This window comes from Giraffa tippelskirchi, chromosome 1 (genome assembly GCF_054371585.1).
Source record: "Giraffa tippelskirchi isolate mGirTip1 chromosome 1, T2T-mGirTip1v1.2.pri, whole genome shotgun sequence".
Taxonomy (NCBI): domain Eukaryota; kingdom Metazoa; phylum Chordata; class Mammalia; order Artiodactyla; family Giraffidae; genus Giraffa; species Giraffa tippelskirchi.
The window spans coordinates 161,861,471-161,933,559 of NC_137275.1; the positions used below are offsets into that span (position 1 = coordinate 161,861,471).

At 39.4% G+C, this 72,089-nt stretch overlaps 2 long non-coding RNA genes across 2 annotated transcripts; one reads left to right on the forward strand and one right to left on the reverse strand.

Annotated features, from left to right (window-relative positions):
* The first annotated feature begins 6,763 nt into the window (after positions 1–6,763).
* On the forward strand, positions 6,764–31,167 carry LOC145511267 (uncharacterized). The gene is made up of 5 exons (XR_014057713.1): positions 6,764–7,071; positions 24,535–24,800; positions 25,296–25,410; positions 26,178–26,265; positions 29,242–31,167. It is a non-coding gene; the product is annotated as an uncharacterized LOC145511267 (long non-coding RNA).
* Positions 31,168–34,311: 3,144 nt separating this feature from the next.
* On the reverse strand, positions 34,312–39,030 carry LOC145508701 (uncharacterized). Its single transcript, XR_014055618.1, has 2 exons — positions 36,857–39,030; positions 34,312–35,406 (listed from the first exon to the last, which is right to left on the reverse strand). It is a non-coding gene; the product is annotated as an uncharacterized LOC145508701 (long non-coding RNA).
* Positions 39,031–72,089: the final 33,059 nt, after the last annotated feature.

Genomic DNA, 72,089 nt, shown 5'->3' on the forward strand with positions numbered 1-72,089 from the left:
GTTCAAGGATGAGAATGTATTCTAGCCAAAGTCTATGAGACTCAAGGAAATTATGACCAGACTACTGGGAAAGAGGAATTTATTTTCTTCTAATGGATTTGGTAGTATTAAGATATCACACTAGGGCTTCCCTCGCAGGCCAGTGGTTAAGAATCTACATTGCAATGCAGGGGATACTGGTTTGATCCCTGGTCTGGGAAGATTCTACATGTGGCGGGGCAACTAAGCCCATGCACCACAACTACTGAGCCCACGCTCTAGAGCCAGTGAACCACTACTACTGAGGTCCACATGCCTAGAGCCCATGCTCTGCAATGAGAAGCCACTGCAATGAGATGCCCTCGCAACACAAAGAAGAATAGCCCCCACTTGCCGCAACTAGAGAAAGCCCCTGTGAAGCAATGAAGATCCAACACAGCCAAAATAATTAAAAATAAATAAATTTTATAAAAAGATATCAGTCTAGAGATTCCTGCAGCTAGTTTTATACCATGAGGAAAGCCAATTCATGATGAATCCATCACACAGAGAAAGGCAGAGCAGAGATTCAGAGAAACTGCTTCTGCACATATGATTAAGCCTCTAGACTACCCCCAGGACTTCTAGGTACTACAGCCAACAGATTTCTTTAGATTTAAGCCAGTTTGAGTTGGACTTCTTTCATGTGCAACATCAAAATTTCTAACTGATATACATCTTTTTTTTTTTTTAAGAGTTTAAGAGTCACACAGCTAGCATTTGTGTAACATTCTGGCATTTTTCACTACACTAAGTTCATTGTATTTTTCTTTAGAGAACCACAGGGCTGCAGGTCAATCATATCTTCAGCTTAAACACCATTACACCTCTAACGTCAGAATACAGTAAGTTACCTATCCTTCCAGAACCCATACATTGCCTACAATGTCCCGTAAATTACTGTGTGAATAGGTACTAAGGTGATAAACCAGCCAGTGACTCTCTGTTCTCTCCTTCAATTCGACTGAATTCTACATAGGTTTCCCACACTGTTGAGGGTCTAAAAGTTCACATGCCATGGCCCCTGCCTTGCAGACCCTCACGTTTACCACCATATGGGGAATCTGCAAACAGCTAACCAAATATAAAAGGAAATAATTGAACAGAAGATCTTTCACAGTTATTAAATAAATATTCTTGCTCAGAGAGGCTAGGAAGAGCACCTTGCCTCTAATACATGGCTGCTTTAATCTTTGGTTCCAAAGGCTAGATCCCTAAACAGTATTTGTTTGATGCTGAAATTTATAAAATTACAGTGTTTTGTATTTGCCTACCACTGACTTTTAAATGCTGTAGCCACGATTTACAGTGAAAAAGATCTAGAAACCATGGTACCACAGGGAAAACTAACACTTCTTCATATGCTATCCCCTTCACCAAAGGAAAGAAATAAAGCTGTAACCATGATAATAAGGCAATACAATGAAAACAATACAGAAAATCAGGGAACCAAGAGCATCTAAAGAGACATTTATTTTAGGACAGTAATTTCCTCAACAATAACATGGGTATTCTTTCTTGAGTTAATCTGATTATGTGGTTTATAAATGCAAAACACTGTTTGCTGTTCCCACTTTGAGTTTTGAAATGACGTCATTATATTATATGAAAACTGAAGACTCATAGCCAAGACACATGCTTATGAGGACTCTGGAGTCAGACTATTTGTAACCTAGAGTGCCTGAAATTTTTAGAATGATGGGATCCAAAAGCATTGTTTAATTATTTCTCTCCTTTACTGTTTTTTATTTTAATCACCAAATACTTAACTGTATAGTCTATTGGACCATTTTTATTATACGCTATGAGAATTATAAAAATTACTTTTAACAACCTCTTCTCTTGTGAAGCTTACAGTTTAGAGAAAATTTTACCACTTAATATTGACCTACTGAATCATTTTAGAAAAAATTTTACTTTTCTGCTTCCTTTAAAATCTGTATAATAAATAGTCGACCTAAACAGAAATAAGCTTTATCAAGCAGCATTCACTAAAGGGATGTATTTTGCTTGGGTTAGCCCAACATGAGCAGCAGCATCTTGTCTACAATATTCAGACCAGGTACACCAGGTCTGTCTGTTCCTTTTCTACAGCAGTACCTGGAGGGATGTTTTAACTCAGGAAACACTCAACTTTCTAGATGAAAGGAGAATGACGTGCATCGACCTCCATGTAATTATGCCCTACATGCATCATGGAGTTCTGATTGAGTATTTCCGGTCTCTCGTTCCAGCTGAGCTCACTGAGCACTGCAGCTGGACAATGACCCAGTTCTGCTTCTCCTCTATTGTGTCATCCTTATGCTGCCCTGCTCCCAGAGTAGTCTGTGTAATAATGCTCACTTATTCATAGCAAGGCCCCAGGTCACCAATATGCATTTCCTTTTTTAAAAAATTTATTTTTTTTTAATTGAAGTACAGTTGACTTACAACACCATGTTAGTTTCAAGTGTACAGCAAGGTAATTCAGTATTTTTGTAGACTAGACTCCATTACAAGTTACTATGATATAATGGCTATGATTCCCTAAACTATACAATATATCCTTGTGGCTTATCTGTTCTATATATAATAGTTTGTATCTATTAGACCCGTACCCTTAATTTTTCCCTCCCTTCTTCTCTCCCGTGGTAACCAACCACAAGTTTGTTTTCTATATCTCTGAGTCTGTTTCTGTCACTACTAAGTTAGTTGTCATGGGCACTTGGGAGATAATGCTGCAGGGAAGTGACTACCTTAAATATAGTCAATAGGGTATCCTATTTAAAGAGAACTTGGAGCCTTTGAAAATGCAGAGAAAGACAAATACTGTATGATGTCACCTATATGTGGAATCTAGAAAATAATACAAATGAATGCATACACAAGACAAAAAAACACTTAGTTAACTTAGTATGCTTCTGTTTTGTGTATACAAATGGCTTCTCATTCTCATTACATGGCTTAAAACTCTCTCTGAGCATTTTTTTACAGGAGCTGCTTCTAAGTAGGGCTCATACAATAGTAATGAGGGAAGGACTGTAACCTACTTACTTCTGGTGGGACAAATGACTTAAATATTGATATTTAGACAGAAAAAGTTGGCTTAAAGCTCAACATTCAGAAAACTAAGATCATGGCATCTGGTCCCATCACTTCATGGGAAATAGATGGGGAAACAGTGGAAACAGTGTCAGACTTTATTTTTCTGGGCTCCAAAATCACTGCTGATGGTGATTGCAGCCATGAAATTAAAAGATGCTTACTCCTTGGAAGGAAGGTTATGGCCAACCTAGATGGCATATTGAAAAGCAGAGACATTACTTTGCCAACAAAAGTCCATCTAGTCAAGGCTATGGTTTTTCCAGTGGTCATGTATGGATGTGAGAGTTGGACGGTGAAGAAAGCTGAGCGCCGAAGAATTGATGCTTTTGAACTGTGGTGTTGGAGAAGACTCTTGAGAGTCCCTTGGACTGCAAGGAGATCCAATCAATCCATCCTAAAAGAAATCAATCCTGGGTGTTCATTGGAAGGACTGATGTTGAAGCTGAAACTCCAATACTTTGGCCACCTCATGCGAAGAGTTGACTCATTGGAAAAGACCCTAATGCTGGGTAGGATTGGGGGCAGGAGAAGAAGGGGACGACAGAGGATGAGATGGTTGGATGGCATCACTGACTCGATGGACATGGGTTTGGGTAGACTCCGGGAGTTGGTGATGGACAGAGAGTCCTGGCGTGCTGCAATTCATGGGGTCGCAAAGAGTCGGACACGACTGAGCGACTGAACTGAACTGAACTGAGACAGAAACTGGAGCAGGAACCCATACCCACCCCATCTCTACAGTTCATCTTGCAGTTTAACCAATTATTTCTCATTAATCATGCATGCTATATTTGTACCCGAAAAATTTGGATACTAACAAGCAATATGTATGTGGACAAGGATCTGAGGTAGGAGCTATGGAGAAATGAGACAGTCCCTATTCTCAGGGAGTCACATCTCTCTAGGACCCAAGACAAGAGGCACACATCACTTACCATATAAGACTCTGGATATTCCTAAAAATCATGTCCGAAGACTTCTTTGCATTCCCAAATTCATAATCACATAATTTCCTTCATAAACTATGATCAAAATATATATAAGTGGCACCTTCAGACACAAATGATTTTCCCTATAAATGACTAAAATTATGTATAATATAACTTTTTTTTCTGACTAGGAATAATCATTTCTGAGTTAGCGCTTGAGTTGCTCCTTGCTTCCGTTACCAGCACCAGAAACATGTTTCTTTATGAAAAAAATAACTCTCAAAACAAAGTTTCAAGGGAAACTGAATTTCCAGACCATTTTGAAAATTTGGCAGACAGCACTTGTTGTCACAATGACTGTGGGGTTGCAGAGTGAGGACCACTACTAACACCAGAGGATGTGGTCAAAGACGCAAATTCCTGTACAAGGTATGGAAAAGCCCCTTCCAATAAAGAATTTTTCGCATCTCTCACAGTTTCTAAATGTCTTGCCAGATATCCACAAAGACAAAACAACTGTTTAGAACTAGCCAAGTTGACACCCTAAATCCTATTTAAATATAGATAAAATGTATTTTTGCTTGGTTTTAATATATGCTGAATTTTCTATGAATGCAGCCACTTGCAAATCAAAAGAAGAGCACCTTCATGTTTTATGCTGGTGAGTATTTACCAAGAGGTACTGGCCCTTTCGCAAAGAGTTGGACATGATTGAGCACACACATGTATGCACTGGCCCTTTGAGAAAAATCATGTCACCAATAACAATACCACTTGTGATAGTTGAGTAACCAAAATAAATACCTGCATCTGTCTGCATTTGTAGTTTCGTGTTGATTATTTATAAAGAAGAATTGTATCCTACAGTTCACTTGCACCCAAAAATGTACATGTTCAAATTCACATTTTTATTATCATTTCTTATACTTCACTTTTATATTTAATTAGGATATTATATTAACTTTTATGAATATATGTGCAGATATATTATTTAACATACTTCAATTTCAGAATACTCACAGTGCATTATAAATACACATTATGAAAAAGAGAAAGAGAGAGAGGGGTGTTTAGCCTGGTAATAGTTTAAAAAGCCTCTGAGTCTCAGTAAGTGAAGAGCAAGGTGATTTTTGGAAGAAGGGTCATTAAGATATCTTGGCAGGGGTAAATACTTTTTCCATGTACACAGTTCTTAAAGTTGTCAACCATCCCCCTCTCATGGCCTAACCTTGATCAGTGTATCCTTTCCTGCACTTCTCTATTATTCCATTTTACAGAACCTGAGTCTTGGAAACCAGTGGCAAATGGGCCATGAGATGCTGGGGACATTGAGTTAAGCACAGAGTTCTTTGGCTCAATGGCCCAAAGCTGTCAAACTTATTTCAGGATTTCATGTAGCCCTGTGCATGCTTGGTGTGTGGAGGCTGCAGTAGGAGTCCAATAGCCAAGAGAAGCATAGTAAGAACAGAAGTTCATGAACCAATCAAGTTTCCACAGTCTAATAACAGGTCTCACTTTCTTTGAGCCAGATGGCCACCATTCCCAGATGTTACCCTGATCTCATTTACACCTTATCCTTTAGGCTGCCAGTTTCTGGAGTCAACCCCATGCTAGCAAAGCTGCTACACCTTGAGCTAAGGGCTATTACTAGATCAGAATAATTTCTTACAAGATAAGCAGAATGCTTTATGTGCAATTTAATCCCTCAAGTTCCAACAAACATTTATAAAGTGCCCAAAGGATGCTGTACAGGTCTAGGCATTTTATAATACATGAATAGAATGTAGGAAAGATTTGTTTTCTACACTTTGGGTATTCAGGTTAGGAAAGCCAAACCAAATGAGCATCAAGAACAATAAACCTTTACCCAGATAGGTCTTATATCACTGGAGTACAATTAATGTCTCCCTATCCTCCTGGGATTTACTAATTATGTTATTTCCTCATAGATACACCTTCCACTGCAGATACTTCAGAATGATATTCAGAGGAGCAAGTTCTCAACTTGATGAAGAAGAGGGCAGCTTCAGCTCCTGTTCAGTCCTGGGAACTCTTTATCAATGACCCAGAAGCTCACTTATGCCTCTGTTGGGACATTTTCAACAAGAATTAAGTTTCTGGATTTTGAGTCACTCCCCCTAAAATAATGTATAAATTAGTTGGTTATTTTATGCTTGTGATTGTCCACCTTTTTTATTAGAAATACAGTTTGATTTTTTTTTTAATGTTATGGTTCCTGGCTTCACAAGCAATTTACATCAACATATCAATAAACAAACATTATTACTGTATAGAAGTTGTTTGGGTAAAGAATCTGTCTTTTAAGTAACTTTTTGCTGTTTTATTAAGTCATAGCACTTTTGATCATTTCTAGGTAAAGACTCATTTGACCTCTAGACCTCACCAGTTCTCTCTACCAGGTCACATCTTCCTCTCTCTGTCCTCTTGGCCACTAGAGGTGTCCTGATCTGGTTGGAAGTTTACACAGCACTGTATTATTTCTAATGAGTTATGAACCCTTTATAAAAAGGGACTGTATCTCCGATCTCTTGTAGATTCCCATATTTTCCTGATACTACAGGTGTTTTACAAAAAGGACAACCAAAACCAAGTAGAGAGACTTCTAAGTTCTTGTCCCAAAAGTAAAAACTCTTAGTTAAGTGCTAAGAGTTACCCTTCGTAACTGCTAACTGTCACCCGTAGTTAACTGCTCATCAACCCCTCCCCCATCCCTCTTGCTATCAAGAGCAAAGTAGAGATTTGGAGCTTTTATTTTCATCAAATACTTTTTCTTAGCTAGAAGCCTTTACTCTTACCCACTCTTTCTTAGAGAATGTAGAAGAGAGGGTCCCTTTCCAATAATAAGATCATGTGAATTATCTCTTTGTCTTATGAAGCTTGTGAGGCAAATAAGAGGGAAGGAGAAAGCTAATATTCACTGAGCATTTACTGTGTGGCAGATATTGTTGTTAATGTGAACATCTTATGGACAAGAAGAGTGAATCTGCTGATGGGAGTAAGCTGACAATGTCATGAACTAGTAAGTGGTAAATCAGATCTCTTGACTCCATTGCCCCTGCTTTTCCCACTACTGTTTCAATAGAAATGGAAAGGGAAACTCGGATTTTGAAAAAGATTTTAGTTATGGTAACAATTGGGATTCTGAGCACTTACTATGTTCCTGCTATTAAGTGATAGACTCGAGTCCTGTCATAATGTTAGTATTTGGGGATAAGGAGTTATCCCATGTTACAGATTTTGTTTGCTCTGGAAGATTATTTACTCTTTGGCATGAACACAGCTGCATAATTTAGTTGCAGACAACCCTGATTTTGTAGATGGCCCCTTCATATGGGGACCCACTGTACTGCTTACTCCAGCAGGCAGTATCTTACAGTTCAGTCAAAAGACTGTGTCCTGTGGTTCAGGATGTCAGGCGGAAGGGCCTTTGATCTTGGAGTACCCTCAAATTCTCATTCTGAACCGCAAAGGGCTTCTTTTCAGAAAAAGTTGAACAATTCCACTCTCATTCCTCGACTACTTCATCCCTTGTCTTTCTGTTACTGCCCATCTGATTCTGACTACAGTTGTAAATAAGAAAATCCATTCACCGGTGTAGAGACAGGATTTCCATCGGAAGTGTGGCACAGATCCAATAAAATATAAAAAACTTTTTAACTATTACTGTTACTATTATATTCAGTGGTAAAGGTATTCTTGTCTCAGTATAAAATATTCTGCGAGTCTTCCTAGCCTTTAGCGATGGAATACAATAGGCAGATTAATGGGCTTCCCTGGTGACTCAGACAGTATAGAATCTGCCTGCAATGTGGGAGACCTGGGTTCAATCCCTGGGTGGAAAAGATCCCCTGGAGGAGGGCACGGCAACCCACAAGCCTCATGGGTTACAGTCCATGGTGTCGCATAGTCAGACACGACTGAGCAACTAAGCACAGTACACAGGCCGATTATAAGCCACATGCCCTTATGTATGCCTACATAAATTGTCATCTGTATGTTTTTTTCTGAATGATCTCTGCCAGGACTATAGTCTCTCTACCATTTAGATCTTGCTAATTCCCAGACAGTATCTTTAGGACTCTGAATTCACAGTCCCTGAGAATTCAATAACTTGTACATATCACCTCCTCCAGTACCTAGGACCTATGGCTCCATTGGCCTGAGTAGGAACCCCATTTCCTGACCAATTCAAGTTGGGGCTTGAAATCTTCCATTCAGTATTGAGCCCTGATGCAGAGTCAGTCCCTAAGGAGCTAAGGAATAAACTGAATGAGTGGTGATTTGCCTCTTTCCAATATGTTCCATAAAGTGTATGAGAGTGGCTACCTGTTAACAGAAATGCTTTTTTTCTCTAAAATAGTGAAGCACTGTCTGACACAAGGGCATCCCAAGAAAGACTGTGAAATACACATTTTCAGACTTGATCTCAGAACTCACTTGGAGAGTAATGCAGCAATGTTTTGGAAAGAAGGAGCACTGTTCTTCCTTGGGACTTCAAGATGGTGTTTCCCAGAAATACACATTTCCATCACATCGCCCACCTTTTAAGAAAATTTGCCAGTACAAATGTTCTTTATATGAGGGGGCAGCTGCAAATATTGTCATTATTAGGTTGGATTTACACACTGGCCAAGGAAGTGACTGTCTATGACATGATGCTGAAGCTCTGCAATGAGTGCATTGCTCAAAGCCTTGTATTAGAATAAGTCTTTCCATGTACATATGCCTGGGAAGGGTGTGGCTTGTGTAGATACCTCCAAAGTAAGCTTTCTTGAGAGACAAGCTTTCACAGAACAGAGGATGGAGAGTAAATAGGTGCACACAGTACGTAAAAGAAGCAGGAAGGATGAGGTATTGTGCTTTCCTGAAAATGAAGGCAGTGATTTTCAAGGATAAAGTTCATCTGTGTAGTGGAATAACCAAAGATGGAGTAAGGAATGAGACGACTTGGGTACATATCCTGAGTTTCTCATTAAATACTCTTGTGAATCTAAGTACACTGCATGACTTCTCTGGGCCTCAGTTTCCTCATCTATGAAACAATTAGGCTGATAAGATGGTAATTCCACTCTTCTCTGATCTGACCTTGCACTTTTGACCATGGATAAAAATCTGAATCACATTTAATATCTTGGCTTCATCCTTGGTTTTCTTGTCCTGATATAAGCAAGTTGGAGCATGGGCTTGGAGAGTGATTACTGGCATTGAATTACAGAATCCAAGAAAGACACCAGAGAGAAAAATTAGTTTACATCCCCTAGCTTACAAGCAGTAAGTTGGCTTCCCTGCCCTGACACGTGGGATGTTGTTGTTCAGTTGCTAAGTCATGTCCAACTTTTTGTGATCCCATGGACTGCAGCACACCAGGCCTCCCTGTCTCTCACTATCTCCTGGAGTTTGCTCAAATTCGTGTCCACTGAGTCAGTGATGCTGTCTAACCATCTTGTCATCTGTCACCCTCTTTTCCTTTTGCCTTCAATCTTCCCCAGCATCAAGGTCTTTTCCAATGAGTCAGCTCTTTGCATCAGGTGGCCAAAGTAGTGGAGCTTCAGTGTCAGTCCTTCCAATGAATATTCAAGGTTTCTTTCCTCTAGGATTGACTGATTTGATCTCCTTGCTGTCCAAGGGACTCTCAAAAGTCTTCTCTAGCACCACAGTTTGAAAGCATCAATTCTTCCAGGCTCAGCCTTCTTTATGGTTCAACTCTCAATCACTACATGACTACGGGAAAAAAACATAGCTTTGGCCATATGGACCTTTGTTGACAAACTGGTCTCTTTGCTTTTTAATATGCTGTCTAGGTTTCTCATAGCTTTTCTTCCAAGGAGCAAGTATCTTTTAATTTCATGGCTGCAGTCACTATCCACAGTGATTTCAGAGCCCGGGAAAATAAAATATGTCACTACTTCTACAAGTGGAATAGAAAATCTTTCAGCGGCTTTATAATAGCCTTGTAAGACGTCCAAGAAATGTTTGATTCATTGAGCTAATGTAAACTTCGGTTGGATTGCACCTTATTCTTGACCCCATCTCTTTTATTGTAGAAAAATACATGGAGTAAATACACAGGGTTGATGCTGTAAGATTATGGAGGAGAGAATGGAGGGAAATACAATAAGGCTAAATTCCTCCCAATCTGTTGGGTTCTCTTTGCCCAGACTAGCTGGTATTAGATGATTCCAGATACAGGAAATAGAGAGCAACTATTCCCATTTGGAGGGAGCTTCATTAGCAACAAAACTGAATGCACGTTTTCGTGTACTAAGCACATAGCATCATGAAGAACTCTTCTCTATGTGTGGGATTTAGGTCATGATCCTTTGCCATGCTTCCATGGGTATTCACTCAAGCAGCCCATGGCTTTGTCAAACATAGGAAGAAGAAGTTCCTCCTTAATGTGTGAAATATACCAGTGGCCACATTTGGGGCAACCACCTACCTGGTGTCTGCTTGACACAACAGCTTCATGGAAACACATGTACAATCAGTTAAGTTTAGTTCAGTTGCCCAGTCGTGTCCAATTCTTTGTGACCCCATGGACTGCAGCATGCCAGGCCTTCCTATCCCTCACCATCTCCCAAAGTTTGTCCAAGTTCATGTCCATTGTATTGGTGATGCCATCCAGCCATCTCATCCTCTGATACCCTCTTCTCCTTCAATACATGTACAATACTGCATGCCTATTTCTCCTATATGCTGCACACTTATTTATAGGATTTAACTTATTGCTCCTGAAGTCTTAGCCCCAAATGCAATTTAAAAGTTTCTCATGCCACGATAAGAATTATGGAGCTGGGGTGACAAGGTAACTGTAGCCAAGACACTTGGGTTACAGGCATGCATAGGTCTTAAATCCCAGAGCTGACTGGCTATGGGTTATGTTGCATTTCATTCAAGAGTGTGGTAGCAGTGGCTGGGGAGTCATAGCTCATAAGAACGTGAGCATGTAAGAAAAGGTCCTTCTTGTCATGTTGGGCCTCATGCCCCTGACCTACACTAAGCAGCTCTTAATGCACATACACTTACAGAAACACGTGTGGAGGGTGCTGGGGAAATTCCAACCACTTGCTGTCATTTCTGCTGCACTGTGTCCTGTCTTTTCCTCAGAGGAGACCCACCATGGCAAAGGATGCTTTAAATGGTAACTGCTACACATATTGGCCTTCTTCTCTACCTCCCTTCTAGTATTCCTCCTTGACATCTAGGAAACTGTTTTCAATGATTTTTAAAAGTGCATTTGTACACTATTTCAATTTTTATTTTATTCTCATCCATCCATATTATTTTTCCCTCCAAATATATAGACTGTTGCTTCCTTCTCTCTCCTTTGCCAAGTACTCTTATCCTCAAAATTAGAGATATAGGATCTGCAAAAACTCCTGATCCTGTTGAGTGTTTTTATGACTGGGAGCATGTTTTGGAGGGAAAGGCTCCATCTACAAAAGCCTTACAGCACTCAGTCATGACAACTGTCCCCCAACTCCTAGCAACTGGATGACAAAACACAAGATCTTAATCATGGCATACGTGGGTCTCCCTGACTGGCCCTTGGCCATCTTTTCAGATTCCTTATTCATCACAGTGCTACCCACAACCTGCCATTGTCCACTTAGCTCTAGCATCAAACTATTACCTGTCTTCAAACAATCACATTTGTGTCACACAGTTGTGCCTTGTGCCTTGACACAAACTATCTTCATGGCCTGGCCAAGACTACCAGCCCTTTAGCATCTGAGAAAAGCCTCTTTGTGCTTCAAGACTCAACTCAAGGGCTCCTCCTCTCTGAAGTCTTTACTACACTCCCCATAATGGGGAAGATCCAGGTGTTGCAGAACCCACAGGATAAACCACTGCAGGGAGGGAGACTCTTTAAAAATAAAATAAGATAAACATTCACTCAATTTCAGTTGAAATACTCTACCTGTGCATGAAAAGCTCTACAGAAACATGATGAGTAGTCTTAGGACAGGTTTTAAACAAGTGAGAGACCCTGACTCTTAAGCATCATTAATCTCACAGTATATTCATCCCTGATAGACCTGGCCACTTGCTTATTTTGTTTGCAGTGTTCTTTACACTTACTTCAGTCATTATCAAAGGAACATTGACTGATTTCTTTTTAAATTTCCCAGTACCAAAATGTGATTAGGAACCATATCAAACCCCAATACTCAACAAATGGGTTTTAACTGTTTTAACACCAATGATATATTAGTTGAAAGTACGGAAGTGCAGGCAATCTAGGTAAATTAAACTGCTGGGGTTTGCTGTAAAGATACCATCTCCTGGACATCAATATAGAAAATGAAGCATCACTGTAGTTGTCAGGAGTGGAACTGGGAGAAAAGTCTGAAGTCTGGGCAGCCCTGGTACCTAGATTTTGGAAGCTAGTATTCTGCTGTGAACCTGGCTCATTGCCTCTTCGTGTCTCCTTCTAGAATCCCTTAAACCCACCAGTGACTTCCCACCAGGTCTATGGTCCAGTCTCCTAAGAGAGAATCTGACTGACTTAATTCAGATAACTGTTGTCTTCCTCTCCTTTTCCCAATCTGGCTATGATGGGGTGTGTAGGAGGTCCATTTTTCACCAGTATCTGTTAAATAAGAGCACATTCACACATAAGCTAGGACCTACCAATCCCACTTGTAAATGTGCACCCAACAGAAATGCGTACGTCTTTTCACCACAAGACCTGGACTGGAATGATCATTGTACTCTAGAGGTACTAACCTTTACATGAAAACCAACCAAATACTCATTAATAGTTGAAAGACTATGCCAAAGAATGTTTGAACTACCACACAATTGCACTCATTTCACACACTAGCAAGTATTGCTCAAAATCCTCCAAGTTAGGCCTCAACAGTATGTGAACCGAGAACTTCCAGATATACAAGCTGAACTTAGAAAAGGTAGAGGAACCAGAGATGAAGTTGCCAACATCCATTGGATCACAGAAAAAACAAGAAAATTTTGGAAAAACATCTACTTCTGCTTCATCGACTATCCTAAAGCCTTTGACTGTGTAGACCACAACAAACTGTGGGAAATGCTTAAAGAGATGGGAATACCAGACTATCGTACCTACCTTCTGAGAAATCTGTATGCAGGTCAAGAAGCAACAGTTAGAACCAGACATGGAACAACAGACTGTTTCCAAATTGGGAGAGGAGTACGTCAAGGCTGTATATTGTCAACCTCCTTATTTAACTTAAAGCAGAGTATATTATACATGGTCAACACCGAAATCAGATTGATTATATTCTTTGCAGCCAAAGATGGAGAAGCTCTATACAGTCAGAAAAAACAAGACTGGGAGCAGACTGTGGCTCAGATCATGAACTCCTTATTGCCAAATTCAGACTTAAATTGAAGAAAGTAGGGAAAACCACTAGTCCATTAAGGTATGACCTAGATCAAATCCCTTATGAGTACACAGTAGAAGTGACAAATAGATTTAAGGGACTAGATCTGATAGACAGAGTGCCTGATGAACTATGGACAGAGGTTTGTGACATTGTACAGGAGACATGGATCAAGACCATCCCTATGGAAAAGAAATGCAAAAAAGCAAAATGGCTGTCTGAGGAGGCCTTACAGATAGCTGGGAAGAGAAGAGAAGCAAAAAGCAAAGGAGAAAGGGAAAGATATTCCCATCTGAATGCAGAGTTCCAAAGAATAGCAAGGAGAGATAAGAAAGCCTTCCTCAGCAATCAGTGCAAAGAAATAGAGGAAAACAACAGATTGGGAAAGACTAGAGATCTCTTCAAAAAAATTAGAGATACCAAGGGAACATTTCATGCAAAGGTAGTCTTGATAAAGGACAGAAATGGTATGGACCTAACAGAAGCAGAAGATATTAAGAAGAGGTAGCAAGAATACACAGAAGAACTGTACAAAAAACATCTTCATGACCCAGATAATCATGATGGTGTGATCACTCACCTACAGCCAGACATCCTGGAGTGTGAAGTCAAGTGGGCCTTAGAAAGCATCACTACGAACAAAGCTAGTGGAGGTGATGGAATTCCAGTTGAGCAATTTAAAATCCTCAAAGGTGATGCTGTGAGAGTGCTGCACTTGATATGCCAGCAAATCTGAAAAACTCAGCAGTGGCCACAGGAATGGAAAAGGTCAGTTTTCGTTCCAATCCCAAAGAAAGGCAATGCCAAAGAATGCTCAAACTACCACACAATTGCACTCATCTCATATGCTAGTAAAGTAATGCTCAAAATTCTACAAGCCAGGCTTCAGCAATACATGAACCGTGAACTTCCATATGTTCAAGCTGGTTTTAGAAAAGGCAGAGGAACCAGAGATCAAATTGCCAATATCCGCTGGATCATCGAAAAAGCAAGAGAATTCCAGAAAAACATCTATTTCTGCTTTATTGACTATGCCAAAGCCTTTGACTGTGTGGATCACAATAAACTGTGAAAAATTCTGAAACATATGGGAATACCAGACCATCTGACCTATCGCTTGAGAAACCTGTATGCAGGTCAGGAAGCAACAGTTAGAACTGAACAGAACAGTTCTGTTGTTCCGGAACAACAGAACAGTTCCAAATCCGGAAAGGAGTAGGTCAAGGCTGCATATTGTCACTCTGCTTATTTTACTTATATGCAGAGTACATCATGAGAAACGCTGGGCTGGAAGAAACACAAGCTGGAATCAAGATTGCCGGGAGAAATATCAATAACCTCAGATATGCAGATGACACCACCCTTATGGCAGAAAGTGAAGAAGAACTAAACAGCCTCTTGATGAAAGTGAAAGAAGAGAGTGAAAAAGTTGTCTTAAAGCTCAACGTTCAGAAAACTAAGATCATGGCATCTGGTCCCATCGCTTCATGGGAAATAGGTGTGGGAACAGTGGAAACAGTGTCAGACTTTATTTTTTGGGGCTCCAAGATCACTGCTGATGGTGATTGCAGCCATGAAATTAAAAGATGCTTACTCCTTGGAAGGAAAGTTATGGCCAACCTAGATAGCATATTTAAAAGCAGAGGCATTACTTTGCCAACAAAAGTCCGTCTAATCAAGGCTCTGGTTATTCCAGTAGTCATGTATGGACATGAGAGTTGGACGGTGAAGAAAGCTGAGGGCCGCAGAATTGATGCCTTTGAACTGTGGTGTTGGAGAAGACTCTTGAGAGTCCCTTGGACTGCAAGGAGATCCAATCAATCCATCCTAAAGGAGATCAGTCCTGGGTGTTCATTGGAAGGGCTGATGTTGAAGCTGAAACTCCAATACTTTGGCCTCCTCATGCGAAGAGTTGACTCAATGGAAAAGACCCTAATGCTGGGAAGGATTGGGGGCAGGAGGAGAAGGAGACGACAGAGGATGAGATGGTTGGATGGCATCACTGACTCGATGGACATGGGTTTGGGTAAACTCCTGGAGTTGGTGATGGACAGGGAGTCCTGGTGTGCTGCAATTCATGGGGTCGCAAAGAGTTGGACACGACTGAACGACTGAACTGAACTAAACTGAACTGAACTGAGAGAACATTTTGCAAAATGCCAGGCTGGATGAAGCACAGCTGGAATCAAGATTGCCAGGAGAAATATCAATAACCTCATATATGCAGATGACACCACCCTTATGGCAGATAGCAAAGAGAAACTAAAGAGCCTCTTGATGAAGGTGAAAGAGGAGAGTGAAAAAGCTGACTTAACATTCAGAAAATGCAATCATGGCGTCTGGCCTCACCACTTCATAGCACGTGGATGGGGAAACAATGGAAACAGTGACAGGCTTGATTTTCTGGGGCTCCAAAATCACTGTGGACGGTGACTGTAGCCATGAAATTAAAAGACGCTTGCTCCTTGGAAGAAAAGCTATGACCAACCTAGACAGCATATTAAAAAGCAGAGATATGGATGAAACTGGAGCCCATTATACAGAGTGAAGTAAGCCAGAAAGAAAAACAACAATACAGTATACTAATGCATATATATGGAATCTGAAAGATGGTAACGATAACCCTATATGCGGGACAGAATGAGAGACACAGATGCATGGAACAATTTTATGGACTCTGAGGGAGAAGGTGAGGGTGGGACGTTCTGCGAGAATGGCATTGAGACATGTGTATTGTCATATGTGAAACAGAGCACCATTCCATGTTCGATGCATGTGACAAGGGCTCGGGGCCGGGGCAGTGGGATGATCCAGAGGGATGGGAGGGGGAGGGAGGTGGGTGGGGGGTTCGGGAAGGGGAACACATGTAAACCCATGGCTGATTCTTGTCAATGTATGGCAAAAACTATTACAATATTGTAAAGTAATTAGCCCCCAAGTAAAATAAATAAATTTATAAAAAAAAAAAAAAAAAAAAAAAAAAAGCAGAGATATCACTTTGCCTGTAAAGGTCAGTATAGTCAAAGCTATGAGTTTTCCAGGAGTCATGCACGGATGTGAAAGCTGGACAATAAAAAAGGCTGAGTGCCGAAGAATTGGTGCCTTCAAACTGTGATGCTGGGGAAGACTCTGAGAGTCCCTTGGACAACAAGGAGATCAAGCCGGTCAATCCTAAAGGAAAGCACCCCTTGATATTCACTGAAAGGACTAATGCTGAAGCTGAAGCTCCAGTACTTTGGCCACCTGATGTGAAGAGCCAACTCGTTGGAAAAGACCCTGATGCTGGGAAAGATTGAAGGCAGGAGAAGAAGGGGACGACAGAGGATGAGATAGTTGGATGGCATCACCGACTCAATGGACATGAGTTTGAGCAAACTCCAGGAGATGGTGAAGGACAGGGAAACCTGGCATGCTGCAGTCCATGGGGTTGCAAAGAGTTGTACATGACTGAGCGACTGAACAACAAGTCAACAGACAAATTATGATAAAGTCACACTGGACAGCAAAGAGAATAAATATTCTACAAGTACAAATAGCAACGTGGGTGACTCTCACATACATAACACTGAGCAAGGGAAGACAGACACAAAAAAAATGCAGCCTGTATCACTATATTCACACAAAGTACAAAAACAGACAATATTGATCCATAGGGTTAGAAGTCGTGACAGTGATTAACCATTGCGTGTGGATACTGATTGGAAATGAACATGAGGGAAATTTCTGGGGTGTTGGTAAACACTGTATTTCTTGATCTGTGTGCTTGTTGCAAGGTTGTGTACAGCTTTTAAAAATCAGTTGAGTGGCATGCCAATGTACACTTATCAGTATGTAAATTATAACTGAATGGAAATGTTTTTTTCACTTAAGCAATTATTATTTATTTATAAAGTAGAACTAACTAATGACAACTGGGCCCTCTTGTTTCCAAAGCTGGAGAAACTCACCAAGGGCCACTAATCCAAAAACTAAAATTGTGAGCCTCAAAAGTAGAGGGCAAATTAATTTGTATAATACATGTCTTTTTTTTTTTTTAAATAACCATCCACGTAATGGATAATGCATTGAACTTATGTTCATAAGATCTGGGCTTGATTCCCAATCCCACCCATCATTAGCCATATGACAAACAATAGCTAAATTAATCCCACTTGCTTCACAGATGAGCAGTCTTGGGTCAAGAGAGATTAGTGATGATTTCTCTACTGCCTTAGAGAAATACTCTATGTACCAAATTCAAATCAAACCATGCAGATAAAGCTGCTTGTAAAGCACACAGTGCTATGGACCTATAAAGTATCAACTTTTAGAACTAAAAAGGAACATTAAAAAAATACAGTGGGAGAAATTTAATTTTAATGAAAAACCAAATAGAGCTATCAAAAACCCAAGGACTGGTTATAAGCCAAAGAATCTTAGTTCAGTTCTAGAGTGTAAGTATGTTTTATTAAACCAGTAAATTATTTTCAAGAGATTCCTAATGGCAAGTGCTTAAAATAAAACCTAATCCTATGAATTATGAACAAATGTAAACATTTAAAGTTTCTGTTCCAGGAATTAATAAGAAGCTAGACTGGGGCATTCATCCTAAAGAAATTTTCCAGACAATTGAAGGATTAAAATGTTGCTGTGCAAACTTCAACACGTACTCATTTTTATAGCAATGCCTTTAAAGTAATTTTTGAGAAAGATAACACAGTTAGGAAGGTGCAGACAACACAAACATGGATCTAGATGGATCATCATAAAGCAAACATCTGTGGGCCCACCACAGGAGTCAATAAATACAACACAGGAGACATCACAGAGGACTGCTGCTAGCCTCCCAATCCCGAGGCCCTCTTCCCTCCCAGAAAAGGCAGTCACTAACAAAGTTGTCTTAGTTTCTCTTCCCATTTCTCTAAAGTTTTAAAATCTTAGCAGGCCCTTCGCATTTAAAGTTGTGGACCTCTTTCTATGCTAATTAATTCATCACTCCTTTTAATGACTCTATTTTAAAAAGAGAGCCACCTGAGTACATTTTTTAACTGCTCAGATTTTAAATGTCTATTTGTCATATTAACATGAATTGTTTTACTGTGCAATGTGTTCTGATGCTTCCAGGTGCCAGTCATTTGGATAAGCATTGCCACTTGCCCCCAGTTAAATGGCTTTAGACCTCTGAACACTTCTAATTCATTCCTTTGTGCCGTTTCATTGTAGAAATCTGTCACCTGATATTTTTGCAAACCCACTTATTTCAAGCACCTCTCTCTACAGCAACAAATTCCTCTTAGGTCTGATTTTCCCTAGTTAATATCCTGGACAAAAGAGCAAACATCCAGTCTTCTCTCCAGCTTGTAGAGAAGAATTCCAGAATTGCTTGTTAAGAATAAAAATTCCTAAACCCATGAAAGTTTGACTTCTGGAGGTATAAGATGGGGGCCCCAGAATCTACAGTTGCATCAGATAATTGTTTTGTTGCTGGCCCCACAAACCAGTGTTTGGTAACCCTTGCTCTGTAGAGATGAGTAGTCTGGATCCCAGGCACAGGTCTCACTCCATATCCCATAAAGTCACACTTAATTCACATATTACTCACCACACACACGCTAAAACATGCACAAGCATATACCCACTCACCAAGGAAAACAGCTCCACAGCAACCTAGGAATTAAAGGGTAACGTACCTCTATCCTAGTTCGAGTCTTTACACATATTGGAATTTACCTCAGGTGAAAAATTCTGTGAAGTCCAGAGGACAGTATTTTCCTGAAATTGTATGGGTGGCATTTAAACTCACATGCTCTCGTGAGTTCATTAGTTTGTATTTTTAAAGTCTCTATATATCTCCAAAGATCATAAGGAATTCAAGAGAGAGACAGGGAAAAACAATGGGGAGAGGGAGAGGAGAAAGGAAGGAAGGGAGGGAAAGTGGGTAGGAAGCAGGGAGATAAGCAAGAAAGACAGGAAAAAGAAAAGAAAACAGAATGCTGAAAAATCTCAACAGACCCAGGTGATTCAAAGTTTGGTTCCCAGCCCTGATCAGTAGCTAGCCAATGAACAGACAGTGACATAAGTAGTTATCTATTTAGTGACTGAATAATTGTGTATTGGAAATCTATGATTCCAGGCACTATGCAAGGGGCTGAGGACAATAAGATGAACAAGACAGGCAGTTCTGGCCATTTTGCAGCTTACAATCTGATAGGAGTGAAAAACACTGCGTAAGCACACAGAAAGCAAGAGTCTCACTGAACTTTGTTTCTCTCATCTGTCCTTCTCATTTCTCTTTTCAAATGTATCAAAAGTCAAAAGGAGAGTCCCTTTAGAGGACTGTGTGTTATAAGGTAAAGAACTGCAAGCCATGTCAAAATGAGGAATGACTGAATGAGATGCAACAGTTTAGTCTGGAAAGATAAACCTCAGAAGAAGTTGGAGAGTTGTTCTCAAATATTTGAAGGAAAAATCTGTAAAAGCAGGACTTGACTCAGTTTGTCCCATTACAACAGGCAGAACCAAGGAGGACAGAAGAAAGAGACAAGGAAATAGAACACAGCTCAGCTCCCTAGCCTCCATTAGCTTGAGTCTTTGAATGACTGCATGGAATACAACCTCTCATTGAGGATTTTATGTCTATGAGAAAATAACTTTCTCCTGGGTCAAAGAACATTTTTCAAAGTTAGTAACTATAAAATGACGCTGTGAAGAAATCTTCAAGCTCTTTAAAAAATATAACATGGCCATATTAAAACTATTTTCTTAACTATGTTTGGAAAATATTTGCAAAACATGGCAGTTTCTATACACAATCATTCCTACATAAGAGGAGCTCACAGGAACAGATTAAGAAGAAATCCTCTAACAAAAGAATAAAAGCACAAATACAGGCCATGAATATGGACTGCCATTTTGAAAGAGTCAGTTATAAACAGTTCTTATCAATTATAAAAAAAAAAAAGATAAATAAACAAAACTATTTTCTTTAGGGGAAATATGAGTGACAGTGACAAAATTAGAAACACATTTGGCTAAGAAATTGCTTATAAAGTATGTGAATAAATACCAAGAATAATTATTTTGCATGTTATTTCTAGTATTCCTACAATCAATATACATTTTAAAAGATTTGGTTTATCTTAACTGGTATGTGTTATTTTCACTTTAAGAACTTTGTATTTGAAAACTGTTTTAATAGCACTGTTCCACCTAGTCAATATTTCAAAATCATATCATTTAAATTATTTTTGTTGCTCATTTTAATTTCAGATATGTGCCAAACTGGACAAGAAATTTTATGGTCATTCTAATGAAAATGTTCTTTTTGGGGGAGAAATTATCAGCAGTTTCTGAACTTAGAGCTCTCACATACTAAATTTCATAGAAAATTCTTTGAGGCTTGGATAGCCAGTTAATACTTTCTGATAGAAGCAGGGAAGGGGGACAAGGTCAGTTCAGCAGAGTATGGCACAGCCTTTGCTCAGGAAGGAACTCTAAAGGTCAATATTGGCCACATTGAAGAAAAAAAGAAAACCTGAAGATTTAAACAATTTTCATTCTTTCCTAAAAATAGTAGTTGTTCACTCATGATCTTGGGCATGTCATCGAGTTTCTCTGAGCTTTGGTTTCTTCATACCTGAAGTGGTAATAGAAAACAAAAACTGTCTCAGGATTGCCATGAAATAGCATGTGTGAAAGTTCTTAGTAAATCAGAAAATTATAGGTAACCTTGACTCAAAACAATCAACACCACCAAAAGCAGACCTTCAAGAGTCAAGTAAGGATGAGCTTTTGCAATGACCTTGGGTAGCCTGGGAGGATGTAAGAAAGAATGCAGGGAATAGGCAGGGAGACCACCCAGGCTTCAGTCAGTTCTTCTAACTAGACCTTTTGTTTGGCGTCTAACATCCACAGCAGTGTGGGTCATTTTGTGCTTGGCCAGGAGTTAGAAGACACAGTAGTCTTCTGCATTCATTCATACATGAATTATTGGGTCTTCCTTGCCCACCTCTCCACCCTGTAAGGCTCAGCTGCCCCTCAGTCCTAAGATGGGAATTATAGGACTCTATGCCATTGATATGTTACTAAACTATATCCCCATGACACCATGTTACTCCTCCCCACTCCATGACATCTGTCCTCCCTAAAGTGGCTGACATAGACAGAACCCATCAAGGCAGACCGACAGCCGTGACTCAGGCCAGGTGCTGACTGGTTTGGCTGTATTCTGGTGACAGACGCCTCCCACCTGGGTGTCTCGTGTCCCAGGCCTCCCTAGTCATTTCTGTGAGATTTGTAACTTGAGCTATGTTTCTTCCCAGAATTAAAATGTAGAGGCATGATATTAAATATCCACTGGTTAAATATAATCAAGCTCCAGTGTTGAATTCTTTTTTTGTTTCAAACTCTTTGCATTTAAAGCTGATTACATTGCTGAAAGCCCTCTACCCTCACTCTTCAATTCCACCCACTGCTCTCACTACCCCCAGAACCCTCTTTCCTGGGGTCTCAGATAATCTCGCCTTCCCTGTGTGGTGCTAGTCTTTCATCATTCTCTTAGCATATGGACCAGCCCTGGCAGTGGAATGCAGCCTTCCTTAAAAGCTCACTTTAGAATCAATTTTCAGAATAACCTATTAATGACTCACAATTGTGAGCCTAACAGAGACTCTGCTTTCTCAACTTTCTTGGTAGACAGACAAACAAACAAAATTATCACTACAGTGGTTTGAGCTTTTGCCAACATCAGAAAAAAAAAAAAAGAATGCAGAAACACTGTCATCAGGGTGCTTTACTCACTAGTTTAGAGAACTGAAAATGATGCAGCAAGATACTTGAGGCATGGGCTATGGAGTCCAACAAACTCAGTTCTGATCTGTTCCAAATTACACTATCCTGTGCAACTTTGCACAAATCATTTTTCATCCCTGGATCTCAGCTTCCTATCTGTCAAGTGAGAATTATAGTGACAGCTACCTCATGAAGCTGACGTAGGGATCCATTGAGATAATGCATATACAGCACCTAACAAAGAGGGTGCACAGCGTAAGTACTCAATCAGGTTAAGTACTCAATATTACTAATATTACAAATTATATAATCCACTCAAATGCAGTATTATAAATGAGATAACTTACTGAGGCCCCTGAGAAAAGTAGATGAGTCACCTAAGACCATGCATCAAATTCTGAGTTAATGGCAGAGCATGAACTTTCACTAAGTACTCATTTCATTTAGCGTTTATTGAGTTTATTTTGTGCTGGATACTGAGTGAAGTGCTAGAGGGGCAAGGATGAATGAGACAAGGTCAGCAGCCTCAGATGAGCTCAGACATTATTTATCAGAAGACATGAACCATGTGTGTGAAGAGTTAAAATTTGTTAAGGAAATAATAGAGGTACATTCAAAGAACAGAATTAGATGGTGTAATTCTTTCTCAGATAAAGTGAGTCTTACAAAAAAAGTTGATAAGAAACAGTTTTCATGGATGCCAAAAGGCAAAGTACAGAAGATAGTATTCCAGGAAGAACAAAGAATATACAAAACATACAAAAATGCATGATGATCTGAAATCCCCATGGTCCATATGACAAAGTTTTTAAAATTCAATTGAACTTGCTGAGGTACAAAGAACTAGGTGGGACTGGAGATAGCAACCTGCTGAAATGCTCATCTTCTCAGCCTTGTGTCACCATGATGGGCTGTTCAGGAGCTAAAACAAAATCCGGAGTTATAGAAACGTTTGATACGAATTATCCTTGGTGGTAGATATTTTAAGAAAGTAGCATGGTGATTATCTAGGATCTCTCTACTCAACTAACAGTCATTTGTCCTTAAAATCAGCAAGAGAGGCTGCAGCTAAAAGTCAAAACCAACTCAAGGCAGTACTGAAGATTCACTGGCAATAAAGAGCTGAAACTTGGCACCCACTGGAGCTTCTGGTGCCATGTTATATGACTCCAGCTTCATGCTCCTGGAGTGCAATGACATCCTGTAAGGACTTCCATGATATTGCTCAGCCTCACTCTCAAATGCCAGCACACATTTATCACTCCCTTTCTCTATGCTAATCCCGCTGGTCTTGTATCAGTTCCGTGAACAGATTTCCCCCTTTCCAGCTTCAAGGCATTTGCCTTTGCTTGTCCTTGGCCTGGAATGCTCACAGCTCAGGGTTTTGCACTTCTTCCCAACCTTGAAGTCTCAGGTCTCCATGTCACCAACTCAGAAGTTCATCTTTAACTAAATTAGAGAAAACCTCACTATCCTATATGAGTATTTTCTACCATCATACATTTTTCCTTTCATAAAACTTACAAATTCTTCCAAATCACCAACACCCGACCTAGTACCTGGCATGTAAAGTATTTAAGATATATTTGCTGAACAAAGGAAAGACAGAATTGGGGGGCAGTGTTTTATGGGAAGGATGGGAAATTTGCAAGTTCACAACCTGGTACCTGAGGCAACCCTTGGAATCACAAAGAACTGGGTTTGTGTCCTACTTCTTCCATTTATTAACTGCTTGTTGTCGTTGTTCAGTCACTAAGTCATATCTGACTCTTTGCGACCCCATGGACTGCAGCTCGCCAGGCCTCCCTGTCCCTTACTATCTCCCAAAATTCGCCCAAGTTCATGTTCGTTGAATCAGTGATTACCCATTTGCCCATGGTAAAACTCCTTATCTTTTCAATATCTACCTCAGAGTCCTCATTTCTAAAATAGGAGTAATAACACTTATAGGAGGTTTGTAGATTGACAAGAGATTTTAAATTATTTAAAATCACCTAGGTCAATGCTGACCACTTCCCTTTAAATCTTCAGTCTTAAATAAATTTTTCCAGAGCTCAATTTTAAATCTTGGGTTATGTCTTATAACAAGACTAAATCTAAGAAGAAGGAATAAGTGACACAAGAGTCCCACAAAGGACACCTGGCACATGGGGGCAAAGTGTGACAGCATACATTTATTTACGACCAGCTCTATGAATAGTCACTCTATCAATTCATCTGGAACTGGTTAGTGGTTTATATGTAAGGGATGACAATGTTCATGGCATGATCTGCAGGTTTTAACAATCTATGATTCTAACCAAGGCAATGTTTAAGCTGATCAAAGAAATCAAGCATCTTTTTTGCAGCTCAGCTTCCTGCTTTGTTAAACACTGCCATGAGTCCAGGACGCTGACTCACTTCACCTCCGCTTTATTTACTGATTGTAAGATAAAACTCCTCGGTAACTGAGCAGGTGCTACTTGATGCCAAAGATGCACAAAAGGAAGCAGCATTTATCTCGGCAGTAGCATCTCCATTAATCATCTGGACAAGACATGGAGATCAGATACATTCTTCTCTGTTAACAAGCAAAGACAAAAGGGACTCTGGGGCTATCTGTAAGCAGGACTAGGTAAGTGGAGCTGTGAGCGACTCATGGTGGGTTGTTTCCCCTTTCATATGGTCTTCCCTGCCCCCATGTTCCCATCTTCTCTGAGAACTATCCACTCACTTAGAACACTGGCCACATTATTCCCACTTGACCAAGTTTGAAAACTGCTACCAGTTTCTGGGAGATTTGTTTCCCCTCTAGTGCCTTCTGTGGTCACCTGAAATGGAGGATGACAAACAATCCTCCCTTCTTCTTCTCCTTTGGCCCCAAGTCTCCAACCAAAATAAACTGTTACAGTCATGAGAATTTTTTTTATTAAACAAACAAAAAACAAACAAAACAAAAAAATCCAAAAGGACCGTGACCACAGAACTGTGACTAATATTGGAATTTAGCAAGAAGTCAGCTCTGGTTTCATGAGGCTACACTAAGAATTTGGGAACATTTTGCTATTAAAGCTCATGATGAATGACTCTAGGAAGAAAGAGCTGCAATTTCTAATGTCATCTTTTTCAGTATCAATTTCATGCTGCTGGTAATGGGGAATGACATGAAGGTATGTAGCAGACCGTCTCCTTGACTGACAAAGATAAGCTACTATCATATCAGTCCTGGCATCAGAGAGCTTCTGGTTTGTAACTTAAATTTGATTCAGAAAGGGGGAGGTTTCAGGAGAGTATAATAAATCATTCCATTTTCACTATGTTTAGATTAAGCCCATCAACTCTCCCAAGAGGTTAACCAATGTACACTTAGCAATAAAAAGAAACTCAATCCTGTGTGCTTCAGCCAATTCACTTTTAGTAATTTATTCTTCACAAATTTCAGCTTTCAGTAAAGTTTCAAGGATGATACAAGCAATTCCTATACATCTATTTCCCAGATTCAACAACCACTTACACTTTCTTCAGTTTGCTTTATTGTTTGCTTGCTTGTGCTATGTGTGTCTGTGCGCATGTGCAGGTGAATGTATGTAACGTCTTAAGCCCTTTGAAAGAAAGTTGCATACCTCTACTGCTAAATACTTCAGCATGCATTTCCTAAGAACAATGACTTACTCAACTACAGTACAAGCATAAAAATAGATAAAACTTTGTCATATTACTATTATCTAACCCACACATAATAATCAAATTTTGCAATTGTTCCAATATCCTTTAGATTTTTTTTTTCCTCAGTCCAATATCCAATGCAGAATCATTCATTGCATTTTGTTGTCTTGTTTCTTTTAATATGGGAAAGGTTAAGTTCCTCAGTTTTTCTGCATATTTCACAACCCAGCACTTTTAAAAGTACAAGCCAATTATTTTATAGATTAATCCTAAACTTAAGGTCATTACTTCATTCAAAATCAGACTTTGATTTTTTTTTTTTTTTTTTTTTGCCTGAATACCGCAGAAGTACTACTGGAAAAAAAGAAGACTCTTGAGCCCAAGAAGAGTTTTCAAGAAGACTCTTGAAAACCAGTTATCTCATACAGAGTGAAGTAAGCCAGAAAGAAAAATACCAATATGGTATACTAACACATATATGTGGTATTTAGTTAATTGGTAAAGATAACCCTGTATGCGAGACATATAAAGAGACACAGATAAATAGAACAGTTTTATGGACTCTATGGGAGAGGGCGAGGGCAGGATGATATGGGAGAATGGCATGGAAGCATGTAAATTATCATATGTGAAACGAATCACCAGTCCAGGTTCGATGCATGATACAGGGTGCTTGGGGCTGGTGCACCGGGATGACCCAGAGGGATAGGATGGGAAGGGAGGTGGGAGGGGGATTCTGGAAGGGGAACACATGTACACCCATGGTAGATTCATGTCAATGTATGGCAAAACAAATACAATATTGTAAAGTTAAAAAAAAAAAACAAAAAAACCAGTTATCTCATTCTCACTCCTACCACCCTGAATGAAAATATCTCCTAACATACAGAGCATGGGTGTGTTCCTCAGCAGGGTATTTCTTTAGTGATGAAGCCAAATTTATAAATTAATAACTTTTCTGGACCTGCCTTGACAAAGTTAAAAACCAAGTTTAAAGACAATCAAACTGATTCTAAATAATTGGATTCCAAACAAATCCCAACAATATTTAAAACAATACAAAAAACAAGCATCTAACAGTGTGAAATTTAGAATTTTTTTCATCGAACTAAAAATTATCAATCATACAAAGAAGCTAGAAAATACGATCCACAACAGGAGAAAGAAAAATCAATAGAAATAGACCCAGAAGTGACACACGTGATAGAACAGGCATACAAGGGTTTTAAAACAGAGTAATGAAAGATATAAAAAAGTCCCAAATTAATATTTATACATGAAAAATACAATATATGAATAGAATAAATAACATCATATTAGACTTGTAGAAGAAAAAGTTGGTGAACCAAAAGACACAGCAATAGAAACTATCCACAGTGAAACAGAGATTAAATAAACTGAAGTGATGAACAGATCATCCATAAGCCTATGGATCAATATCACACATTCTAGAGTATGTTTAATTGGAGCCTCCAAAGAAAGCTAGGGTGGGGAGAAAAAAAATACTTTTAAAAATAATGAGGGACTTCTCTGGTAGCCCAGTGGTTAAGAATCCTCCTGCCAGTGCAGGGAACATGGTTCAACCCCTGGAGTGGGAACTAAGATCCAACAAATCATGAGGGAACTGAGTCCATGTGCCATAACTACTGAGCCCATACTCTAGAGCCCATGAGCCACAACCATTAAAGCCAGCACCCCCTAGAACCTGCTCTGCAACAGGAGAAGCCACCACAAGGAGAAGCCTGAGCACTGCAACTAGAGAGTAACCTCTGCTCACCACAATTAGAGAAAGCCTAAATGTAGCAACAAACACACAACGCAGTCAAAATGAATAAATAAATAATTTTAAATGGCATTTTTTTCAAATTTGAACAAAATAATAAAGCATCCAAAATAGTCAACAAACCCCAAGCAGAAGAAACATGAAGAAATTATCAATAAAGCAAATCATAACCAAATTTTTGAAGACACACAATAAACAGATATTTTTAATGCAGACAGAGAAACAAAGACAATACTGAAAGGAGGGTTCATATTAGAAGCAATATAAGTAATAAGAGAATGTAATGATCTCTTTAAAAAGAACTATCAATCAGGAAATCTATACCAGTGAAAATCTTTCAAAATCAAAAACAGAATGAAGACATTTTTTAATATAAACAAGCTGAGATGAGTTACCACCAGAAGAACAGCACTATTAGAATCACTAAGGAAGAGCTCAGGCATAAGTAAATGATATCAGATGGAAATTTGGATCTAAATACAAAAGAAAGAAGTTCTCAGGAAACAGCAAACATATAGGTAATTATAAAAGACATTTTTCTCATTGTTTAATTTCCTGAAAAGACAAATACTCAGAGTAATGAGATTTATAATATACGTAGAAATGCAATCAGTGACAAAAATAGTATCTATAACTTTAACTTTCCGAGAGAAAGTTAAATGGAAATACAGATTTTATATGAAGCGATATAATATGTTCAGCATAGAAGGAATATAAAAACCCTAAAGTAAGCACTAAAAAGCAATGCCAAAATATCAAATACAGATAACAAGCCAACAAAGGAGATGGAGTTATAAAAATACTCAATTTATCAAAAAAAAGAGGAAAAAGCTACAAAAAAAGATGGTACAAATAGCAGCAGCAAAACAGCAGATTTAAACATAATCATATTGATAATAATATCACATTAAAAGTAAATGTTCTACAAAAAGCACAGATTCTCAGATTGTAAAAAAAAAAGTTTATGCACTTAATAACAATTTTAAAATATAGTAAGTCAGTAACTAGTAGAATTGAAAGGTAAAAGAGACAAAAAAGTTTACAGTTGAACTCAACACTCTGACTTAATAACTGATAGAAAAAGTAGAAAATCAGTATGGATATAAAGGACTTGAAAAACATAATCAACGTAATGTTTATTGAACAACGTATGCAACATATATTAAGTTCAAGTGCACACAGAAAATTTACCAAAATAGACCATATTCTGGGCCATAAACCAAGCATCGGTAAATTTAAAAGGACTTAATAATACAAAGTATATTGTCTTATCAGGACACAATTAAAAGTCAATAAAAGAGATGTGCATGAAATACCTTCAATTATTTAAAAATTAAATGATACATTTCTAAATAACCCATGGCTTAATGAAGAAATTAAAACTGTAAAATATTTGAACTTCATAAAAATGCACACACAGCATATCAAAATTTGTGAGACACAGCAAGGTATTTTTTAATATTTCAATTTTTTAGTTTATTTATTGTTAATTGGAGGATAATTTCTTTACAATAATGTGTTGGTTTTTGCCATACATCAACATGACTAGTGGAAAAACCATAGCTTTCACTACACAGACCTTTGTCAGCAAAGTAACGTCTCTGCTTTTTTTTAATATACTGTCTAGGTTTGTCATTGCTTTTCTTCAAAGGAGCAAGCGTCTTTTGATTTCATGGCTGCAGTCACCATCCACAGTGATTTTGGAGCCCAAGGAAATAAAGTCTGTCACTGTTTCCATTGCTTTCCCATCTATTTGCCATGAAGTGATGGGACCAGATGCCATGATTTTCATTTTTTAAATATAGAGTTTTAAGTCAGCTTTTTCACTCTTCTCTTTCACTTTCATCAAGAGGATCTTTAGTTCCTCTTCACTTTCTGCCATAAGGGTGGTGTCATCTGCATATCTGAGGTTATTGATATTTCTCCCTGAAATCTTGATTCCAGCTTGTGCTTCATCCAGTCTGGCATTTTGCATGACGTACTCTGCATAGAAGTTAAATAAGCAGGGTGACAATATATAGCCTTGATGTACTCCTTTCCCAATTTGGACCCAGTTCATTGTTCCATGTCCGGTCCTAATAATTGCTTCTTGACCTGCATACAGGTTTCTCGGGAGGCACATAACATGGTCTGGTATTCCCATCTCTTGAAAACTTTTCCAGTTTGTTGTGATCCACACAGCCAAAGGCTTTAGCATAGCATGAAGCAGATGTTTTTCTGGAATTCTCTTGCTCTTTCTATGATCCAACAGATGTTGGTAATTTGATCTCTGGTTCCTCTGTTTTTTCTAAATCCAGCTTGTACATCTGGAAGTTCTTGGTTCACATACTACTGAAGCCTAGCTAGTCCGAATGGCCATCATTAAAAAATCTACAAACAATAAATGCTGGAGGGGGGGAAAGAAAAGAGAATCCTCTTGCCCTATTGGTGGGAATGTAAACTGATACAGCCACTATGGAGAACAGTACAGAAATTCCTTCAAAAACTAGGAATGAAACTACCATATGACCCAATAATCCCACTACTGGGGATATATCCTGAGGAAACTGCAACTGAAAAAGATACACATACCCCAGTGTTCACTGCAGCACTATTTACAATAGCTAGGACATAGAACCAACCTAGACGTCCATTGATAGATGAATGGATAAAGAAGCTATGGTACATATATACAAAGGAATATTACTCAGCCATAAAATGGAATGCATTTGAGTCAGTTCTAATGAAGTAAATGAACCTAGAGCCTATTATACAGAGTGAAGTAAGTCAGAAAGAGAAGAACAAATACTGTGTATTAACACACATATATGGAATCTAGAAAGTTAGTACTGATGAACCTAAGTGCAGGGGAGCAATGGAGACCAGACAGAGAGAACAGACTTGTGTAACACAGTATTAATAAGTTTTATAGCATCAAATGCCTTGACTTGAAAAGAAGAAATATTATGAGTCAGTTACTTGCATTTTCACATTAAGAAACAAGATAAAGTGGAGAAGGTTAAACCCAAAGTAAGCAGGAAGAATGAAATTTTTAAAAAAGAAGAGCAGAAATCAATGAAACATAACACAAAATGAAGTAGATAACAAATGAAATTAAAAGCTAGTTTTAAGATTGATGAGATGGATAAACCTCTAGTAAGCTGATAAGGAAGAATAGAGAGAATATGCAAATTAAAAATGTCAGGAACTAAAGAAGACATCACTAGAGATCCTATGTATCTTACAATTTTAATAAGAAGATACTGTAAAGAAATTTTATGAAAAGAATTTTAACAACATAATAAAAAAGAAAAATTCTTTGAATCATACAAACTACCAAAGCTCAACACAAAACAAATTTGAAAAGCCTTGTAACTATTAAAGAAATTGATTTAATAACTTATAAACTTTCCAAGAAGAAAACTCTTTGCACAGATGGCTTCACTAGAAAATTATTTAAAACATTAGAAAACAATGCAAATTATATTCAAAATATCCTAGAAAATACAATTGGAAGGAACACTTTTCAGTTCATTGGTAAGACCACATTGCCTTGACACCAAAACCAAAGAAAGAATTTACAAGAAAACAACAGAACAACATCCCTCATTAATGTGGAAGTCAATCAGTCATGTGTGACTCTTTGTGACCGAATGTTAAGCCCACTTTGAATTACTGAGATGAATTCAATTTGCTAAGTATTTGTTAAAGATTCTCCAGGCCAGAATACTGGAGTGGGATCTTCCCAACCCAGGGATCGAGCCCAGGTCTTCCACTTTGCAGGGAGATTCTTTACCAGCTGAGCCACAAGGGAAGCCCAAGAATACTGGAGTGGGTAGCCTTTCCCTTCTCCAGCAGATCTTCCTGACCCAGGAATCGAACCAGAGTCTCCTGCATTGCAGGTAGATTCTTTACTAACTGAGCTATCAGGGAAGCTCATTCCTCATGAATATATATATATATAAATCTTCAACAAATACTTAGCAAATTGAACTCATCTCAATAATTCAAAGTGGGTTTGACATTCAGAAATCATCAGTGTAATTTCTCATCTAAGAATCTTAAAATGAAAATTTAAGTTTTATCAACTTTCCCAATCTGATAGATAAACCTACAGTTAACACTACACTTAAGGATAAAGACTGAATGCTATCCTTCTAAGATGAAGAACAAGGCAAGGATTCTGCTTTAATTATTTCTATTCAACATTATGGTATAAATCATGGCCAGAGAAATAAGGTAAGATAATAATAAATGAAAGAATGAAGAAGAGAAATAGGCATTGGAAAGGAAGAATTCAAACTGTTCTTGTTCAGGGTACATGTTCATCTATGCTGAAAATCCTAAGGTAAGTGTTAGTCCCTCAGTCGTTTGGACTCTTTGCAACCCCATGAACTATAGCCTGCCAGGCTCCTCAGCCCATGAGATTCTCCAGGCGAGAATACTGGAGTGGGTTGCCATTTCCTCCTCCAGGGGATCTTCCCAACCCAGGGATCGAACCTGGGTCTCCCATATTGCAGGCAGATTCCTTACCATATGCACCACCAGGGAAGCTAAGGAATTTCCAAAAAGACACCAAGAAAAAATAAATGAGTTTAGCAAGATTATAGTATACTAGATCAACACATAAAAGTCAATTATATTTTCATATATTTGCCACAAACTATCAGAATTTGAAATTTTAAAATTATAATTCACAGTAATATCAAACATGAAATAAATAGAAATACAGTTTAAAAACTACATGAAAGTCATATTCACTGAGAACTGTACAATGTTGCTAAGACAAATTAAAGAAGACAAATGCAGAGCTGTATCAGTTTTATGATCAGAAGATTTTATATTTTCAGAATGTCTGTTTTCTCCAAATTGATCTATAGATTCAATGCATTCATAAACAAAACATCAACTGACTTCCTTGTAAAAATTGGAAGGTCAATGCTAAAATTTACATATAAACTCAAGGAATTCAGAATAGACAAACTAATTTTGAAAAGGATAGACAAAACTGAAAGACTCACCCTATGTGATTTCAATACGTATTGTAAAGATACAGTAAGTAAGACAACTTGGTATTGGCATAATGACATATAGATCAATGAACCAGAAAGTCCATCTATCTATCTAACTATTAACAATTGACATTAGACAAATACGCCAGAATAATTCAACTGGAAAAGGATTTTTTCAACAAGTTTCACTGGAATGATTATACCTCCCTATTTAAAAGTTCACATTGACTTTCATCTTATACAAGAGTTCAAAATCAATCACTGATATAAATAAAAGAGCTAAAACTAGATATTGCCATTCTCTTCTCCAGGAGATCTTCCCTACCCAGGGATCAAACCTGGATCTCCTGCAATGCAGACAGATTCTTTACTATCTGAGCCACCAGGGAAGCCCATAAAACTTTTAGAAGAAAACATTTTAAAAAATGTGAAACATGGGTTAGGCAAAGATTTCTTAAGTAGGACAAAGAAAAGCATGAAATATAAAAGTTAATGAATTATAGTTCATCAAAATTTAAAATTTTACTCTTCAATAGATAATTACTAAGCAAAATAAATGGCAAACCAGATAAACAGATATCAAAGAAAATATGGGGTGGCAAATGAACATATGAAATTATGCTGAAAATCAATAGCCATTTAGGGAAGGGCAAATAAAAAACACATTGCAATGAAACACAAAAGGTGTTTAGCCACTAAAAACGGCTAAAATTAAAGAAATTGACAATATTAAGTATTGTGAGGGAGGTAGAGCAACTAAAAGTCTCCTACACTAGCGATGAAGATGAATAACATGACAAGCACTTTGGAAAGCAGTTTGAAGTTTCTGATAAATTTAAACATACACTTACTGTAAGACTTAACAATTCTACCTTGACGTATTCAAGAGAAATGTAAATATATGGTCACACACAGGTCACACATTGTATATGAATGTGCAGAGCTTTTAGTACCAACTTCCCAAATCTGGAACAAAGTCAAATGTTCATCAACTTGAGAATGAATAAACAAATTGTGGTGTAGCTCTGGTTCCTCTGCCTTTTCTAAATCCAGCTTAAACATCTGGAAGTTCATGGTTCACGTATTGCTGAAGCCTGGCTTGGAGAATTTTGAGCATTACTTTACTAGCATGTGAGATGAGTGCAATTGTGTGGTAGTTTGAGCGTTCTTTGGCATTGTCTTTCTTTGGGATTGGAATGAAAACTGACCTTTTACATTCCTGTGGCCACTGCTGAGTTTTCCATATTTGCTGGCACATTGAGCACAACACTGTCACAGTATCATCTTTTAGGATTTGAAATAGCTCAACTGGAATTCCATCACCTCCACTAGCTTTGTTCATAGCGATGCTTCCTAAGGCCCACTTGACTTCACACTCCAGGATGTCTGGCTCTAGGTGAGTGATCACACCATCGTGATTATCTGGGTCATGAAGATCTTTTCTCTACAGTTCTGTGTATTCTTGCCACCTCTTCCTAATATCTTCTGCTTCTGTTAGATCCATACCATTTCTGTCCTTTATTGTGCCCATCTTTGCATGAAATGTTCCCTTAGTATCTCTAATTTTCTTGAAGAGATCTCTAGTCTTTCCCATTCTATTGTTTTCCTCTATTTCTTTGCATTGATCACTGAGGAAGGCTTTCTTATCTCTGCTATTCTTTGGAATTCTGCATTCAAATGGGTATATCTTTCCTTTTCTCCTTTGCTTTTCGCTTCTCTTCTTTTCATAGCTCTTTGTAAGCCCTCCTCAGACAGCCGTTTTGCTTTTTTGCATTTCTTTTTCTTGGGGATGGTCTTGATCCCTGTCTCCTGTACAATGTCACAAACCTCTGTCCATAGTTCATCAGGCACTCTGTCTATCAGATCTAGTCCCTTAAATCTATTTCTCACTTCTATTGTATAATCATTAGGGATTTGATTTAGGTCATTCCTGAATGGTCTAGTGGTTTTCCCTACTTTCTTTAATTTAAATCTGAATTTGGCAATACAGAGTTCATGATCTGAGCCACAGTCACCTCCAGGTCTTGTTTTTGCTGACTGTATAAAGCTTCTCCATCTTTGGCTGCAAAGAACATATTCAATCTGATTTCGGTTGGCCATCTGGTGATGTCCATGTGTAGAGTCTTCTCTTGTGTTGTTGGAAGAGGGTGTTTGCTATGACTGGTGCATTCTTTGGCAAAACTCTATTAGCCTTTGCTCTGCTTCATTCCATACTGCAAGGCCAAATTTACCTGTTACTCCAGGTGTTTTTTGACTTCCTACTTTTGCATTCCAGTCCAGATGTTTAGACCCTGCTATAAATTCAAAAACTATTTTCACATGCTGCTAAATAGAATAGTTGAGATAACAACGCAGTTCAAAATACAATTCAAAACTTCATGTCACAGGCAAAAGTAATCTTAAACTATTTTTTCTATAATTGTATTAAATTGCAGTATAACACAGGGAGCCCAGCCTGGCACTCTGTGATGACTTAGAGGGTGGGAATGGGGGAGGGGAGAGAGGCTCAAGAGGGAGGTGATATATGTATAACAGACCTGATTTGTATTGTTGTATGGCAGAAATTCAACACAATATTGTAAAGCAATTTTCCTTCAATTAAGAAATAAATTTTAAAAAGAATAAGTAAAAAATAAACACACAAAAAACTGTATTAGAGTTGGACCATAAGGAAGGCTGAGCACTGAAGAATGATGCTTTTGAACCGTGGTGCTGGAAGAAAACTCTTGAGACTCCCTTGGACAGCAAGATCAAACTAATCAATCCTAAAGGAAATCAACCCTGAATATTCATTGGAAGGACTGGTGCTGAAACTGAGGATCCAATACTTTGGCCACCTGATGCAACGAGCCAACTCATTGAAAAAGACCCTGATGCTGAAAAGACTGAGGTCAAGAGGAAAAGCAGGCAACAGAAGACAAGATGGCTGAATGGCATCACTAACTTAATGGACATGAATTTGAGCAAACTCTGGGAGGTAAGAGGACAGGGAAGTCTGGCGTGCTACAGGTCATGGGTTTGCAAAGAGTCAGATGTGACTTAGCAACTGAACAACAACAACAACAACAAGGCTGTTTGAGATACTTTAAAAAGGGAGGAGAAAGGAACTAAGATTTTGAGTTAAAACTATGTGTTAAGTTCTTTCAATGTATTTGTCACCTCATTTACTACTCACAAGAACTCAAAATTATACTGAGCTATTAATTTTGCCTTAAGATATCAAGTAGCTAGAGATGTGGAAGTGATTCCAGTTTAAGTCTATTTGACTCCTAATCTTTATATCCAGCCCTGATTTTCCATATCCAGGAAGATGGAGTGCTATTCAGTTCAGTTCAGTTCAGTCACTCAGTCATGTCTGACTCTTTGCAACCCCATGAATCGCAGCATGCCAGGCCTCCCTGTCCATCACCAACTCCCGGAGTTTACCCAGACTCATGTCCATTGAGTTGGTGATGCCATCCAGCCATCTCATCCTCTGTCATCCCCTTCTCCTCCTGCCCCCAATCCTTCCCAGCATCAGGGTCTTTTCCAATGAGTCAGCTCTTCGTATTAGGTGGCCAAAGTATTGGAGTTTCAGCTTCAACATCAGTTCTTCCAATGAACACCCAGGGCTGATCTCCTTTAGGATGGACTGGTTGGATATCCTAGCAAGGTTATATAAGATCTAACAGGCAATCTGCATTTAGAAATGTTCTGAATGCCTCCCACATAAAGATGAGTTCTTTTTGCATTCCATCTGCCAAGCATTGTGCTGGGCACTTGGTCATGTCTCATTTAAGCCTTTTAACAAGCCAATGGACTGAGCACTTTACTATAGCCATTTTGCAAATGAAGAAAGGTTCATATGGTTTTTATCTGACACTAAATTCTGAATTCTTTCTACATCAAGGACTGTTCACTTTCATAAATGACTTTCAGTAGATTTAGGGTCTGTAATTTTACATTAGAACCAGTAACCACTTGCTCTGATTATAAGTCAAATACTTAGAAGTCATGTGTATACCCAACATGATATTCCTTTACAATGATCCTATCTGACACAGATAACTTACCTTTCCCATGTTCCCAAGCTCCCTTCATTTGTCACTGTGCATCATATTTCTCCTTCAATTATTTCCTGTCATTACAAGTCTTTACTTACTAGTCTTTCCTTTAGTGTAGAAAATCAGGCTTCTCCAAAACATAGCTCTTGCCATATTTATATTATAACCAGCCCCTCCTTCTTTTTCTCTTGAATGCTATCCATTGAACATCAGTTTTATTATAGTTGATAATTCTACACCACAGGCTTAATTTCCTAATCCTCTGAATTTTCTTTTACTCAGTTCCTGGGCTTCTGCAGGTGGATAACAGTGGTATTCCATTTTATGCTGTGGCTAAGTTCTAAAGTCAGGGCATAAGAAAATAATTTGAATAATATCAGATTTTCTCTTGAAAAATTCTTAGAAAAGGGTCACATTACAAACCAATGTGCCATTTTCCAGGGAATCCATCACAATTAACTTTGGAAAATAATTTACTATTTCTTTGGCTAAGTTTTAGTTACTTGTACTACTGGGTCATTTACTACAAAAATGCGTATCTGTACATTTAACACTTAGAATTGTTCCAAGACAGTTACATAGAACTAGAGATCACCTGAGGCTATAGGAATTTCTCTCCTATCTCATGCTCACTGAGTAGAATGGTAACTGAAATAACTTGCAATTATTATTTTTTATTCCTTGTCTCCCTCTCTCCCTTACCCTAATAGTTGAGTCTGCACACATTAATTGCATTTATGGTGCAATGGCACTACACAGAGATATAAAGAGCATACTGTGGTGAGTGTGCAGCCCACAGTTTAGGTTTTATGGATGACCAGCATGATTCTCTTGCCCCAGTCTGGGGAGCAACTGTCCAAATGTGAGATCATTATGTCTAGGACTTACAGGCTAACCATTACATCACTCCGTCCTTCCCACACTCTGAGAGAAGAGTGAGTGACATCACCAACTCATGGGAAAGTCTTGATCTCCATGGGGTGTGATCTGGGGTGGGGCAACTGTCTCAGTTTCTTCATCCATAAAGCAGAGCCAATAGGAGGTAAATCAGTTTACTCATTTTGGTCAGATACGAAGACATCTATTTGCAGGGTCTATTTACATTTTACTCACTTTCTTCCAAACTTCTGCATCTTGAAAACATCATATTTTTTCAAAATCCTATCCCCTCTTAATGTTTAAAGCTTTCTTTCCTTTGAAGGCAGCTTAATCCATGTGTTTCTGATTGGTTTTCTCTTAAAACATTAGTGTATTTTTTTCCTAAGAGGTTACAGAATCCAAGAAGCCTTAAAATACACTTCCACAGAAGGTTTCTTCTGCTTGGTGTTCCATTTTTGAAACCTGGAAATTGTACTTTGCCAAATATAAATTAACTCAGACACCAAAATTTTGAGTTCAAGTTGAAACTTCATATCCATGAATTTTAAACAGCTTCTAAACTTGGCACAATCTATTCTATATTTGGCCCTTTTAGCTATTGGCTAAAGAAGACAGTTCCTTGATTAAATGAATTTTGACATCTAAATAAAACAAAAAAGCTAAACAAAGGCAGTTAATGATAAAACATTACATGTCATCATGTGACAAAGGAGAAAATCCAAAGTCTGTCTCAGAAGTTTGGGGCAACCATGGGTATTATTTAAGATGCTCACAGCCACTTGCTTTTTTCCCAGAAACCAAATACTTGAATTTCAGAGGCTTTATCTAAGCCCTTTGTCAAATGTTCCTGATCATAAAATTCCAGAAAATGGGGCTGAGAGAAACATAACTTCATTAGATGCAATCCCTGTATGCTGTTGTACAGTACTGTAATTCTTATGTTGATTATATGTTTATTATATCACTCTCTTAGTTTTCTGGGATTTCAGCAGTGAACCCACAATAGCTGTGCAAAGGAGAAAATTCTTAATTATTGTCTTTTCCTATGTTCTCTTCTGTCCATGGGATTCTCCGGGCAAGAATACTACAGTGGGTTGCCGTGCCCTCCTCCAGGGTATTTTCCCAACCCAGGAATGGAACCTATATCTCCAGCATCTCCAGCATTGCAGGCAGATTTTTTACCCACTGAGCCACCTGGAAAGCCCATTAGCACACAAAGACCTCCTAAACCTTGTTTCCATTAGCTCATGGTATCAGAATGTGGAGAAACAAACCTACAGATCTGTCTCCTAACTACCTTTGTAAGTCATGCAGCTGCACACAGGCCTCCTGAATGCATGGTATATCCAGCCCTGCAGAGCCCCTTAAACTGCTGCTGTAAGTGACATAGAGCAGTAAGCAAGGACACCAGTATAAAGACAAACACTAATGGAATAGTGTCAGAGCAGCATTTCACATACTCCCATCAAGCACAGGATATTAAGTAAGTGAAGAACAGAACCAGCAGAAATCATGTCCTAGAGCAGGGCAGAGTCTTTTCCTATAGTCTTAAGCAAAATAACCTTTTGTGGTTGTATCAAACAGACTGTTCTGTTGTGATCACTTTCATGATCCACTCTTCCCAACAAGCAAGACTTGCTGGTGCAAAACAGCAAGGAAACTGATGTAGTTCTGAGTCAAGCTAAATCACTAGGAATGCTGTGTCAATTTCTCTTAGCTATAATATTCCCAAGTCCACCACTCCAGCAATTTCAAAGCCCTTGATCTCACCTGAAAAGTACAGAATCCAAACCAATAGGTGTAAAAAATGGATGCAGCTCTTTCTACCTCAGGCACTCAACAGAGCAGAGCTTTCTTCTGAGAACGTATGACAGTCTGCCCCTCTACTGCCTAGTGATAGAAAACTAACATCTCTCATCAAACACCAACCCCTCAAATGGGAAGTGATGCCTGAATGCTTTGAAGTTTTGAAGGCAATAAATGAAGAGACTAGGGGAAAAAAAAACAAACAAACACCAACCCCTCCTACTTGTCTCCTCCTACTGCTCCTGGTATACTGCTTACTCCTCATCTTATGATTAAATCATATTTGGCTACTTAACATTTCTTCAAATGCACTGTGAGTTTTCACCACTTGAATGCCTTTCCCTGCCTCTCTGTCTATTTAATCCCTTACTTATCCTCAAAGTCCCACTTACATGCTGCATTCTTTACTTCCCAGAAAAATATAGCCCTCATCAGAATTCATCTCTCTCTACTCTACACTGCAACACTACTGTATTTAATACCATTATTAGTAGTACTTATAGTTTAATTAGTAATACAGCTAGGACTTTACAGTTCTGCCTACTAGACTAAAACATGAATTCCTTGAATTTCTTGAATGTCTTATTCATCTAAAAATCTCCAACAACTGGCATTTAAAAGGCTATCAGTAATATTTATTCAACTGAATACTCAACAGGCATTAGCCATGTACTGGATTCTATATAATAGAATTCTATATAATCATGAAAAATATGATTCTTGATCACAAGCTCTTACATCCCACAGTACATTATACAGATATTACATGAATTATAGTGGGGTTATGTCCCAATAAGCCCATAAGTTGAAAATACATTTAATACACCTCACCTACTGAACATCCTAGCATCATTAGCCTACAGTTGGGCAAAATCATCTGACACAAAGCCTGTTTTACAATAAAGTTTTTAATATCTCATGAAATTTATTGCACACAGTACTAAAAGTGAAAAACAGAATGGTGTAAGTGTATTAGTTGTTTACCCTTGTGATTATGGTTATTTGGGAGCTGTAGCTCACTGCTGCTGCCCAGTATCATAAGAAAGTACTATACTACATATAACCAGCCTAGGATAAAATTCAAAGGCCAGTTTCTATTGAATGTGGATCACTTTTATACCATCATAAAGTCAAAAAATCTAAATTGAACCATAGTAAGTTGGAGACTGTATGAATAAACATAGACATTTAAACATTTAAGCAATTTATTACCTAAGGCACAGTTGACAATCTTTTTTCTATAAAAGGCCAGATAATAAATATTCTAGGCCACATGTGGTCTAGTCACATACTCTTCTTTGTTTTCCTTTACACTTCTTTAAAAATGTAAAAACCATTCTCAGTTTGCAGGTTGTACAGACACAAGCCAAGAGCCAGACTTGGCCCAGGGATATAGTTTGCCACCCCTGATCTAAGACAGAATAACCCAATAAAACTTTCTGTAACATGAAAATGTTTTCTCTACTGTTCAACATAGTAGCCACTAATTTCATATGCAACATGTGAAATAGGCTACTCTGACTGAAGAACTAAATCTTAAATTTTACTTCATTTTAATTACTTTTAATTTAAATAGCCAATGTGGATATTGGTTTGCCTACATGAGTATATTGCTGAGATCATTCGAACTACCAACCCCCTGAAATTGGTCTGAGTAGACTATTTGGGAACTAGACAGTTAGCAAGTAGAAAATGTAACTGTGATGATGGGTCTCCTTGCTCAATATGATACAAGAAATCAGAAAGCCCCAAAGGTTGTCTGGTGTCATAAAAATAAAAATAAAAAAATCTCTAAATGTATACATTTGAAGCAAGGGAAAGATTTTCAGAGTTGGTGCTATATGAAATTGCTTTAGCTGTTAAGATTCAGAAAGTCAAGGTTAATTCTTATCATCTATAAGGAGTTCCCAACCCGATAAACTTGTAAAAATAGCTTTATTTTACCTGCTGAGAAATATATTTCCAGTTCCTTTAAAACTTTTAAATGCCTCTGCCACCTCATCACCTTTCCTGAGAATATACTGCCCTTCAAAATAATGGGGGCCTAGTCCTTTAAGAACTAGTTCGAGTGACCAGTGAGGCATGTGCATTTAACCTCAGCTTAGTTGAAGGCATTTGCTATGCTGCTAGCCTAGTGAGGGACCATGTGATGATAAGCTCAACAAGGAGGGGTCAGACAAAACAGGAAGGTGTTGATGGATGGTGAGAAAGCAGTGGATCAAGGAATTTGTGGGTCTCCCTAGTCAAAGAGCTGTGGCAAAGGAAAATGAGAGCAAGTAAGCTGGAGGTATAGTAAGTGGTATATGGAGTAACTAACTGGATTTTGAAACTGAGACTTCAGAATTGGAGCAATCACTAGTGATGACAAGGTCCAAGATGAAATTTGGCTCCAATGTGGTGGAAAATGATATGTAGTTGGAAATGAAGAAGTAAAAGAATGAGAGGCCAGGGTGTTAGATGGGTCATCTGTTGTATATGCTGAAGACATGAAAAACGATGAAAGAATTAGGGCCAGGAGCCAAAGTTTTCAGGGAACTATGGGTGGGTGTGGGGTAACATAAGTGCAGAGATGTAAATGTCGCCCAGTTGTGTCCAACTCTTTACAACCCCGTGGACTGTAGCCTGCCAGACTCTTCTGTCCATGGGATTCCCCAGGCAAGAATATTGGAGTAGGTTGCTATTTCCTTCTCCAGGGGATCTTCCTGGCCCAAGGATAGAACCCAGGGGTTGTGCACTGCAGGCAGATTCTTTACTGTCTGAGCCACCAGAGGTAAATAAGACAGGTTAATAGATGGCACAGCCAGACTATGTCCGTCCAACTCTATATACAAGCTTCCTTCTGGGGAAAAGCTGGAGTCAGAACACAGGATCAGCCTGTGCTGAGACCTCTTTCAATTAAGAGCCTCTGCCTAACTTAGTTCATCCGAGGTCAGGGCCACTTCCTGTGTTAGCCATTGAACACAACTGAATCTCCTATGCTATTCCAGTCCACCAAAGGTATCTATCCTGAGTGCCTGGAACTGGGGAACTATAACCCTCTCCTTTTGAGGGAGACTCTGAGAAGGACTTTTAGTAATCAGGGCTCTCCAGGAAAACAGTTAACACAGCCAATAGATGGGTGTGTATGTGTAAAGGCTTCCAAGGTGGCGCAGTGGTAAAGAATTTGCCTTCCAATGCAGAAGACGTGGGTTCAATCCCTGAATGGGGAAGATCCCCTAGAGAAGGAAATGGCAACCCATTCCAGTATTCTTGCCTGGGAAATCCCATGGACAGAGGAGTCTGGCAGGCTACAGTCCATGGGTTCGCAACGAGTCGGACACGACTGAGCACACACATATGTGTTTGGGGCCAGGGGAAGCTGTTATTTCAAGAAACTGACAAGTCCTCAAAATCTATAGGGTAGGCTCACAAGCTAAAGATCCAGGGAAGAGTTGAAGCTACAGTTCAAGTCTGAAACCAGTCAGCTGGCAAACTTTCCTCTTCCCCAGAGGAAGTCAGTCTTTTTCCTACGGCTTTCAACTGTTTGGATGAGGCCCACCCTCATTATAGAGAGAAATCTGCTTACTCCACTGATTTAAACGTTAATTTCATCTTAAAACATATCTTCACAGAAACATGGAAGACTGAGAGTGGGAAATGATACAACTTATGTAGGATTTTAATTTAAATATGTACAACTTCAAACAATGCTTGCTAACTCAGAAGATATCATTACTTCTGAGATATCTCCAGGCAAAGTGGACCAATCCCTTGCGTGAAACTATGAATGGATATCCTGTAATGCTTGCCAGTCTTGCCTTTTTATGGAGTCAATACTTCTCCTTTCCCATCTTACTTTCTCAACGGAACTGCACTTTCTTATTACCTGTCCTAATCTCTGGTTTTAGTCCATGAAAATCAAGTGCACTTTTGCCTTCAAAGAGTAAGCTCACCCACTAGGAGACACAGACAGGTAATTTACATATCTTTAAAGGAGGGTCAAGTGAAATACTTGTTAACTCAGGACCTCCCTCTTCTCTTGTTTTTAGAAAGTTTCTACTGAACTCTTATGAGTGCAGAAGATGCTAGCTACCTCTAAACTTAAGAGAACTACTACATGGATTACAGGCATAAGTCAGAGATACTGTGGGCTTAGTTCCAGATCACTGCAATAAAGAAATATCACAGTAAAGGAATTCATATGAATTTTTTGGTTCCCCAGTACATATAAAAGTTATGTTCATGCTATACCATAGGCTACTATACGTGCAAAAGAATTTTGTCTAAAAAATATACATATCTTAATTTTAAAATACTTATTATTGCTAAAAAAAAATGCAAATGCTAACCATCATCAGAGCCTTCAGTGAGCTGTACTCTTTCTGCTGGTGGAGAGTCTTGCCTCAGTATTGAGTGCTGCTGACCAAGGGTGGTGGTTCCTAAAGGTTAGAGTGGTTGTGGCAATTTCTTAAAATAAGACAATAATGAAGTTTGTCTTATCATTTGACTCTTCCTTTCATGAATAATTTTCTGTAGCAGGCATGCTACATTGGTTGACAACATTTTACTTACAGTAGAACTTTTTTAAAAATTCTCCAGTCCACGTTCGATGCCTGATACAGGGTGCTCGGGGCTGGTGCACTGGGATGACCCAGAGGGATGGGATGGGGAGGGAGGTGGGAGGGGGGTTCTGGAAGGGGAACCCATGTACACCCATGGTGGATTCATGTCAATGTATGGCAAAACCAATACAATATTGTAAAGTTAAAAAATAGATAAATAACCTAATTAAAAAAAATAAAAATAAAAATTGAATTCAATCTTTTCAAACCCTGCTGCTACTTTACCAACTAAGTTTATGTAATATTCTAAACCCTTTCCTTTAATTTCAACAATATTCACAGCATCTTCACCAGCAGTAGTTTCCACCTAAAGGAACCATTTTCTTTGCTCATCCATAAGAAGGAACTCTTCATTTGTTACAGTTTTATCATGAGATCGCAGCAAGTCAGTCACATCTTTTGCCTCTGCTTCTAATTCTAGTTCTCTTGCTGTTTTCACCATATCGTCAGTTATTTCCTCCACTGAAGTCTTGAACCCCTCAAAGTCAGGCATGAAGACCTAAATCAACTTCTTCCAAACTCCTATTAATGTTGACATTTTTACCTCTTCCCAGTGAACCATGAATGTTCTTAATGCATCTGGAATGGTATATCCTATCCAGATTTTCAACTGACTTTTTCCAGATCCATCAGAGGAATCACCATCTATGGCAGCGATAGTCTTATAAATATATTTCTTAGATAAGAAGACTTGGAAGTTGGAATTCGTCCTTAATCCATGGCCTGTAGCAATGGATGTTGTGTTAGCAGGCATGGCAACGATGAGAAATCTCGTTGTGTATCTCCATTAGAGCTCTTAGGTGACCAAGTATATTGTCAATGAGCAGTCATATTTTGAAAACAATCTTTTTTTCTGAGCAGTAGGTCTCAACAATTGGCTTAAAATATTCAATAAGCCATGTTATAAACAGATGTGCTGTCATTCAGGCTTTGTTTTTCCATCTACAGAGTATAGGCAGAATAGATTGAGCACAATTCTTAAGGGCCATAGGATTTTCAGAATGGTAAATGAGCAGTGGCTTCAACTTCAAGTCATCAGATGCATTAGACCCTAACAAGAGAGTCAACCTGTCCTTCAAGGATTTGAAGCCAGACATTGACTTCACCTCTTTAGTTATGAATGTCCTAGATGGCATCTTTTCCAATAGAGGGCTGTCACGTCTACCCTGAAAATCTGTTATGTAGTGTCGTCTCCTACATGAATTATCTTGGTTAGATTTTCTGGAAAGCTTGCTGAAGCTTCTATATCATCACTTGCTGCTTCACCTGGCAATTTTATGTTATAGAGATAGCTTCTTTTCTTAAATCTCATGTGCCAACCTCTGCCAGCTTCAAACCTTTCTTTAGTAGCTTCCTTAACTCTCTCAGCCTTCAGATAATTGAAGATAGTTAGGGTCTGTCTCTGGATTAGGCTTTGGCTTCCAGGGATATTGTAACTAGCTTGATTTTCAATCCAGATTTCTCCATATCAGCAATATGGCTGTTTTGCTTTCTTATCCTTTCTATGTTTATGTTTAATTTCCTTCAAAAACTTTAGCTTTGAATTTGCAGCTTGGTTAACTGTTTGGGGTGAGGGGCCTAGTGTTCAGCCTCTCTTGGTTTTTGGCATGCCTTCCTCACTAAGCTTAATCATTTCTGGCCTTTGATTTAAAGTGAGAGATGTGTAACTCCTTCTTTGACCTGAAAACTTAAAGATGATTTTAGGATGAATTGACCCAATTATAATATGGCTGTGTCTCACGAAATGGGTAGGCCCAAAGAGTGGGAGAGAGATGGCAGGTCAGCTGGCAGGTGAAGCAGGCAAAATACCAAAAACCTTTATCAAGTAAGTCAACATTGGTCCATGGATGAAGTCTACGGCACCCCAAATTAATTACAATAGAAAATCTAAGATCACCAATCACAAATCACCATGACCAACATAACAACAATGAAAAGGTTTGAAATGTTGTAAGAATTACCAAGATACAATGCAGAAACACAAAGTGATCAAAAGCTTTTGAAAAAACAATGTACCTATAGACTTCAATGATGCAAAGGTTGCCATGGACCTTCTGTTTGTTAAAAAAAAAAAAAAATGCAGCGTCTATGAAGCACAGTAAAGTGAAGTGCAATAAAACAAGATATGCCTGTATATCTTATTGACTAGAGGCAAACTGGTTATTGTTTTGGCAGAAGTCTATTACAATGCAAAGCACCTAGCATAGAGTAGCATCTTTCATTCCTGTGCTGGAGATGAATACTTGAAAACAAATTCCTAGACAGCGATCATCTTTGTCTAAGAACTACGTGGTATCTGCTGCCTGAATCTCAGTGGAGCTGCTATTAAAAAATGTGAAGTTATTGTCTGATTCCTGGACTTATTAAAGTGTTTTCAGTGGAGACTTTAGAGAACTCAAAGTAAAATAAAAGACCATCCCTTTCCATCCCAGAAATGTTCCCATTAATGTTGCGCAGGTAATTCTGCATGTACTGAGTGGTGTTTCATCTTCCAGTATTATACAGAAATTAGGAGGACAACTAACCACCCAAGGAGCCTGCCTTATGAAGAAATGGTCTATCTTTGATTGACAGAGCAAGCTCAACCTGGAGTGGAAAACTGAACAGCATATGCAGACCATCTGGAAATAAAGGAAGGAAAGTATACCTTTTGGAATCATGGGCTGATAATAACAGGAACCTGAAGTGGCCATGGAAGTATGAGGACATAGGCAAGTTCAACTGAACCTCAAAAATGTGTGGATGGAAAACTGGTTAGGTTCACTGGATAAGCAGTCAAATTCTTTTCATCCCACATCCTGAAGAGAATCTTAGTTTAAAAAGAATATATAAATGTGTACTATTCTAGAAATGCTAAATGCTCTCAATATGGAAACAAGTTATTTTGCCAAAATCTACCTTACTTCTGCCAACCTTGCCTTTCCTTCACTTATCTCTAATACTGCAACTTCAGTAAGAGTAAAGCTTTGAGTAAGAGAAAAGTTTAGGAGACTTCCTCTACTCGATGAAGTTCAACAATTCCACTTAGACAAATTGTTAATTGATGTGTCACTTTCAAATTCTATTCTGTTGAGATGGCTTAATGCCCCTAAGGATTATAGACATCATAAGTACAACTCTCTGGGAATCTCCCATTCACCCAGCAGAGTGCTAATAAGCAGCAAGGAGCAAAAAAAAAAAAAAAAAAAAATGCAGTGTCCAAGGCAAAGCCACTCATTTTATTTCCAGTACTCTCTATGTAAGGCATTTCAAACTGAAGACAACACTCTCTCCTATCTTTTGCTTTTTTTCATAATCAAACTATACTAACATAAGAACACTTAAAAGCAGTAGGTTTTCTACAAGTGGATCATTAGCAATTGAATGTGACCCCCCCAAATGATTAATCTTATCATCACTTAAGGACAGAAAATAAAATAATTTCATTTATTTATTTAAACCTTTTCTGCAAGAATGAAAAACTCAACAATGAATTTTATTAGCATTCAGTTCAGTCCCTTAGTCGTGTCCAACTCTTTGCAACCCCATGGACTGTAGCACGTCAGGCCTCCCTGTCCATTACCAACTCCTGGAGTTTACTCAGACTCATGTCCATTGAGTCAGTGATGTCATCCAACCATCTCATCCTCTGTCGTGCCCTCCTCCTCCTGCCTTCTTTCCCAGCATCAGGATCTTTCCCAGCATCAAGGTCTTTTTCAATGAGTCAGTTCTTCACATCAGGTGGCCAAAGTATTGGAGTTTCAGTTTCAGCATCAGTCTTTCCAATGAACAATCAGTACTGATTTCCATTAGGATGGACTGGTTGGTTCTCCTTGCAGTCCAAGGGGCTCTCAAGAGTCTTCTCCAACACCACAGTTCAAAAGCATCAATTCTTTGGTGCTCAGCTTTCTTTATAGTCCAACTCTCACATCCACACATGACTGCTGGAAAAACCATAGCTTTGACTAGATGGACCTTTGTTGGCAAGGCAATATCTCTGTTTTTTAATATGCTGTCTAGGTTGGTCCTAACTTTTCTTCCAAGGAACAGCCGTCTTTTTATTTCATGACTGCAGTCACCATCTGCAGTGATTTTGGAGCCCCCCAAAATTAAATCTGTCACTGTTTCCACTGTTTCCCCATCTATTTGCCATGAAGTGATGAAACCAGATGCCATGATCTTAGTTTTCTGAATGTTGAATTTTAAGCTAGCTTATTCACTCTCTTCTTTCACTTTCATCAAGAGGTTCTTCAGTTCTTCTTTGTTTTCTGACATAAGGGTGGTGTCAACTGCATATCTTAGTTTATTGATATTTCTCTCAGCAATCTTGATTCCAGCTGGTGCTCATCCAGCCCAGCATTTCACATGGTGGATTCTGCATATAAGTTAAATAAATAGGGTGACAATATATAGGAGTACGTCAAGGCTGTATATTGTCACCCTGCTTATTGTATTTCTTTTCTGATTTGAAACCTGTCCACTGTTCCATGTTCAGTTCTAACGTGCTTCTTGACCTGCATACAGCTTTCTCAGGAGGCAGGTAAAGTAGTTTAGTATTCCCATCTCTTTAAGAATTTTCCACAGTTTATTGTGATCCACACAGTCAAAGGCATTGGCATAGTCAATAAAGCAGAAGGAGATGTTTTTCTGGAACTCTCTTGCTTTTTTGATGATCCAACGGATGTTGGCAATTTGATCTCTGGTTCCTCTGCCTTTTCTAAAACCAACTTGAACATCTGGAAGTTCACGGTTCACATATTGCTGAAGCCTGGCTTGGAGAATTTTGAGCATTACTTTGCTAGCGTGTGAGATGAGTACAATCGTGTGGGAGTTTGAGCATTCTTTGGCATTGTCTTTCTTTGGGATTGGAATGAAAACTGACATTTTTCAGTCCTGTAGCCAGTGCTGAGTTTTCTATATTTGCTGGCATATTGAGCACAACACTGTCATAGCATCATCTTTCAGCATTTGAAATAGCTCAGCTGGAATTCCATTACCTCCACTAGCTTTGTTCATAGTGATGCTTCCTAAGGCCCACTTGACTTCACATTCCAGGATGTCTGGCTCTAGGTGAGTGATCACATGATCATGATTATCTGGGTCGTGAAGATCATTTTTGTATAGTTCTTCTGTGTATTCTTGCCACCTCCTCTTAATATCACCTGCTTCTGTTAGGTCCATAGCATTTCTGTCCTTTATTGTGCCCATCTTTGCATGAAATGTTCCCTTGGTATCTCTGATTTTCTTGAATAGATCTCTAGTCTTTCTCATTCTATTGTTTTCCTCTATTTCTTTCCATTGGTCAATGTGGAAGGCTTTCTTATCTCTCCTTGCTATTCTTTGGAACTCTGCATTCAAATGAATATATCTTTTCTTTCCTCCTTTGCCTTTTGCCTCTCTTCTTTTCATAGCTCTTTGTAAGGCCTCCTCAGACAACCATTTTGCCTTTTTCCATATCTTTTTCTTAGGGATGGTCTTGATCACTCCTGCTGTACAATGTCATGAACCTCTGTCCATAGTTCTTCAGGCATTCTGTCTATCAGATCTAATCCTTTGAATCTATTTGTCACTTCCACTGTATAATTGAAAGGGATTTGATTTAGGTCATTACTGAATGGTCTAGTGGTTTTCCCTACTTTCTTCAATTTAAGTCTGAATTTGGCAGTAAGCAGTTCATGATCTGAGCCACAGTCAGCTCTCAGTCTTGTTTTTGCTGACTGTATAGAGCTTCTCCATCTTTGGCTGCAAAGAATACAGTCAGTCTGATTTCGGTGTTGGCCATGTGGTGATGTCCATGTGTAGTCTTCTCTTGTGTTGTTGGAAGAGGCTGTTTGCTATGACCAGTGTGTTCTCTTGGCAAAACTCTATTAGCCTTTGCCCTGCTTCATTCTGTACTCCAAGGCCAAATTTGCCTGTTATTCTAGGTGTTTCTTGACTTCCTACTTTTGCATTCCAGTCCCCTATAATGAAAAGGACATCTTTTTGGGGTGTTAGTTCTAGAAGGACTTGTAGGTCTTCATAGAACCATTCAAATTCAGCTTCTTCAGCATTATTGGTAGGGGCATAGTCTTGGATTCCCATGATATTGAATGGTTTGTCTTAGAAACGAACAGAGATCATTCTGTCATTTTTGAGATTGCATCCAAATACTGTATTTAGGAATCTTGTTTACTATGATGGCTACTCCATTTCTTCTAAGGGATTCTTGCCCACAGTAGTAGATATATTGGTCATCTGAGTTAAATTCACCCATTCCAGTCCATTTTAGTTCACTGATTCCTAAAATGTGGATGTTTACTCTTGCCATCTCCTGTTTGACCACTTCCAAGACCACTTGCCTTGATTCATGGACCTAACATTCCAGGTTCCTATGCAATATTGCTCTTTACAGCATAAGACTTCACCTCCATCAACAGTCACATCCACAATTGGGTGTTGTTTTTGTTTTGGCTCCATCTCTTCATTATTTCTGGAGTTAGTTCTCCACTGATCTCCAGTGGTATACTGGGCACCTACCGACCTGGGGAGACCATCTTTCAGTGTCCTATCTTTTTGCCTTTTCATACTGTTCATGGGATTCTCAAGGCAAGAATACTGAAGTTGTTAGCCATTCCTTTCTCCAGTGGACCACATTTTGTCAGAACTCTCCACCCTGACCCATCTGTCTTGGGTGGCCCTACATGGCATGGCTCATAGTTTCACTTAGTTAGACAAGGCTGTGTTCCATGTGATCAGATTGGTTAGTTTTCTGTGATTGTGGTGTTCAGTCTGTCTGCCCTCTGATGCAGAAGGATAAGAGGCTAATGGAAGCTTCCTTACGGGAGAGACTGTGGGGGAAACTGAGTCTCCTTCTGATTGGAGGGACCATGTTCAGTAAATCTTTAATCCAATTTTCTGTTGAAGGGTGGGGCTGTGTTCCCTCCCTGTTATTTGCTGCTGCTGCTGCTGCTAAGTGGCTTCAGTCTGTCTGACTCCTAGTGACCCCATGGACTGCAGCCTACCAGGCTCCTCTGTCCAAGGGATTTTCCAGGCAAGAGTACTGGAGTGGGTTGCCATTGCCTTCTCCGCCTGTTATTTGACCTGAGGCCAAAATATGGTGGAGGTAATGAAGATAATGGTGACCTCCTTCAAAAGGTCCCATACATACATTGCTACACTCAGTGCCCCCAGCCCTGCAACAGGGCACCACCAACCCATGCCTCTGACAGAGATTCCTGGACATTCGAGGTGCTGGAGTGATGGCTGTGCGGCGCTGGAATGGCTGTGAGGAGATACCCCAAGTCCAAGGGCAAAGGAGAAGCCCCAGCAAGATGGCAAGAGAGGCAAAATCACATTTAGACTCAAACCCCATAGCCAGAGATGCTCAGAGGGCTCAAACATACCTTGAGTGCACCAGGATCCAGAGACCCCTCAGAGACTGAGACAGAACTGTTTTGGGTATCTCCTGAGTAGGTATGGATCAGCAGTGGACTGCTGTGGGGGCAGGGGCTCTGGGTGCAGTACACCTGGGTATGGCATAAGCCCTCTTAGAGGAGGTCACCATTAACCCACCATAGAGTGGCCAGAACTTACACAGGACTGGGGAAACAGTCTCTGGGAGGGCACAAAGAGAACCTTGTGCACACCAGGACCCAGGAGAAAGGAGCAGTGACCCCACAAGAGACTGACCCAGACTTGCCAGTGAATATTATCATTAGAGTTTCTTAATATGGAGGACTAAGGCTTCCTGGAGATCTGCAGACAGAAAGAATTTAGCTGGCCTATGAATTTAAGTGAGAAAAAAACTGCATCTTCATTTTTGCTAGTGTGTGAAGTGTGAAAGTCGCTCAGTCGTGTCCGACTCTTTGCGACCCCATGGACTATCCATGGAATTCTCCAGGCCAGAATACAGGAGTGGGTAGCCTTTCTGTTCTCCAGGGGATCTTCCCAACCCAGGGATCAAACCCAGGTCAGCCACTGTTTCCACTTTTTCCCCATTTGCCATGAAGTGATGGGACCGGATGCCATAATCTTAGTTTTCTGAATGTTGAGCTTTAAGCCAACTTTTTCACTCTCCTCTTTCACTTTCGTCAAGAGGCTCTTTAGTTCTTCTTCACTTTCTGCCATAAGCATGGTGTCATCTGCATATCTGAGGTTATTGATATTTCTCCTGGCAATCTTGATTCCAGCTTGTGCTTCATCCAGCCCAGGGTTCTAACAGGATTAGAATTTAAGAATAGAAAGATCCTACCAGACTCACTCCCATAATTTACATTCTAAAATATCAGGATTAGTCAGAAGTTTTTCAGGAAGGAGAAAGTGTCCTCAAGCAGGATACGTTGTTGCATAATCCCTAGCACAGAGTTTAAACTGAGTTGTGTAATCATCAGTTCTGGGCTTAAAGAATAAAAAACCATTTAATGTAGAGGAAAAAAAAAGTTTGTCCTTTCCTTCTCCTCAAGAACCCCAGACGTCTCTCTCCTTGGGGACCCCCAGGCTTTTTATCAACCTGCCTAGGAATTGACTCTCTCAATACTAGGGGCTCTTTTTTCCAGAAAGGCTTCCTGTGCTCCAGTCTGCATTAGGCCCCCTCCTCTGTTCTCCCAGAGACTGGGTATGCCCCACAATGCTAGACCAACCAGACTCTTTTGTAATTCTTTATCTCCAGGCCTGTCCACCCCTCTAGACTCAAAGCTCAGGGACACCAGAAAACTCTAGTCTCTGTCATTAGCTCCTGCCTGCACACCCAGTGAATAGTTAGTGGATGCTCTATAAATATTACTTATTTTAAGATCATCTCCCACATGATGTCATTTCTGGAGCATCTGAAATCCAAAAAAGACAGCAGAACAGAGACTTGAAATTGGGACTATTTCAGAAAATCCAGGTGTACAGTTATTGTAACACAATACCTGCTGGGTGCCACGTGATTTATATGGATTTCAGAACTCAAAGCTGTCCTTCCCCTCAGAGAGCTCACCCTACCTAACATATTTTTAAATAATGCAAACTGAAACAACATGAGAACCCTGAGTGCCCACCCCTCCTGCACAGGTCATCTGGGGGCTCATTCAGGAAACTCTATCTTCATTTCTCACTAAGCAGTGAGTTTTGCACATTGGGGATTGTGTCCTGTCCATGGAGAGAGTACCAAGTCTCAATCAAACAGACAGGAATAATATCCAGGACCTGCCACTCCTGACTAGGAGGCTCTGTGTGAGCAGGAATCCATTCAGTCACATTGTTACAGTGGTTTGTCTTTCCAACAAGTTCTCATTACTCATGATGGTGCTCGGTCTCCATTCCTTTATTTTGTAAGGAGGTCTCTATGCTCTCCTCAGTGTTTCTGTCACCAGTGTCTCCTCCTTACTCTGCATCCACACAAAGATGGAAGCACACAGCACAGGTTCCTTCTGTCCCCTCTGAAGCAAACCATCAAAGTGCATGTTCTGATAAGAAAAAAACATCCTGAAAACCTCTAGCCTTTTAGCAAGTTTATGTTTTTCTTCTCCCAAGACTCAACAGGCCCCCCAGTACACCCAACCCCACCTCTTTGTCTTAAACCCTCATTTGTCAATTTCTATAGGTCTCTGAACATTTCTTCCCTGTTTGCAGATGCAACAAAGAAATTCTGCCAGGTGCGCAAGGTGTGCAAGGTGACTGGTTAAGAGGATCCCAGCAGGCTTCCTTCCTCATTCTTTGTCACCATCCCAGAATACCTGGGAGCTCCAGCTCTGAGCCTCATTCTCTACATGTGTAAACTGGAAATAACAATCTTCATGCATCTGTGAGTCAAATGAGACAGTGCAAAGGACACTTGAAAACTGCCAATTGTAAATATTAAATAGAAGACAGAATTTGTAGGCAAAGGTCCTTTAAGAGGCAGGTCAACTGGGAAATTGCCTTGTTACTACAAAGAACACTAAATCATCACTGGTTAAATAATGCAGTAGATAGAAACATTCAGATTTGTCAAAGTACCTCTCAGGAAAAGTATTACATGTACTTAAAGCCTTTTACAACCTGCTTGGAAGAGGGAGAACCGGACGCTTCTAGGGACATGCCAAAGAGACCACAGATGGACACTATACTATACTTCTATATCCCTATACTTCTAGGGAAGTTCTGTTTTCTGCAGAACTGCTGTTTTGTCAAGTGGGACATGGAGGTTTTCTCAGAGCTGAATGGCTCTGGACCATCAAGGAGCCACTGGGTGCTGCTCAAGCATCAAGGAGCTCAAGCAGTCAGAAGCTCCTTCCCACCCATCCTTCTGACTATGCCAATTTTATTTCTAAATAGGGGTTTAAAAATTTAAGGACTTAAATGACCCCCCAAATTATTAGCCAGCTGAACTGTCTGCATGTCTCCTCACTTCCAGGTATACCTGTTAGTGCAAAGTGGGGACTGTCTGTATAAAAAGAGTAAACAGCAGCAGCCCAAGGGCCCAATGAGATAGGGGGGAAAATCTCTTCTGGTTAGCTCACTAAAGAAACCTTTCAATCTATTTTCAGGGACAAGAGTTAGACCCATACGTAAAATTATCTGAGTTTTAGTGAGGTGCTATGGCATTGCATATTGTCTTATTGAAGGTATGAAAGCATGTTGCACTGTTTTAGAAGCTAGATACGAGGGGTTACATTAGCATATTATATTCTCTTTGGAGTGGATCAGTTTGCAGAGCATCTTCAACAGGATATTGTACACAGTTTCTTCTGTCGTGTTATTTTCAGTCCTATCAGAGGCTTGCAGTTTCTCATCCAAGCTCTCCAAGGGAACCTACAGGTGATACACAGGAATTGAATGCATTCCTCCTCCCCCTCACCCACAATTGCAGCCTATTTCTTCTATAGCGTTTCACAATGCCTGTAAAAGCCTGGATAATTGTTTTTTTGAATTCAATAAACTCTTCACAAACGTTAATGGGATTTTTCCAGCAGTCTGAGCCCCATCATGAAATTTGATTTCTTCTTCTCTCCACCCCCTTGGTCCCATTGTAAGCTGCTCATGCCCTATATTTGCATGAGCTTCCAATTATAGCTTGAGTGTGTTCATGCTCCTGGGACTCCAACAGGTGTGTAATGGTGCTGTGCTGTGCAATGTCATCCAGGTAAATTCCCAACACATTTATGCAACTATGCCCCAACTACTCTATATTTGAAAAGTTTACACCCAAAAATAGTCCAAGAAGTTGTGTCTTCTTTAAAGGGAATAACATATAGAATGTTGTAGCTTATTTTTTCATTCTAAATTTTCATATTAAATGCACAGAACTATTCTGTTTCTATCCCCTAAACCAAGTAAAATCCTATATAATTTTGAGGAAGAGGAATGGGTTGGGGAATGGAAGCATTTGTTATGCTATATGTATTGAACTCACTAAGTTAAATTACAGCAAGCCTTGTTAAGCATTCTTATTTGCATTATCCTGCCTCCTTGGACACTGAATTTGTGAGTTATGTGAGATCTCATACATATGTTCTACCTTAATTTTTTCTTCTAGTTTTATTGAGATATAATTGACATATAACACTGTTTAAGGTGTACTGCATAATGGTTTGACTTACATACATCATGGAATGATTACTACACTAAGTTTAGTGAACACCTAATGTCTCACATAAATACAAAATTAGAGAAAGAGGAAAAAATATTTTTCCTTGTGATGAGAACTCTTAGGATTTACTCTCTTAACAATTTTCATATATAACATACCATTCTGCCTTAATCTTAAATTCTAGCCCAATTTATGACTCATCACCTCAAGTAAGAGAATGAATGATGACATCTGCTACAACACTGAGTAATTTTTCCTCATGACTCAGCCTCCAAGTGGCCATAAATGTGTCTCTGGCATTAAGAACCACTCACATGTATGAATTCAACACATTTTTATTTGAAACTAACAAAAACCATAATTGGAGGGAGGAGGGATGGTACACTCTCCCACATTAGCAAAGGGTTGATCTACAGAAGTTGCCACCCCAACTTCTGTCATCAGTTTCTGCGGAAGACTACAGTATTCTAAAAATCAATTGGAATGATCCAAATGAGATGAATACCCCAGCTGCTTAACTGGAATATCCAACTCCAGCTTACGAAGAGTTATTCCTAGTTAATTCTTTCACTTATATTTAGCAATTATTTATTGAGTTGATATAGTCTACTGGGGAAGAAATAAGAATGCACATCTGGAATTTTGAGTTCTGGTCCCAAACACTACATAGGAAACTATGTGAACTTAGTCAATCACTTAACATCTCTGAATCTACTTCATCATTTATAAAAGGACAGACTGCAGTTCACAGGGTAGTTGTGAATTTCAAATAAGACAATAGACTTGAAACTGCCACCAATAAATTACCAATCAATTATTATTTCTGTTGTTATCATAACAGTCTCAAGACACTGAAAGCCATGTAAAAAGTGTTAAAAGGTCAAGAGCTTTCAAAGCAGACTGCCTGGGGACAAACTCCAACTCTACACTTACTACCTATGGGAATACAGGCAAGGCACTTAATCTTACGTCTGTGAAATGGGGCCAAGCAGTACCTTATTTATAGGGCTGTTACAAGGATTGAATGAAATAAAGCCTATAGAGCCCTAGACAATTCCTAGAACATTCTATGAATGCTCATTTTTATGATTCCACCAGATCATTCAAACAGAGACTCAAGAATGAGGCTATTAGACAGACACACACATTCTATCTTGCCAGTTTCCATCAAGACTGGTAAAAGACAAGTAAAACTTTGGGAGAATTCTCAAATCTTCCTTTTTCCCACTTTAGTTACCCACTGCTCTATCTCTGTTGTGTTTCCTAAAATTGAAATGAGAGGGTAGGGTGCATAAAATCTCTGATCTGAAAGGCGATGATGCTACTGCACATTCAGTCAGTCTCCATACCTGTCAATTGAAATTTCCATCCAGTGGGTTAAATCCACAGATGTGAAGCCTGCTGATGTGGAAGGCCTATTGTATTCATCATATTACACCATTTTATATAAGGAATTTGAGCACCTAAAGGATGTTGGTACCTTCAGGGGAAGAAAGCAATCCCCTGTGGAGGCCAAAGGAGGGCTGTATATTCTTTGCAGGGGTTATATAAAGACAAAACATTGGTACTTGGGAGCTTGCAATTCAATGCTCACAAGAAAAGTGAAACAACAGAATTAGCACAGTGTCAGAGTATCTACAACGCACTATATGTTAAGTATTGGAATCTTAAAGATACTGAGGCATTCAGAGAAGGGAGAGATCAGCCCAAACCTATTTCAGACGGTTCATCTTCATCCCAGGGCCTTCACAAGGAGTCTAAGAACCAATAACATAGAGATTCTGGATGGAGGAAGTGATTAAGTCCAATAATAATAAGAGTCAGTGAAGATTACCCCACCCATACGCAGCCTAGCTTTGTCTGAATATGGATTGTAGTAACTTTCACTGTCAGAGAGAAGTGCGGCCATACAGGGCTAAAACAGAGCACTAAGACATACTACACGCTGCACAACAGTTCATTAGAGGAATCTTAAGAGCACAGTAAGTTTCTTGAAAACCTCTTTTATGAGATCTCTATATATTCAGTGTAAAGGTAAAATGAAAGTGTTAGTCACTCAGTGGTATCGGACTCTTTGAGACCCCATGCACTGTAACCCACTGGGCTCCTCTATCCATGGGGTTTTCCAGGCAAGAATACTGGAAGTGAGTAGCCATTCCCTTCTCCAGGGGATCTTCCCTATGCAGGGATCAAACCCGGGTCTCCTGCATTGCAGGCAGATTCTTTACTATCTGAGCCACCAGGGTATGTGCTCATAAAGAGGACCTTCATTATGTGGCTTTAATATTTTGGATGTTGGTCTCTTTGGGAGCCATAACATTTACAAAATTCACATGTTGCATCTCTGTAATGAAATGACAAGTTCTAAAGGAGGATTTTTTTTTTTTAAGTCCATCTCTGTTAATTGAACTTTTACATGTCTCTGGATCACTTACAAGTTCACACACTAACTCTGAATGTGTGACAGTAAACAGTATAGTTTGGCATGAAGAAATGTTCTAGCCAGTGTCTTGAGATACATTAAAAATGACCTCTGTTTCTAGGATGCTTTTCACCTGATGTTAAAGAGAGGAAACATCTGCCTAGTTTGAGTATACAAGTCTCTTGAGGAAGTATCATCATCTTAGAGGCCCTCCCCTTTGTCCCCCCTCTGTCTTGCTGGCTTTGTGTTTAGAGAGTACTGTCACCTGGGAAGGACCCCTAGGTTCATGTATTCATGTGTAATCCCACTGTAGTGGCCCTGGTACATAGGTGAATTTCTGCGTGAGCTCCATGGATACCTCAGTTGTGAAGAGAGCACTTTTAAAAAGGAATGTTTGAAACACAATTCTGTTGCATCTTCTTGATGACCTATTCCTTTCACTAAATTTGCTTGTCAGTTCCATAACAAAAATGAAAACAGAAACTACTTGGCATTCAATTACAACAAAAAAATATATTAAAATTTGAAGGGATCTGAAAAATATTGGTTTCACTTGGTGGCACAAACCTCTAGCTATTCATCTATCAAAATCCTTTCTTTTCTTTGAGCATATAGCTAGACTGTGATTCCCAACATTCCTTTTCATTAGGTATGATCACAGGTCTAAGGTTTCTCTATGAGAATCAGAAAGCAGCAGAAATGATATCAGGCACCAGGCTTGACCTATAAAAACCCCTTACATTTTCTTCTCCATCCTCTTCCCTTTGAGTTGACTAGTAAATTGATCTCCAGGTAAGGTGGCCAGCCATCCCATTTTGCCAGGAGTTTTCCAGTTTTAGCAATGAAATTCTCCCATCCCAGGAAACCTTTTAGTCCCAGGCAAACTGAGATGGTTGGTCAGCTTACCTCAGTGTGACCTTAGAAGTTATATGTTAACTTCAGAGAGTAGAACCACTATCCAGCTGGGCCCACAAGTAGCCACATGGAGGAGAGCTGCCCTGCTACAAGCAAGACTTCAGCAAAAAAACATAACAAGCTTCTATTTTATCGTGACATTATATGTTTTGATTTTTTTATAGTGACATGGCCTACTCTAATAAACATCAAAAGGAGAAAGCAGGGCCATGTCTAAGTAAAACAGCAAGAAAAAAATCATAGGGGGACTTCCCTGGAAGTCTAGTTAAGACTCCTAGTTTAGAGTTAAGACTCTGAGTTTCCAATGCAGGAGGCATGGGTTTGATCCCTCATTGGGGAACTAAGATCCTACATGCCATTCAGTTCAGACAAAAAATAAAATAAAAAATTTTAAAAGCTAAAAATAAATGGTAGGAATAAATAGGTGAGGGAGATTAAGAGGTACAAACTTCTAGTTGTGAAATAAATATCACAAGTATGAAATGTATAGTGTGGAGAGTATAGGTAATACATAATATCTTCATATGGTGACAGATACTAACTAGACTCACTGTGGTGATCATTTTGAAATGTATAGAAATACCAAATCACTATGTTATGTAACAGGAACTAATATGGTTTGTAGGTCAGTTATACTTCAAAAACAAACAAACTTATAGAAAAAGAGATCAGCTATGTGATTACCAGAGGGTAGAGGTGTGGGGAGGGGGAACTGGTTGAAGGCAGTCCAAAGGTACAAACTGCCTGATGTAAGATAAATAAGTATTAGATATATAATGTACAACATAATAAATATAATTAACAGTGTGTGTGTGTGCTCAGTCGTGTCTGACTCTTTGTGACTCCATGGAGTGTAGGCCGCCAAGTTCCTCTGTCCATGGGATTATCCGAGCAAGAATACTGGACCGAGTTGCTATTTCCTCCTCCAGGGGATCTTCCTAACCCAGGGATCAGACCCAAGTCTCCTACAGCTTCTGCATTGCAGGTGGATTCTTTACCATTGAGCCACCCAGGAAGTCAATAATTAACAGTGTAGTATGCTACTCATAGAGAGAGAGAAAGCGAGAGTCCCTTGGACTTCAAGGAGATCACACAAGTCAATCCTAAAGGGAATCAACCCTGACTATTCATTGGAAGGACTGATACTGAAGCTGAAGCTCTAATACTTTGGCCACCTGATGTGAAGAACTGACTCATTGGAAAAGACCTTGATGCTGGGAAAAATTGAGGGCAGAAATAGAAGAGGGCAAGGATGAGATGGTTGGATGGCATCACCAATTCAAGGAACATGAGTTTGAGCAAACTCTGGGAGACAGTGAAGGACAGGGAACCCTGGCATGCTGCAGTCCATAGAGTCCCAAAGAGTCAGACATGGCTGACAGACTGAACAACAACAACAACAGTTACCTTGAACTTCACACGCCCTGGATGAATTTGTGATCTACCCCCACAACCCTCCTCCACGTGCTGTCCTCCCTATTTTAGCTGATGGTAACTGCATCCTCTGATTCTTACCACTAGGATTTTATTTTATAAAAATGAGTTGGCCAGAAAGTTCATTTGGATTTTTCCATAAGGTATTATAGACAAACCCAAACGAATTTTTTAGCCAACCCAATATTTCCCCACTCAGTTATGCATATCAGTGGGTCTCTTGCTGTTCCCTGAATTTGTCAACAAGTCCCCACTCTTCCTTGGGTCTTTGCGCCAGCTGCTCTCTGCCTGCGGTTATCCGCCAGGTAAGGCATAGTTAATCCCTTACTTCCTTCCAGTCTTTGATCAAATGTCACCTTTTCAAATGAGGCCTCCTACAACTACTCTATTAACAATTGCAACTCCCAGCATTCTGAATCCAGTTACCCTGCTCTGATTTTTCAGTATCACTCACCATATTTTGACATGCCATATCATTCACTTGTGTGTTATAACCATTTTTTATTGCCTATCTTCCACAATGAGAATGTAAGCCCCATAAAGGCAAAAACTTGGTTTGTTTCATTGACTGGGATACCACAAGTCTCTAAAACACTTTCTGGCATATTGTCAAGACCACTTTTTATTTGTTAAATAAGTGAACACCTGTTTACTGAACACCTACTGTATGCCAGGTGTTCTGCTGGACCTTTAGGCTACAACCTGAACAGCAGACATGGACCCTGCTCTCCTGCAGCTCACAAACTAGTCATCATCGTTAAAAGGACGACTCCACAGACTCAGCTCAGATGGCTCCATGGTGTTACAGAAACAGGAAAAAGGATACATAACCAACTCTAGTAGGGCGCAATGTAGGAGCATACAACAGAGAGAGGTTTTCAAAGAGCGAGCCTTTCAGAATAGCCCCTGGAAAACCTGGAGTAATTACTCAGGGAGTTGCAGAGAGGATCCTCCACCCCAAACAACAAAATAAATTCAGTTTCCACCCCATAATATGGACAAGAGTCCTGAGAAGGGAAGGACTACACAAAATCAGCAGGCCACAGACTCCTGTTTAAAAAAGAATTTAGCTTAGATGAAGCATAGAGGATTTTCTCTAAACATTTTCAAATTTTAGAGTACTTTGGGGAGACAGGTATTCCAGAGAGGAATGCACTGCAGAGCATACTGATTTCCATGCAGCACTGAACTTGGAGGGTTCAGAGCTCAGAGCTTGTGGGAAGAGTTAGGAAGATGGAAGCCTAAATGTGAAAGCTAACACAGTGCAGATCCCTTCCAGCCTCTGCCCCATGAGCTCAGGGGTGGAACTGGGGCTATAGAAGGACTGAAGTGTTTTGTAGACTGAGGTTGACCACAAATCTCCAGCACCTATAAGACGTCATCACTTTTATTGTTGGATGTGTGTATTGCACACCATTTTTATAAACTGTAAGTCATAATATAAGCTTTTGGAAAGAATGCTGGTCTTTTCTCTCAGATACTGCCAGGAGACCGATGAAAGAAGGCTCTGCTAACTGGCATGATACGAATTATGAAAAGTTACTTGAACAAATGTACTGACTAAAGTGTTACACAACCCCAAATGCAAGACACAGACACAGGCCTGCAGCCAGGAGTTCTGAAAGTCCCTGGAGAGACAGGAAAATGTGCTCTTCCTTCTGCACCCAAATCTCCAGAAAAGAGGCCACCCAACGGACAACCTTAGTTATGGTCAGCACAGAAAGTGAAAAAGTGCAGAACTGACACAGTACTTCTACTTGAGACAAGGGATATAATGCTGTAGGTCTCAAAGGAAAGGAATCCTTCAGTTCTGGTTTGCTTCTATCACTTCTGTCATAAAAACACAGACTTTTCAGACTGTAAAGGGTAATATGGACAATATATTTTTAAGAGAAGAATCATACTACAAAGCAGATTTTGCACTACTTCCCAAAGTTTAAAATGGAAACATATGAACACACATGTGTTTACATGTGCATGTGTGTGAATGCATACGTGTGTGTGTGCATACACGTGTGCCAAGGTAATAGTCGAGGGAAGGCTGGAAAGACATAACCCAAGATGTTAAAAGCAATCACCATGAGGTATTGAGACTAGGAGGGATTTTTTTTTTTCATATATTTCACAATCTACTACAACATGTATTACTTTTCTAATCAGAAAGCCACACACAATGAACAGATTAAAGGGAGAGGCTTGTTGCCAAAACTGGATGAGGACAGACAGAGGAAACGGCTGCAGAGAATGAGCTGAGGTTTCCTGCTCTGCACGTCGGATCCTAGGGCACTGAAGGAACATGCAGATGGGGTCACACAGTCAGGGTCAGCGGTCCCAGAGGAACTGTAGAAAGCAGGCGTGGTTCCAGAAGACTTCAATTTACAAATGTTGTCCAGATTTTCAAAAGATGGGGATAGGTGAATTTCAGAGCCTCAATCCTGAGGCATATGACATCAATCCTTGCATAAATTCAAGGAAAGGTTATTAAACAGATGGCTTCTGAGCTCTTAGCACGGGAAGTTGTGGGCACCCTGGAAACACATCATGCCAAACCAACCTTTATTCTTGTTTTGGTTGGACTAAGATTTGCAAGGGAGAGGGGCCGAGGCACCTGAGAGTCTTTACTGACATCTGCTAATGCTAAGAGCCTTCTCTGCTGGTTAAATCAGGCAAACAAGGAGAGACAAGAGCAGGCACGCCCTCCGGGATGAAAGAGGCATTTGGAAAACTGACTACATGTCTAAGATGGTAGGGAAAGGGAGAAGCAGGTCCCTCTCCAAGAACACTTCCCGAAAAGCTCAGGAGACCGCTCCTCATCACTCAGATGTCACCTCTTCAGGGTCCCCCTGACCACCCAAATCAAAGTCACCCCTCTCTAGCCCCTCACTGGTCACTCTGTCAGTTTGTTTTTCCTTCAGAGAATTCCTCCCTCTCTGAAATGATCCTATTTATCAGTCACATGTCTTCTATCTCTTTACACTAGAATGTAAGTCTGCATGAGCAAGAATGATGTCTATTTTGTTCAGAGCTCAATGTCCAAGGCCTGGCACATAGTACAATTCGACAAATAATGTGTTCAGTAAATGAAATCTGCTCCTACTTTGCATTCTATTCCTGGAAACATCCACAAAATTGCCTTACTTCAGACAACCACCATCTCCTTCCCCTCATCCATGAGCACTAGGGACTCTGAAGGGGCCTCCCTGCCTCCAGCATCCCTACATTTAATCCCTTTTTCCTCACTGTCTCATGGTTGGCTCTGATGAGAAGCAAAGATACTTGGCAAAATTCCTCTCCCACCAATAATGAGAAGCACCAGGTATGAGGTGGAAAAGCAGTGAGGACATTTTATTGATTATTACAGATAAGGACTTTGGACTTGGACTATAATATGCAACATCTTACCCTGGACAGGACAGGTGATTACATGTGGTTAATGTACCCCAGTGTAGGAAGGCTTTCACCATTTCAGCAGCCAGACAAGTCCCTTCTTCTTCACAGAGAAGAGCCAATTAGCAGGTTGCACATGGACCAAAGCTCCTCTCTTGACACTTCCCCCCAGAAGGTAGCAGAGTTCCCTCTCCCAGGACTAACAGAGCAGTGGAGATGAGACAGGTAGCCCCAGGAAATGAGAATTCTCCTGGTTCCTATGGAGCCAAGATCTCTAGGGCTTAAGGTCAGCCTTCATATTGGGCCTCATTACTTCAGTTTTATGATTCTTTAGACCAGAAAGGAAGCCTCCTGGCAGTTATTAAAGGGATAGACTTGGGGACCAGGCTACCTGGCTTCAAAACACAGCTTTACTGTCCACTCTCCATGCCACTGTGGGCAAGATGGTTAATCTCTCTGTGCTCCGGTTTCCTCAGCTATAAAATGGGGATAGGATAGGATCTAACTCACAGGCTTTCTGCAAAAAAAGAATATGAGTTAATAAATGTAATGTGCTCTGAACCATGCCTACATATATTAAAGCACTATATAAAGCTTTTGCCATTGTTATAAATCTGAAAGCTCCTAATATTTCAGTAAACCATCATAAGGGTCTTTAGTGTGTACTGAGCATTTTTATTAATCACTAAGCTCAGCATTAAATTCTAGCTCCCACATTAGAAGAAGAACAGGGACAGGCAGGTACCACATCAAAGGCTAAGAAAGAGCAACTAGCTCTTCATTCTGCTTCTACCACATTTTACCTGTGAGGCTTCAGTCATGGCATTAGGGCTGCCCATACCTTGATCATAACTTATATTAAAATTTTAAAAATAAGATAACTGTTCAGATCTTCTTATGGCAATATTATAGATCTAGAAGAGCATGCATGAAAGGCGCTTTATAAAGAAAAAAAGTACTATTATTAAGAAATGAGGTCTTCTTACTATCACCACAACTTATGAAATAAGCCCATAGCCAACAAAGAGGAAATACAATTATTAAAAGAATGGAGCAACCTCACCGGTCCTCCAGGCTCTGAAACTAACTGGCTGTGTGATCTTAATAAATCTCTATGGGCTTCAGTTTCCTCATCTATAATATAAAGTGGAAAATTACAAATGTCCCTTCTGACCTTTCTCTTACAGGAGAATTGCAAAGCAGAAGATTTTGAGATACAGGTTTTGCATATGGCAAAGCACCCTATAGACAATATTCACATTATTAATTTAGTTATTAATAATCTACATGTTAGTATAGGATTTTTTCCACTAATGAAAACATCTAATACAGGTACACAGACACTGAGTTATTATTGAGTAGGAATACTTTAATTCAAAGCATTATCACATAGTAAGAAAAGTAGGGTTTTGCAAGTTTGTCAAACAAAATAATCAGGACTCTAATGTATATAATGCTAAAGTACTGCTAATGTGCAATTCATTCATTCCTTAAACATTTTCAGTGCCTACAATTTTCTAGATCCTATGAAAAACAACAAATGAGATTGGCAAAGGTCCTGGTCTCACCACACTGATTCTAAGAGTAAATGTGAATATAGATACATAAGCACAATGATAACAAACAAGTACAAAAAAGTTGATAAATGGAAAGGTATGCTAAGAAGTCATTTCTAGCAAAAGACATGCCATCTAAGACAGGTGGTCAGGGAAGATGTCTTCAAAGAGATGACATTAAACTAAAATCCAAAAGATAAAGAATGACTGATCTTGTGAAGAGATGGAGACAAATGTATTAGGCAGAAAAAATAACAAGTACCAAGAGTGGAGGATAAGACAGAGTTTGGAATGTCTGAGTAACTGATTGAATGGGAACTTGGGCAAAGCAATATGAATGTGGGGTAAAGAAGGGAGTCAAGATGATGAGGCTGGATTGGATAGAGAGCCATGGAACAAATTTTGATGTTATTCTAAGACGAATGAAGAATATAGGCCTCACAAAGACATGCCATCGGTCAACTTCTTATGAACACATTCATGTAGACCATGACAATTCTTCTAGATTTCTTATTAACCACCTTTGGATTGTCTAGGGGTTTTTGTTTTTGGTTCTGCAATTTGCTAATGAGCTCCATCCACTTTCTGGATGAACGTGTGGTATCTTAGATTACTTCACAATACATCATTTATCCAAGAAGTCAGGTCTACTTTGCGTGACAGCTTTTGAACCTAAAAGATGATCCAACCCTTCCCTGTATGGTCTTATGACTAAATAATCACCGAGAGTCCCAATGTCTTTCGTGAATGCCTAGCTGTAAACAGGGAGAGACACAAGATCAATGAATGAAAGTTGTAGAAAGGCAGATTTCAATTCAACACAGGCTTTCTAAAAGTTGAGTTTCACCAAATTGGACTAGAGGAGGAGTCTATACACTTCTTCTGTTAAGGTACAGATAGTATTCCTTTTAGCTCATACAATTTCTGTCCTAACTATTGAACTCTGCCCCTATAGCACAAAAGCAGCCATAGGTGATACATAAACAAATGAGCATGGCTGTGGGCCAATAAAACTTTATTTACAAAAGAAAGATGGTAGGCTGGACTTGGCCTGCAGAATATAGTTTGCCAAACCCTAGAATAGGCCAGATAAGGCAAAATGGCTGCTCACCAATGTCATCTAGCCTGTAGCCATGTTTTTTTAGTCCCAAACTGTGTTTTAAAAATAGAAAACAAACAAACAAAATAACAGCATTTTACAAAAAAAATCCAGATTCCTAGCTGTTCTTTAGAAAGTAGAAGATTAGTAACACAGAGCCCACATTCCTACATGTCAACAGTGTCAGCAGTTGTCTGGAACTGGGTAGGGGCTGCCTGATTTGGAAGGAACCATGGACTCTCCAGGTCACTGCAGACCCCACCACAGGCCTCTCGCCTTCCTGACTTTGGGGTTTAATATCAGTTGCCACTTAGCATCATGCTCACCCATTTTTTTCCCTGATAGTAGAGAATTATTTCTCTGAACCTGCATCTATATCAATGTAGGAAAATAAAAGACAGATTGAAAATGCCACATTACAAGAAAAATGAGAAAAGGCATATGGGTTTAATATGCATACAAAGGATGCTGTGTTGAAAGAATCATTGTTTCTATGTTTCTATGTTCCTTTTTTTTTTCAGTTTTGAACTTAAAATATTTACATATTTACATATTTATATCATGTTACATCCTTATGACATAGTTCAGTAACCATAAAAACAGTTTGGATCTACTTCTGCATTTGATTTTCTTGTTCTGGACCATCTGCTACCTTACTAGTTCCCATAGTAGTTGAGCTTAAAATAAACTAGTATATAGGCAAAGGGTACTCCATCCTGGAAGACTGAAAGCCGGTGAGTCACTCAATTGGAAATATTTGCCTTGTGGATCCTACTTTGGACTAGAGGCTGTGTTTGAAAATCTCTAAAGCTTTGATTCTAAAACCTTGACAGTCTGAATCCCAACCATGGCAGGGTAACTCAAGTCACAGTGCAGTCATTCTCACCAAATGGCCAAATAGGAGTACATTTACTTCATAAATATAGACACAGGTAGCAACTTCATGAACAGAGATCAAAATGAAAGACATCTGAATAATCTTGTTGATTGAGGAAGAAAACCAAAATAACAATTTAGGCATAAGGCAGCTGGTGACTGCAGAGCAAGCTCAGATAATCCCATGGTTCCACAGAGTGAGTCTTCCCATCTCTGTCTTCTGAGAAGGATCAGGTAATGCATGCTTCCCTCCCCACTGGACTCCCAGCCTCTGGAGTTAGTTTGCATCCCATTTAGTTGCTTGGCTACAGAGTCATCCAGTTTTACTCTCTAGCCTTTCTTTCTAATTTGGGCAGAACTAACCCCTTCAAAAAGGAAACTCCCAGCATTCCCAGCAATTTCACGTCTAGGACTCAGAGCTTCCACTGCCAGGACTGGGGCTTGATCCCTGGTCAAGGAACTAATACCCCACAAGCTGTGCAGCTCAGCTCCAATAAATAAATACATAAATAAATAGGCATGTAAAAAAATGGAAACAAAGGAAAAAGCTGGGGCACATACACAAACCCAATCAAATAACTCTTCAGCTTAAAGAACATCCAAGTAAGCGAAAAATTTCCAACAGTGATGCTGACTAAAACAATTTAGCCTCAAACACAATGATTATAAGTGTGTAATAAAGATATTGAGAGTGACTGGAAACAAATACACAAACATGAAAGTTGTGGGAGACTAAAAAACTATGGGAGCATGACACTGCTCTTAAATTCCTTGTAATTTTACAGTATTTTTATAATAAGAAAAAAAGTGTAAGACATGGCATAAAATTCATTATAAAGAAAAAATCATTTGCAAGTAAGGAGTAAAATCTAGTGTGACTCTCGAATAAAGGTGATGCCTTCTAATCACTTAAAAAACACAAACTGGTACACTTTTGTTGCTAGTTAGAAAAATGAAGACAGATAAAGTTACTGGAGAAGTTAAGAATATCAGATAAAGCAGCTTTTGGGCAAGGCTTGTCACATGATTCAGTGAGACTCTGTGCTCTGGAATATGCTGAAGGAATTCCAGTTCACCTTTTGCTTGTCTAAAGACATCACTTAAAATAACTAAATTGCATGTCATTAAAGTAAGCATTCTCCAGATGACTTTCACAGGACTAGAAAGATCTAAACCTTTGTCCTCCTTTGTTACAGCTCAAGTCTTACTTAGTATTACTCCTTACCACTCATGACTACATGGATGGCCCCAACAATATGACAAAAATAATTACTTAGCCCATTTTGTTTCAGATCACTGCTCACTCATTAAGTCTTTGCAACTTAGAATCACAGAAAATTTACAACATACATGTAAACAAAATTGTCTAGACAACCTTACTCATTTAACAGATAAGATAGATTAAAGGTAGGTAAAACATCAAACATGCACTTAGCACGTGTGTCAGGAAGTTGACCTGTATCTATACAATTTCTGATGGAGCTCAGATATGTCACAACTGCTTTATAATGACAATGACGATGATAATCACAAACCATAGCACCTGGAACGCAGCATCTGTTTTTATGCAGCAGAGAAGTGTTTTGTCATTTTGTGTTCTCATAACCTTTAGATAAAATAGTAACATATATTGACATTTTTAGTTAATAGTTATTTTTCATATAATACATGAACTCCCATGGAACATGGTCAAGTTCTTCGGCATTTTCCAAATGGCTTAGACATACCTTACAATAAACACAAAATCTTTGAAGAAGGCTTTTACCTGTGCTGAGAGAGCATTTTATCCCAAACTCCATCGAAGAGCACCAACCGTGAGTGAGTGACACAAATAGTACATTCATCACATTATAAAAATTGTTCCTGTGGATACACTAGCCAAGGGGAAAACATCCAAATTAAATGGTCACGCACACCTGGAAATTAATTTCTCATGCATGGTTTTTCATTTTCATTTTCCATCAGTCAACTGTCCTCAGTGAATGTCTTGGGGTGCTTGTGTCATGATTTCCCACTAAACCACAGGAGAGATCACAGAAACCTCAGTTTTAACACAATGAGCTTCTTCGGCCCTCTACTCCTCACCCCCACACCCTTCCTTGTTATTTGCTGCATTTTACAAGTGTATTTTATTTCATGCTTTTATTAATCCAAGTCTTCCCTGCCCCCATCTCAGCAGTAACAGAAGAAGCTGTAGCAAATCAGTGAGTTCCAAGCTGAGAAGCAGGGCCAGCCCCATGTACCCTTTCGACCCACTGGGCACCGGCTTGGTGAGCATAACGTGGGGTCTTCAAACACTTTCTAGACCTGCCCAAAAGTAGAAATGAGAACTGCTTTATGTCTCAACTTAATGCTTTAAAAGAGAAGACTGGTTGGAGCTGTTTACATTGGGGAAGAGAGGGTGAAAGATAGTAATCCTGGACCAAGAATTTCTAAGAGAAAGAAAGCAGTGTAGGAGTTCTGTTTTCACTTTGAAATTACAGAATTGAGAAGGGAAGAGAGGAGAGGCAGAGGGTGGGTGATGGGTATCTAGGAGGCAGCAGACATGCAGAGTTTTGGGTATTTGTCCTTTAGGCTCAGTTACGCACACCTCACCATGGCTAAACTAAAAGGCCTGTGTTCAGCAGAAGGACTGGCTGTTGGGTATGTGTGGAACAGCAGCACTCAGGAACCAAACTCTAAGGGCCAGCTCTGCTCTGAGGCAGCTGTCAGCACACATGGTGCATGACACTTTTATCCCAGCAGCATTCTGAGTGGCTTGCAGGGGAGACAACCCCACCTTGGGACAGCAGGATATCCATGATGTCTCCCAGTGGGAGGAGGCTGACATATAGGAGGAGAAAATACAGAAAAAGAATCCAGGAATCCTCAAGTCAGTGTCAGAATGGTAACTTGCATTTTCCTGATGGGACTCGCATCTTGCATGGCTTGCAGGTTTCAGTTTGTTTCAGTTCAGTTCAGTCACTTAGTCGTGTCCAACTCTTTGTGACCCCATGGACTGCAGCACACCAGGCCTCCCTGTCTTTCAACAACTCCTGGAGTTTACTCAAACTCATGCCCTTTGAGTCAGTGATGCCATCCAACCATCTCATTCTCTGTCATCCCTTTCTCCCCCTGCCTTCAATCTTTCCCAGCATCAGGGTCTTTTCCCATGAGTCAGTTCTTTGCATCAGGTGGCCAAAGTACTGGAGCTTCAGCTTCAACATCAGTCCTTCCAATGAATATTCAGGTCTGATTTCCTTTAGGATGGACTGGTTGGATCTCCTTGCAGGTTTAACACACTAGAATTGCTGCCCCATTGAGACCACACAGGTGACAGGCCAGGCCTTGAGGTCTTTAGCCCCACGTGTCCACCTGATTATCTCTGAGCCAAAGTTTCCACTACTGTAGGAGAAAATTAAGGGTGTCTAGCCCTTTTTGTTGGACGGAACTGCCAACTTGATTTGAAAGCAAGTGAGCTTGTGATGATACCTTTACCCCACACAGGGTACAGAAATAATGGATATCTACTAACCCAAAGGGACACTATGGATGGTACACCAGATATTTCTGTGGGGTCCTGGGTAGACAGGCCAACATCAAGAGCTTTCCAGGCCAATACCAACATCCCCAGCACATCTCAACATGATTCAGTAGGGGGGAAATGTCACGTAATAAGCACAGTTAAGTATCCCACAGCAGTAAAGGGACACACATAAAAATCAAGCCAATTTCTAGATAATACTGAGAAGCAATACTGCTGTACAGAAGCTTATATGAGTTTGTAGTCTGAGATTCATATTTATACTTCTTCATATTGTCACTCTCTCACACACACATCCATAAACACACAGAGATCAGTTTTTACCTGTTTAATCTACACTTCATCTCTAATATTATCTTTTGATTATTATATGGGAATGTTAGTCACTTTAATCCTACAGTGACTATTTTCTTTTCCCCTTCTCTGATCTCGGTAGATGTTTTAGGAACTCTCTTACTTATTACCTGTTTATTCATGAGTCAGGGGAATCACTTTTCATGGAGCACATAAAGCGTACATGATTAACAAATACAGCCCTTCCTAGATGGCACCAAGGAGTGGCAGCTGGTGCCCCAGGCTCGCAGCATTCAGGAGGGGGCTGCTGTTTACATTCATCAACCTCAATGTCAGGAAAATTCTTCTGATGGACTTGAAGTGGCAGCTTCCCTTTAGCTAGCACAGCCTGTCTTCTTCAATCATGTGTGATTGTGTGCAGTTTTTTGAAATACTTATTGCTAGTCTAATCTTCAAGTACTGTTATTTCCCTACTCAATTTTAATCAGTCAACCTACAAACATTCACAAGGTTCACAGTTGACAATCAAAGAGCCGTAAGTTCAAATCGCGGCCTTGCTATGCTACTTGCCACGCTATCCTGGTGAAGATGATTTTCTCCCCTAACCTGTAAAATGATAACACTGTTGTAAAACTATGATACTTCCCTCATAGATATTTTTGTAAGGACTAGAAATAAAGACTGTAAAGTACCTATCACAGTGCACAGCACATAGGAAGTATTTAATCAATGGGAATTATTATTTCATAATATTTACAACTTTTCTAACTTTATATTCACAAATTTAAGTATCTGTTTATAAATACATATTTGTATAAATATAAATAAATTAAATGGAAATCCCATGGACAGGAGAGCTTGGTGGGCTACTGTCCATGGGGTCACAAAGAGTCAGACACAACTTGGTGACTAAACAACATTTAAATATAACTATATTTTTATATTTTATAAATTTCATGATTTGTAATATTTATAGTAATTACTATTATTCTCTAGGTGCTAGAGAAAATTTAAATACAAAAGAGACATAACCCCTTCCTTTCAGTGGAAAAACATTCTATACGTGTGAAGAAACAATCTATGAAGATATATATGCTGTATTTCAAACATCACAGACTTACAGATTTAAGAGACAAG